This window comes from Trachypithecus francoisi, unplaced genomic scaffold, assembly GCF_009764315.1.
Source record: "Trachypithecus francoisi isolate TF-2019V2 unplaced genomic scaffold, Tfra_2.0 Lachesis_group4, whole genome shotgun sequence".
Classification (NCBI taxonomy): Eukaryota; Metazoa; Chordata; class Mammalia; order Primates; family Cercopithecidae; genus Trachypithecus; species Trachypithecus francoisi.
In genome coordinates, this window is record NW_022681469.1 from 71463463 (window position 1) to 71535551 (window position 72089).

The 72089-nt window shown below is 39.6% G+C and overlaps 1 protein-coding gene and 1 long non-coding RNA gene across 2 annotated transcripts; both read left to right on the plus strand.

Moving 5' to 3' along the window:
- The first annotated feature begins 26393 nt into the window (after positions 1-26393).
- On the plus strand, positions 26394-30847 carry FZD1 (frizzled class receptor 1). The gene has a single exon (XM_033192977.1). It carries the CDS (start codon positions 27010-27012, stop codon positions 28957-28959), a length of 1950 nt encoding a protein of 649 aa, XP_033048868.1. The 5' UTR covers positions 26394-27009; the 3' UTR covers positions 28960-30847.
- Positions 30848-51698: 20851 nt separating this feature from the next.
- LOC117072636 lies at positions 51699-56832 on the plus strand. Its single transcript, XR_004432889.1, has 3 exons — positions 51699-51742; positions 54277-54334; positions 56586-56832. It is a non-coding gene; the product is annotated as an uncharacterized LOC117072636 (long non-coding RNA).
- Positions 56833-72089: the final 15257 nt, after the last annotated feature.

Consider the following 72089-nt stretch of genomic DNA (forward strand, 5'->3'; position numbering starts at 1 on the left):
GATGAAACGCACTTGAGCCCAAATTGTTTCAGAACAAAGTAGGAATATGCCAGACATACAACCTGATATTTCTCGGACATTTTTTTTTCTTCTTATGACAAAGCCCAAGGGGGTAAGCTCTGTGAAAGGAGAGTTTATTTTCTAAATCGTTTTTTGTTTGTTTGTTTTTTGAGATGGCGTTTCGCTCTGTCGCCCAGGCTGGAGTGCGGTGGCGTGATCTCGGCTCACTGCAAGCTCCGCCTCCCGGGTTCATGCCAATCTCCTGCCTCAGCCTCCCGAGTAGCTGTGACTACAGGCGCCCGCCACCTTGCCTGCCTAATTTTTTGTATTTTTAGTAGAGAAGGGATTTCACCGTATTAGCCAGGATGGTCTCCATCTTCTGACCTCGTGATCCATCCACCTTGGCCTCCCAAAGTGCTGGGATTACAGGCGTGAGCCACCACGCCCGGCTATTTTCTAAATTCTTTAAACACAAAGCTTTTCCATGTTATCGGGCAAGATATTTTTTCCAGACAAACATAACAATCACATCTTACATCTATGTTTACATCTATACATTTATATCTATATATATGTTCCATATATGTGTATATATATTATGTGTATCTATATGTATACTTTTATTTTATCTATTACTCCATAAAATCTTAGACTTAATTTTTTTTTTTTTTTTGAGACAGAGTCTCGCTCTGTCACCCAGGCTGGAGTGCAGTGGCACCATCTCGGCTCACTGCAAGCTCCACCTCCTGGGTTCAAGCAATTCTCCTGCCTCAGCCTCCTGAGTAGCTGGTACTACAGGTACCTGCCACCACGCCCAAGTAATTTTTGTGTTTTTAGTAGAGATTGGGTTTTGTCATGTTATCCAGGCTGATCTCAAACTCCAGACCTCAGGTAATCCGCCTGCCTCAGACTCCCAAAGTGCTGGGATTAGAGGCGCGAGCCACCATTTCCGGCCTATACTTTAATTTTTAATTACTTTCAGAGTTTGCACAGAATTAGCTGTGAAATTCAGTGGTTTTTTTTTAATTTTTTTTTTTGTTTTTTGGTTTTTGGGTTTTGGGTTTTTTTTGAGAGGGAGTCTCGCTCTCTTGCCCAGACTGGGGTGCAGTGGAGCAGTCTTGGCTCACTGCAAGCTCCGCCTCACTGCAAGCTCCGCCTCACTGCAAGCTCTGCCTCACTGCAAGCTCCGCCTCACTGCAAGCTCCGCCTCCTGGGTTCACGCCATTCTCCTGCCTCCACCTCTGGAGTAGCTGGGACTGGAGGCCCCCCCGCCACCACGTCCGAAATTCAGTTTTATAAAGGTGGGACCATTTCCTCGCAAATTCTCAAAATGTATCCTGAGACCTTGCTGTTGTGGGAAGAAACGCTTGTGTATTTTCTGCAGTTGCCACCTCCTGAAACACTGTGTGTACGGTGTGTGTATGTGTGTGTGCTACGCTGCAATAGAGAGCGCTGTTATTTGGATCTCACTGTGAGTAACTGTGTGTTTGGTATTAGGAAAATGGAAGATGCTGCTGTGGTGGCCCCTCCTAGATCCCATTTACTGAGCTAGTGACTCTGCTGCAGCTGCTTTGGGTGTTGGCTCCTGAAGGCCCACAAATGCCTCTACTTCTGAGGAAATTGCCCTGGGCTAATAGGGGAGCCACCTCACCCAGGAAGTTAGTGGGAGAAGGCCACAGCCAGTGACTGGTGGATAAGGGCATAGAAGACCAGCACCGTGGCCTCAAGAGGAAGCAATTCTGTGGTATGGTCAATGTTTCAGAGCCCTCCCCCATGATCCAAGCCAAGAATGGAATTTCCATGAGACCACGTCCTTCCCCTTCCCTCTCTGGCTTCACGCTCTCTCCTTGCCAGGATTTTCCTCTGGAGCACTTTCTCAATAAATCACACACACCCAATCCCTGTCTCAGGCTCTGCTCCAAGCAACTTCTTTCAGTTTTGGATATCCAATATCCTAATCAGTAAAACACGGATAATAATTTTTGCTTAGTCTATTTTTCAAAGTTTTGGTACAATTGGCAAATAATGTGCAAGAATTTTGTTAAAACCAAAGGTGTAAAAATATTTCATAGGCAACATGATAAATATTATTTATGTTAATATTTAGCTTCAATGAAAATATAGCTGAGTTCCCCCAGCTTGGGTTTTCACACTTTAGGTTAATGTCCACTGTGCTCATTTTATTCCCCAGGAACAGCTGATTCGTAAGCGTTGCTGCCCTGTCTGCTTTACTTTCTGCACCTAGGCTCTGCAGGGTGCGTGAGTGAAGGAGACGTGAGTCCAGTGAAGGGCCATGTCAGACTAGAGAGCACATAGCTCCAGCCAAAGGCTAAATAAACAGGAACCCAGACCTGGTCTTGCCTGATATTTAGAGGGTTTTAAGTGAAGCTAGGCACTAGCTTTTTAAACAAAATCTCCAGATTCTTGAATATTAACTTTTTTTTGAGAACTCCACCCAGGTTGGAGTTCAGTGGCACAGTCATAGCTCACTACAGCCTCAAACTCCTGAGTTCAATCGATCCTCCCACCTCAGCCTCCTGAGTAGGTAGAACTACAGCTGTGTGGAACCACACCCAGCTTATTTTTATTTATTTTATCTTTTTGTGGAGACAGGGTCTTGCTATGTTGCCCAGCCTGTCTTAAACTCCTGGGTTCAAGCAATCCTCCTGGCCTGGCCTCATAAAGTGCTGGGATCACAGGCATGAGCCACTGTGCCTAGCTTCTAACAATAGATTTTTAAACAATTTTAACACCCTACTCTTCAAGCAACACGTGACTGGAGGCCTAACTGAGCTAGCAGTGTGTTACTTCTGTCTGGATTTTGGCCCTGGAAAGAACAGATCAGATGATCCCCACTGAGGCCTCAATATTCAGCACAACACTCAGCAGAAGGCAGATGAAAGACTCTGGATAAACAGGACCACCATTAGAAATGTGGGTTTCCAAGGAGTTAAATAAAGGACTGCTGGTTTCAGTAAATAGCTCTCTACTTTGTAAAAATCACTTAGCATATGATTCTTTTCCCTAAACAGTATTACAACATATGCAGATTTTTATTCAGTTGCCAGCTTGCTATTGCGCAACTTTTCAAGGACACTGAGTCTGTTTCCTCGTGTATTAAACGGAAACAATTATGTCTGACCTGAAAATAAGTGAAAGCATGTAAAAGTGCTTTACAAACAGTGGTGATCAATCCAGATGGAAGAAATCATTGTTCTCTAAATTCTGCCCTGGGAGCTAAATCCCATACTCAGAAATTTTAAAACAAGGAACGGAGGCTTTCATCTTTCTTCTAACATGGTGTTTCCTTAACTTTAGTTGAGATTTTTTGCTTTAAAAACAGCATTATTTTCTATTACTATTAATTACTTTTTCTTTAAGTCAAATACGTTCTTTTCCTCACTATCAACCATCTTTTTCAACTACCAATTTTGTCTTTTGTTGTTTCTGTTTTTTTGTTTGTTTGTTTGTTTGTTTGAGGCAGAGTCTTACTTGCCCGGGCTAGAGTGCAGTGGTGCAATCTCGGCTCACTGCAACCTCTGCTTCCTGGGTTCAAGCAATCCTGCCTCAGTCACCCACCCAAGTAGCTGGGATTACAGGTGGGTGCCACCATTTCCGGCTAATTTTTAAATTTTTAGTAGAGACAGGATTTCATCATGTTGGCCAGGCTGGTCTCAAACTCCTGACCTCAGGTGATACTAACACTTTTTTTTGAGGTCTCCTCAGCCTCCCAAAGTGCTGGGATTACAGGTGTGAGCCACTGCACCCAGCCTCAACTACGAATTTTTTTTTTTGTCTTTAGTGGAGACAGAGCCTTGCTCTGTTGCCCAGGCTGGAGCGCAGTGGCACGATTTCAGCTCACTGCAACCCGCCTCCCAGGTTCAAGCGATTGTCCTGCCTCAGCCTCCCAAGTAGCTGGGATTAAGGCATGCGCCATGACACCCAGCTATTTTTTTGTATTTTTAGTAGAGATGGGGTTTCACCATGTTGGCCAGGCTGGTCTTAAACTCTAGATCTCAGGTGTTCTGCCTGCCTTGGCCTACCAAAGTGCTGGGATTACAGGCGTGCGTCACTGCTCCTGGCCCTCAACTATCAATTTTATCTTTGTCCTAAGCAATAATATCCATAAATCCACAGATTTCATGTCCTATATTTAACTTTTATACACCTAACACACACACACACACTTATATATACACACATATATATGTGTATATGTGTGTAAATACATACATATATGTGTATATATGGATGTCTGTGTGTGTATAGAATACGCATCTATGTGCCGCCTAAAATCACCTTGCTTATCACCAATTTTTTGATTCTCCCCTTTTGGTATATTCTGCCCCACTAGAAACTATAGTAAAACTTCATAGAAAAATTTTCTGCCTCTCTCAGTTTATTAATTTACTTATTGAACATTTGTCAGCTACTGTCTATCCCATGTAAACCTAGAACAGGCAGGACAGAATTAATGTCATTGAGTTCTCCAACATTTTAAACTCCTCTAAAGAGCTTTGAAAGTCAATGTCACTAATGAACTTCAAGTAGGAAACGCTCCAAATCTTCCTGCTCCAGATTCCTATGGTCTTGGTAATGCTAGTGAGTCACAAAGGGTAAGCCTTGGAGAGCTATATTTGCAAAGTGCCTAAGATCTCTCAGACTCTACCCTAGGGGACTCTAGGTAGTGTCACAAGTGAGTTTTATCACAGCAGAGTCTGGTAGCGCCTTCTCAACTGCTTTTATGCAGGAAACTGTCTGCCAGTATGCTCCTGACTATCCAAGCCCCACAACATTGCGATTTCTAAGATTGGCTTTAGTCATTTTATAAGATAATGACATTCAAACCAGTCTCCAGTAGGATATGAGACAATGTTAATAATTACAATCTGCATTTAGGTGGCGCCTCTCCTGGCAAGCACTAGAGTTTTAAAAACGTTATCTCATTTTCATCTTCATGACACCCTTGTGAAGCAAGCTTTTTTATTGCATTTCTACAGAGAGAGCAGCTGAGGCGTGAAGAGGCTAAATGGATTACCTAATCTGAAATCAGAGATCTTAAACCTGGTTTGTTGTTGTCTAAAGGAAGTATTTGTAATGTGTTTGTGTGGGGGTTTAATGCTAAATGCTTAAAATGTCTCTGAAAATACTTACATTTAGGTCTGTAAACTCATAGACTCTTTAAATCTTGTATTCAGTGTGGCATCAATGGCATGCACCTTCTCTAATTAGCAAACGAACATTGAGATTTAATTCCAGAGGCTGACATACTATATACCATCTGACAGGTAACATAATATATCTTAATGTAGCACTTGCATGCACCAGGCACTGTTCAAAGTGCTCTCTAAATATTAACATATTTAATCCTCATAATGACTCTACGAAGGAGGTGCCATTATACTACTCATTGACAGGTAAGGAAAATTAAGCACAGAGAAGTTAGTAACTTGCCTAAAATCCAACAGCTGGCAAGTGGCAGAGTGGGGATTTGAATCCACACAGTCTGATTCTTTTGATGAGAGCATTCTGCAGTCATTAGGCTTATAATAGTTATTTGTTGCAAATGTTCTGTTTCTCATTTACTCAAGCCAAAGTTTTTTTTCTTTTTCCTATGTCAGTGGTTAGCTTCCTAACCCTATTTCAGGTGGAATCCTCCTATATAGGCCAATGATCCTGCCCCCTCTGATTGTATTTATAATCTAGGTGATGGCTAGCTGATATTCTAGCAGAGTGAGTGGAAAAGGTGTCGGAAAAGGGCATCAGAGGCTCAGCGACTCAACCCATCTCATTCAGAGTCAACAAGGCACCTCTCAAAAGTATAGAAGAACAGAAATCCTTTCTTCGTTTGTGCTTTGGAAAAAGAAAAAGAGTAAAATTCTCCCACCAATTTGCTCCAGAATTGGGATGAGTTGTTATAGTAAGCAAAGAGGTTTTTCACAAGTGATGTATGCAATAGACATTATGTTTGCTTTCAAAGTGCTATACACATTTATTATCTCATTTGATCCTTACACAACACCCCAGTGAAGTAATCAGGGAAGCTATTTTTATAATAGCCATTTTACAGATGAGAAAACTGAGGCTTGGCGTCACTGAATAAACTTGTCCAAAGTCACCCAGCTAATGAGCTGCGGGAGCAGAGTATGGCCAGTGTCACATGTATTAATAAGCTCTGTAAATTATCTCACCTCATATTAAGCTTAATAGTTTCTGGTGATATCACTGCTAAAATCAGACATTTAAACAAATAAGTCAGAGTGATTCGTCCTCAGGGTTGCAGACATTCAGGACACTTGAGAACATTTAATGATTTCCAGCTTCAGCTCCCTTACTCGGTGAGAGAACATAAAACAGATTTTTCAGGGTCATGGAAAGGAGAAGGGTTTCCAGATGGCCACTTCTACCAAACCTGGGACGTGTACTTGCTTGTTTGCCCAGACACTGCCCACTGCCTGAATGAAGGGGAGCTCTAGTCCTGAGAAAAGCCATCTCCCTTATTCCAGAAATGTGTCCCTCCTCCATTTCAGACACTGTACTGAAGAATTCATTCCACTAAAGAAGGAATGAAAAGACAATTTGCTGGGATGAGTAATGTAGTGAGGAGGTCAAATCTGCTTTTACTTTCTCTATTACATGTTTTCTATAGAAAATTTGTTTTTCTCTCCCAGTCACTGGAACAATTGCAGTGAATTACTTTTTGTGATTTAAAATATTTTGATACTTAGTCTGCCTATTTTTACACATGTGATTCAATATTTCACTAATGGGTAATGGGTCAGTATTCCAAGCACTGACTTCGCCCTTCCTCTGCATAAGATCTTTACCTCCAGTTGACAGGGACTCAGTTGTCTGATGTGCATCTGTTTGGTTTTTCCTCCCTGCTTCCTCAGAATCTCCTGGATTGTCTGCCCCAGACCCTCTTTCATAGGAGAGGTGGCCTCCTCCCTTCTCCTCAGCATTCTCTCTGTTGTCTAGAATTTCTCATTTGGTGATTTACCCACTCGTGCTTTTATTACTTTGGTGTCTGATAGACTGTTTCCTATCAAGTATCCTGTAAAACCACTGACCAATTTCATTTATAAATTAAAATGCAGGCCGGGTGTGGTGGCTCACACCTGTAATCCCAGCACTCTGGGAGGCCAAAGTGGGAGGATCACTTAAGGCCAGGAGTTCGAGACCAGCAGCATGGTGAAACTCCGTCTCTACAAAAAATACAAAAATTAGCCAGGCATGGTGGCACATGCCTGTAGTCCCAGACACTTGGGAGACTGAGGCACGAGAATCACTTGAACGCAGAAGGCGAGACTGTGGTGAGCTGAGATCACACCATTGCACTCCAGCCTGGGTGACAGAGCGAGACTCTGTCTCAATAGATAGATAGATAGATAGATAGATAGATAGATAGATAGATGATAGATAGATAGATAGATACTAAATAAAAATTTGAGCAACGAGGAACCAGAAAAATATCAAGATTAATATACCATGACCAAGTATACGAGGATTACTCTAAGAATGTAAGTATACTCCGACATCAGGAAACCTATTAATGTAACTCACCATATTCATGGATTGAAGGAAACAAAACTCATATGACTATTCCATAGATGTTGAAATTTGAAAAAATGTAATATCCTTTCTTGATAACAGCTCTCAAAGATTGGAATAGATGGACACTGTTTCTTTAAAATGATAAAATAAATGTCTTATCGCAAATGTCAGCTTTATTTTTTTTCTCAGGTTTATTCTTAATGGGAAAACAGTAGAAGTGCTCTCATTCGAGGAAGAATAGGACAGTTGGCCAGGTGCAGTGGCTCATGCCTGTAATCTAATTCCAACACTCTGGGAGACCATGGCAGGAGGACGGCTTGAGCCCAGGAGTTCCAGACCAGCCTGGGCAACATGGCGAGGCCCCACACCTACCAAAAAAAAAAAATAATAATAACCAAAAATGGTAGAACATGCCTGTAGTCCCAGCTACTCAAGAGGCTGAGGTGGGAGAACTGCTTGAGCCTGGGAGGTCAGGCTGCAGTGAGCCCTGATAGTTCCACTGCATTCCAGCCTGAGTGACAGCGCAAGACCCCGTCTCAAAAAAAAAAAAAAGAAAGAAAAGAATAGGACAATTCCAGTATTATTTAATATTATTCTGAAAGTACAAGCCACTATAATTAGACAAGAGAAAGAAATAAAATACAAAACTGCAAAGGAAAAGAAGTAAAATTATAATTATTGGAAAATCTTAGCTAATCAACCATAGAACATAACAAACAGTAGAAGAATTTGATCTAGATGTGTTATTCAATGTGTAGAGATATGGACATTCTCACCTTTTGCTGGTAAGAGCATAATTTGATACCACTTACATGGAGGTTAATTTGATATCACCTATCAAATGTAAAATGTACATACCTTTTGGCTTAACAATTTCATTTCTAGGAATATTTGCATGTACATGCACATATGCGAAATGATATAGTTACAAGGATATTTATTGCAGCTTTATTTTTAATAAATGATCAGAAGCAAATGCCAATGAATAGGAGACTGGTTAAATTATATTATATCATGTAGTAGAATATATATAGTCATTATAAAAGAGGGGGCTTTCAGGGTGTTGAGTATTGGTGTTAACTGTTTCCACAATACATTGGTAAATGATGAGAGGGAGGTATAAAACCACATGTAAAGTAACTTTCCATCTGGATGTAAAAAGAAAGGAATGAAAAAAAGACAATACATATGTTTGTGCTTATAAGTTTGTTCTTATACCTAAGAAACTACCAAAAGTGGTTGCATCTGGGAGTGAAGCTGGGTGACTGAAAAGTAAGAAAGATTAATTATTTTGCTATTGATTTTTGGTATAAATTGTTAATAAAACAGTTTTTTAAGTATTAGTAAAATAAAAAATACTAAGAACCAAAATAAACAAGTAAGCAAAAGACCAAGAAATCCACTTTCTCCTAAAGAAATGGAAAAGAAATCCACATGGAACCAACTTCAGTATCTATTGCTGTATAACCAACCATACCAAAACTGAATAGCTTAAAACAACAGAAATTTATTATGTCTTACAACTCTGTGAGTTGACTTGGCTCAGCCGGGCAGTTCTGCTCCACAGGGTGTAGCTGAGATCACTCAGGAACTGCACTCAGTGGGGAGCTTGGCTGGCGCTGGTGCTCACAAGATGGTGCCTCAACCTCCAGAACCTTTCCATGCCTTCTCATGGTTCAGTAGTCTACTGGAGCTGCTTGACAGCATGGCAGCTGGCAGAGCACAAACATGGCAGCTGCCTGACGTTTGAAGTCGTAGGCCTGGAGCCAGCACGGTATCACTCTTTCCTCATTCTACTAGTACTCAAAGACCAACCCAGATACAACGGGTGGGGAAATAAACCCCGTATCTTGTTGAGAGGAATGGCAAGGAATTTGCAGCCATCTTCAATCCACCACAGACCTCCACATTTGCTCAGCTCAAATCACTACAAGTTATCACAATATTATTTGGAATTATTTCATGAAGTTAATAAATCTGGGTCAAAATCTCATCTTATGCAGCTTTTAATAGTTAACTGTTTCTCCAAAAGAACAAAACAGCTCAATTTCTGGCCTTAGGTTAATAGAAAAATACTTTATAGAATTTTAAAATTCAAGACCTGCTTTAAAAACTATTTAAAATTCAGTTAGAATTTATATAGGTCTGTTTTATAGATACAAAGATCAGGTGGCATATCTATGAAATCTAGAGAAAGTGGGTGAAGTGAATTTTAATCAACTTTTTTTTTTTTTTCAAAAAGAAAAGCCAACATGTTTCTGCAAAAAAAGATGAGTATTTCTGGAAGGCGAAAACAACCATTAATCAGAGGTGTCAACTAGCATTATTACTAACACTAGAGAAGAGCCTGCTCTGGATGCCCCACCCAGAAACTCCTTGCTGGCCACCAGGAGTCCCACTGACTTCCCAAGAAAGCTGATAAAAAGGATGTAGGGCTTGAGATAAGTCCTCCAATCCACCAGAGTGAAAATGCCCTGTTGGCTGTAATTCAGCCTTCTCACTAGTCCTCAAATATGTCTTGTATTTTCTTGCCTCTGTTTTTGCAGATACCATTTCTATATATCATTATGTCCCACTCTCTCCTTCCCATGATTTTTTCATTTTGACTTAGCTAACTCCTTCATCCTTCAGGTGATGGGATTATATTTCTCAACCACAGTGAAACTTTCTTTGATCCCATTCCCTTCCCAAAATTAAGTCAGATGCTCTTGGGACAATTCCTACCTCTGTTGTACAGATAATTTTACAGAAACTGCCTGATATCTTTTCTGGGGCCTTCACCTGTTGCCCAGGGGTGGCCTTCAACAACTATGTCTGTCCTCTAACACCAACATCCCTAGCTCAGTCCAGTTAGTCCAAAGGCAGACACTAAAAGCAGGGTGAGCCAATGACATTCCCTTTTTAACTGATATAATTACAGTTGTTGATAGCTAAATCACACTAATGAAACATAATGGAAGGAAGATTCATAAACTGTTGCCAAACAGGTAGAGCTAATTTGGTTCCTGCCCTTGTTTATCTCTTCCTTGGATCCTGTTAGACTTCTCCATGTCTCTCCCATGGATTCATTTCTTTCATGAAGTTATCCAGAGTTGTCTATAACTCCCGACCAAAAGACTTAATACAATTTATACCAACTGGCATGAACTCACATATGCATGCATGATTGAATGAATGGTTTAAGCATTTGCTCTGTGTCCTTTCTTGGAGCTAGAATGAAAATTCTGTGAGGACAGGGAAGGTGTCTGCCTCATTTGGTGTTGCATCTTGAGTACCAAGCAGAGTGCCTGGCACACGGTCAGCACTTAACAAATATTTGTTGAATGAATGAATCAATGGAAATAAAAGACTGATGCAACTCTTTGGGAAGTGCCTGGGAAAGAATGACTTCACTTTGGCTGGATGGGAGGTTTAAGGGACCATCGTGGATTTGGAGTTCATATTGGTGAGAAATGCTTTGAATTGAAACCTTTGATTGAATTGCTCGGGTAGTCTCTTAGCTCAACTTTTGGAAAATATCCTATATTATTTTGTGGGAGAAGGAGTAAAGTACAAAGACCTTGTCTACATTTGAATGCCAAGACTGGCTGAAGGAGCTTTCTCACCATGGACAGGAAAATCTCTCAAAATTGAGTCCGGGCAGGAGGGGAAGATGCTCTGGGAAGCACAGGACACTGCAGGACTGTGTGGCCCATTATAGACCCATTTCTGAGAGGGCAACTGTGCAGCAGGAACAACCCTGATGTAGCCTCTGGTCGTTGCTGTGTAAGGACAGAGCAGCCATGACAGCCATTTTCAGCTGGGAGAGCTCCTAGTGGGTGGATGGGAGTGAGGGGATAGGGGAAATCCCATTTCCTGTCTTCACCAGTCCCCACGTATGAGGCAAACTGGAAACAGGGCTGGCAGAGATAACATTTCAGTATCCAAATTGATTCTAAAGTCACAGAGCTCCGGGGTGGGCCCCTCCTCTCCAAGCCGTTAACACTTCATGGCTGGCATCCCAAGGGTTACACTCTCAGCTGCATGCTGAGGTATTTTAGTAAAAAGCAGGGCTCCTGCAGGACACAGGTTTTTAATTCATCAGAGAAGTGAGTCTCTTTGTAATTTTATATTTTTTGTAGCACATGAGCCCACCAGATAACTTGGTCTGATGTGTGAAATTTGACTTCAGGAAATGAGAACTTTGTCTTTTTTATGTTTTAGCTATCTACTTTCTAATTGTCCTGAAAGGTGAAACAACTTTACATTAGAATATGTCTTGATAAGAGCCAAATTGTGGATGAAAAATCATTTCTAAACTATGGAATGATATCCAACTAAGAGTCAAGGACAGGCTAGGGCAGGCACAGTGGCTCACACCTATAATCCCAGCACTTTGGGAGGCTGAGACAGGATGATCTCTTTGGGCCAGGATTTCAAGACCAGCCTGGGCAACATAGCAAGATCCTGTCTTTACAAAATTTTATAAAAATTAGCCAAATGTTTGTGTGTGCTTATAGTCCTAGCTACTCTCTGGCCAAAGCCAGAGGATTGCTTGAGCCCAGCAGTTGGAGGCTGCAGTGGGCTATGATCACACCACTGCACTCCAGGCTGGGTGACAGAACGAGACCATGAGACCCTGTCTCTCTTAAAGAAAAAAAAAAAAAAAAAGAGCCAAGGATGAATGTCTGATTTCCCAACAGTCACGATCCAGTAACTCTCAGGCCTAGTGACTCACCTCATTCTTCGTGGGGAGGGCTCCCGCTCTGCCAGTTCAAGCTTGCCCAATCCTGTCAGGAAAATACTCTGCCAATATATAGGTGTCTATGCAGAGATGAGACATTTTTGTCAATTGCCATGGGTTCAAGACCACCAAGTCAATTTTAGTAACGATTTTATTCAAAATATGTCTTAATATTTGGTGAGTGCCTATAGCTTTAAAATGTTTGTTTAATAGTTCTTAAAAGGCCTTACTCTAGTTAGCTGAAGGGGAATTCTATAGGCCAGTGGCTAAGCTCCTACATGCTGTAGTCAGACAGCCTTGGTTCAAATCTCCATTCTCATGTTCATTAGGATGTGACCAGTTCCTTAACCTCTGTACACCTCATTTTCCTCTTCAGTGAGATGGAGATAATAATAGGACATCCCTCATAAAACTGATTAACAAGCACATAGTAGGTGTTTAATAAATGTTATTACTCCAGCTATCTTTAACTTTGATAATAGAAAATTATTGCATAAACTCAGCTTTCTTTGTGCGGCAGTTTTAAAAGCTGCTACAAATTCTCTGACACTGTTCCCCTTGAGGCAGTGCCTGTGCCCTCCACTCGCATCTGGTCAGGATTGTGACTGCTTTGATCATTAGAATCTATTGGAAGTGGCACTACGTAATGTCCAAGGATCAGTCATAAAAGAACACACAGCTTGTGCCTTGTTTGTTGAAACACCGAGCCACTAGGAAAAGAGCCCTCAACTACCCTAAGGCTTCCACGCTGGAGAGGCCACTAGTAAGCACTCTGGCTTACAGTCCCATCAGAGTCCAGCCATCCGGAAGTGGATCTTCCAGCCCCAGCTATTTCAGCCCTCAACTGCTCTAGTTACCCCCACTCCCCATCAGCTGTCGGAGTCCTCCCAGCTGAGTTCTCAGACTGTGGAGTACAGACAAGTCATTCCCACTGACTCTGGACACATACCTGGCCCCATGAATCATAAGCATAATAGAATGGTTATAATTTTATGCTACTAAATTTGGGTTGGTTTGATGCACAACAATAGGAATATGGAACATTTCAGAAATAATGGATATAGTGGTAAGAATGGGATAAAAGGGAAAATTTAACCATATCAAAATCACCAGATCCAATCTTGATCTATGTGCACATTTTTCAAACACATATATAGTGTCTAATCATTGCAAAGTTCACTTTCGAAGCTAAAAGTTCCATGTTAATCTGCAGGACCTGCAGCAAACAGAATGCCATATGATCTCCACAGTCTGAAAAGGCCTAAGGGAAAGCACACTGGCCCATGTAGACAGAGATTCCCCTTGCTTCTGTTCTTGAGAGAACCGAGAAATGAAAGCTGAAAATAAAAGCCCTTGGTTTAAATGGATCCCAATTGCATTTCATCCTATCAGATCAATAATGCAGAGATTCCTAAAATCAATGTGCTGGGGCAGTTTTAACAAATGTACTTGCCTGTTCATTAATATTCTGACTTTTAAATATAAACACACATACCTCTTTGTTGTGATCAGAATTACAGTATATTAAAGACAGCAAGATAAACACTACCCATTAGGTTATCAGTTTCATTTCATAAATGAGGAAACTGAGGTTCAGCAGAGCAAGAAAAACGTGCCATGATAAAAGACACAACGATGCCTTTTACCCAGCACCAAAGAATACGCCAATATTCAGGCCTTTCTTTGGATGCAGAAATAAATGTGAAAATGCTGAGTACATCCCCTAAAGTTCTACCCCTGATTCAACTCAAATCACAGGAAAGCTACATATTGAATTTATGGTTTTACCTCCCTACATAAACACCTTCCCTGATCTAAGAAGGATTCACCATGCAACCTAGTTTTTGTCATGGTTAGGTGTAAGAAATGGCCTTCTGTCATTGCCTGTATGGGGTTTGATGTCTTTCACACTAAAAGATCCAAATGGCTGTCTTAGAGATAGGTCCATAGAAGAATTTTGTATTTCCTAATGACCTTGATTTAATTAGATTACAGAACTTCTGGAAGGGATCTTGTTTCCCTTGGCACGTGGCTGTGTTCATACATGTGGTAACCGCATGTGAATCCTCTTTCATCCATTGACAGGCTGTGTGAGCAAGTCACCTTCCTAAGACTCCATTTCTGTATCGTGAATGAGGGTGACTATCCTGCAACCTGCACCAGAGTTGTGAAGATTAAATCAGGTACTATGATATGATGGCAACTTCCACACAGGAAATTTTCTTATTTTTTAAAACAGCATAAGGATCTTTTCAGCTAGATTTCTAATAAAGTACAAACAGCTGAGTGCTTTTTTTTATCCTGGCCAAAAAATTATTGTCATATCTGAAGCAGAAATACCTGGGTACATGTCCCATTTGTTCTTTTTTGAGGCAGGGTCTCGCTTTGTCACCCAGGCTGGAGTGCAGTGGTGTAATCACAGCTCACTGTAGCCTCAAACTTTTGAGTTCAAGCAAAGCTCCAGCCTCAACCTACCAAGCATCTGGAACTATAGGCATGTGCCACCACATCCAACTAATTTTTAATTTCTTTTTGTAGAGACAGGATCTATGTTGCCCAGGCTAGTCTTGAACTCCTGACTTGAGGTGATTCTCCCATCTTGCCCTCCCGAAGTGCTGGGATACAGGAATGAATAATAGCACCCAGCTCATTTGTTCGTAATCATAATTCCAAAGATTTTTATTATTATTATTACACTTTAAGGTCTGGGATTCACGTGCAGAACGTGCAGGTTTGTTACATAAATATACATGTGCCATGGTGGTTTGCTGCACCCATCAACCTGTCATCTACATTAGGTATTTCTCCTAATGCTATCCCTCCTAGCCTAATGCTAGGCCCCCACCCCCTGACAGGTGCTGGTGTGTGATGTTCCCCTCCCTGTGTCCATGTGTTCTCATTGTTCAACTCCCACTTATGAGTGAGAACATGCGGTGTTTGGTTTTCTGTTCCTGTGTTAGGTCGCTGAGAATGATGGTTACCAGCTTCATTCATGACCCTGCAAAGGACATTGAACTCATCCTTTTTTATGGCTGCATAGTATTCCGTGGTGAATATGTACCACAATTTCTTTATCCAGTCTATCATTGATGGGCATGTGGGTTGGTTCCAAGTCTTTGCTATTGTAACAGTGCTGCAATAAACATACATGTGCATGTGTCTTTATAACAGAATTATTTATAATTCTTTGGGTATGTACCCAGTAATGGGATTGCTGGGTCAAATGGTATTTCTGGTTCTAGATCTCTGAGGAATTGCCACACTGTCTTCCACAATGGTTGAACTAATTTACCCTCCTACCAACAGTGTAAAAGCGTTCCTATTTCTCCACATCCTCTCCAGCATCTGTTGCTTCCTGACATTTTAATGATCACCATTCCAACTGGTGTGAGATGGCATCACATTGTGGTTTTGATTTGCATTTCTCTAATGTCCAGTGATGATGAGCTTTTTTTTCATATGTTTGTTGGCCGCATAAATGTCTTCTTTTGAGAAGTGTCTGTTCATATCCTTCATCCAATTTTTGGTGGTGGTGTTTGCTTTTCTCTTGTAAATTTGTTTAAGTTCTTTGTAGATTCTGGATATGCCCTTTGTCAGATGGAATAGATTGCAAAAATTTTCTCCCGTTCCATAGATTTCCTGTTCATTCTGATGATAGTTTCTTTTGCTGTGCAGAAACTCTTTAGTTTAATTAGATCCCATTTGTCAATTTTGGCTTTTGTTGCCGTCGATTCTGGTGTTTTAGTCATGAAGTTTTCGCCCATGTGTATGTCCTGAATGTTATTGCCTAGATTTTCTTCTAGGGTTTTTATAGTTTTAACTATTTAATCCATCTTGAGTTAATTTTTGTAAAAGGTGTAAGGAAGGGGTCCAGATTCAGTTTTCTGAATATGGCTAGCTAGTTTTCCCAACACCATTTACTAAATAGAGAATCCTTTCCCCATTGCCTCTTTTTGTCAGGTTTGTCAAAGATCAGATGGTTGTAGACATGTGGCATTATTTCTGAGGTCACTGTTCTGTTCCATTGGTATATATATCTATTTTGGAACCAGTGCCAAGCTGTTTGGTTACTGTAGCCTTGTCAGTGTAGTTTGAAGTCAGATAGCATGATGTATCCACCTTTGTTCTTTTTGCTTAGGATTGTCTTGGCTATACAGGCTCTGTTTTGGCTCTATATGAAATTTAAAGTAGTTTTTTCTAATTTTGTGAAGAAAGTCAGTGGTAGCTTAATGGAGATAGCACTGAATCTATAAATTACCTTGGGCACTTTGGCCATTTTCATGATATTGATTCTTCTATCCATGAGCATAGAATGTTTTTCCATTTGTTTGTGTCCTCTCTTATTTCCTTGAGCAGTGGTTGTAGTTCTCCTTGAAGAGGTCCTTCACATCCCTTGTAAGTTGTATTCCTAGGTATTTTATTCTCTTTGTAGCAATTATGAATGGGAGTTCACTCATGATTTGGCTCTGTGTTTGTCTATTATTGGTGTACAGGAATGTTTGTGATTTTTGCACATTGATTTTGTATCTTGAGACTTTGCTGAAGTTGCTTATTAGCTTAAGGAGATTTTGGGCTGAGACGATGGGGTTTTCTAAATATACAATCATGTTATTTGCAAACAGAGACCATTTGACTTCCTCTCTTGCTATTTGAATACTCTTTATTTTTTTCTCTTGCCTGATTGCCCTGGCCAGAACTTCCAATACTATGTTGAATAGGAGTGGTGAGAGAGGGCATCCTTGTCTTGTGCTGGTTTTCAAAGGGAATGCTTCCAGCATTTGCCCATTCAGTATGCTATTGACTGTGGGTTTGTCATAAATAGCTCTTATTATTTTGAGATATGTTCTATCGATACCTGGTTTATTGAGGTTTTCAGCATGAAGGGGTGTTGAATTCAACAAAGGCCTCTTTTGCATCTAATGAGATAATCATGCAGTTTTTGTCATTGGTTCTGTTTGCGTGATGGACTATGTTTATTGATTTGCGTTTGTTGAACCAGCTTTGCATCCCAGGGATGAAGCCAACTTGATCATGGTGGGTAACCTTTTTGATGTGCTGCTGGGTTCACTTTGCCAATATTTTATTGAGAATTTTCGCATTGATATTTATCAGGCATATTGGCCTGAAATTTTTTTTGTGTGTGTGTGTCTCTGCCAGGTTTTGGTATCAGGATGATGCTGGCCTCATAAAATGAGTTAGGGAGGATTCTCTCTTTTTCTATTGTTTGGAATAGTTTCAGAAGGACTGGTACCAGCTCCTCTTTGTACCTCTGGTAGAATTCAGCTATGAATCTGTTTGGTCCTGGGTTTCTTCTTTTTGGTTGGTAGGCTATTAATTACTGCCTCAATTTCAAAACTTCTTACTGGCCTATTCAGGGATTCAACTACTTCCTGGTTTAGTCTTGGGAGGGTGTATGTGTCCAGGAATTTATCCATTTCTTTTAGATTTTCTAGATTTTTTGTGTAGAGGTGTTTATAGTATTCTCTAATGGTAGTTTGTATTTCTCTGGGGTCAATGGTGGTATCTCCTTTAACAGTTTTTATTGTGTCTATTTGATTCTTTCTTTCTTCTTTACTAGTCTGGCTAGTGGTCTATGTATTTTGTTAATCTTTTCAAAAAACCAGCTCCTGGATTCATTGAGTTTTTGAAGGGTTTTCCGTGTCTCTATCTCTTTCGGCACTGCTCTGATTTTAGTTATTTCTTGTCTTCTGCTATCTTTTGAATTTGTTTGCTCTTGCTTCTCTAGTTCTTTTAATTGTGATGGTAGGGTGTCAATTTTAGATCTTTCCTGCTTTCTCCTGTGGGCAGTTAGTGCTATAAATTTCCTTCTAAACACTGTTTTAGCTCTGTCCCAGAGATTCTGGTACATTGTATCTTTGTTCTCATTGTTTTCAAAGAACTTATTTATTTCTGCCTTAATTTTGTTATTTACCCATAGTCATTTAGGAGCAGGTTGTTTAGTTTTTATGTAGTTGTGTGGTTTTGAGTGAATTTCTTCGTCCTGAGTTCTAATTTGATTGTGGTCTGAGAGATTGTTTGTTATGATTTCCATTATTTTGCATTTGCTAAGGAGTGTGTTACTTCCAGTTATGTGGTCAATTTTAGAATAAGTGTGATGTGGTGCTGAGAAGAATGTATATTCTGTTGATTTAGGGTGGAAAGTTCTGTAAATGTCTATTAGGTCCACTTAGTCCAGAGCTGAGTTCATGTCCGAATATCCTTGCTAATTTTCTGTCTCATTAATCTAATATTGACAGTGGGGTGTTAAAGTCTCCCACTATTATTGTCTGGGAGTCTAAGTCTCTTTGTAGGTCTCTAAGAATTTTCTTTATGAATCTCAATGCTCTGGTATTGGGTACATATATATTTAGGATAGTTAGCACTTCTTGTTGCATTGATCCCTTTACCATTATGTAATGCTCTTCTTTGTCTTTTTTGATCTTTGTTGGTTTAAAGTCTGTGTTATCAGAGACTAGGATTGCAACCCCTTCTACTTTTTTGCTTTCCATTTGCTTTGTAAATATTCTTCCATTTCCTTTATTTTGAGCCTATATGTGTCTTTGCTTGTGAGATGGCTCTCCTGAAAACAGCACACTCATGGGTCTTGACTCTATCCAATTTGCCAGTCTGTGTCTTTTAATTGGAGCATTTAGCCCATTTACATTTAAGCTTAATATTGTTATGTGTGAATTTGATCCTGTCATTATGTTAGCTGGTTATTTGGCCCATTAGTTGACACAGTTTCTTCATAATGTTGATGGTCTTTACAATTTGGTATGTTTTTACAGTGGCTGGTACTGGTTGTTCCTGTCCATGTTTAATGCTTCCTTCAGGAGCTCTTGTAAGGCAGGCCTGTTGTGAAAAAGTCTCTCAGCATTTGCTGAGAGCATATGTCTGTAAATAATTTTATTTCTCCTTCACTTATGAAGCTTAGTTTGGCTGGATATGACATTCTGGGTTGAAAGCTTTCTGCTGAGAGATCCGCTGTTAGTCTGATGGGCTTCCCTTTGTGGGTAACCCGACCTTTCTCTCTGGCTGCCCTTAACATTTTTTCCTTCATTTCAACCTTGGCGAATCTGATGATTATGTGTCTTGGGGTTGCTCTTTTTGAGGAATATCTTTGTGGTGTTCTCTCTATTTCCTGAATTTGAATGTTAGCCTGCCTTGCTAGGTTGGTGAAGTCCTTCTGGATTATATCTTGAAGAGTGTTTTCCAACTTGGTTCCATTCTCCCTATCACTTTCAGGTACACCAGTCAGACGTAGATTTGGTCTTTGCACATAGTTCTATATTTCTTGGAGGCTTTGTCCATTTCTCTTCACTCTTTTTCGTCTAATCTTGTCTTCTAACTTTATTTCATTGAGTTGATCTTCAGTCTCTGTTATCCTTTCTTCTTCTTGATCAGTTCAGCTATTGATACTTGTGTATGCTTCACGAAGTTCTTGTGCTGTGTTTTTCAGCTCCATCATGTCATTTATGTTCTTCTCTGAACTGATTATTCTAGTTAGCAATTCATGTAACCTTTTTTCAAGGTTCTTAGCTTCCTTGCATTGGGTTAGAACATGCTCCTTTAGCTCGGAGGAGTTTGTTGGGCTCCACCAAGTTCGAACTTCCAGGCAGCTTTGTTTACACTGTGAGGGAAAAACTGCTACTCAAGCCTCAGTAATGGCTGACACCCCTCCCCCCGCCAAGCTCGAGCATCCCAGATCAACTTCAGACTGCTGTGCTCGCAGTGAGAATTTCAAGCTAGTGGATCTTAGCTTGCTGGGCTCCATGGGGGTGAAATCCACTGAGCTAGACTATTTGGCTTCCTGGCTTCAGCCCCCTTTCCAGGGGAGTGAATGGTTCTGTCTTGCTGGCATTCCAGGTGCCACTGGGGTGTGAAAAAAAAAAAAAAACCTCTAGCAGCTAGCTCAGTGTCTCAGTGTCTGCTCAAACAGCCACCCAGTTTTGTGCTTGAATCCCAGGCCCCTGGTGGAGTAGGCACACAAGGGAATCTCCTGGTGTGTGGGTTCTGAAGATTGTAGGAAAAGCACAGTGTCTGGGCCAGAATGCATGGTTCCTCGTGGCGCAGTCCTTCACAGCTTCCCTTGGCTAGGGGAGGGAGTTCCCTAACCCCTTGTGCTTCCCGGGTGAGGCAATGCCCCACCCTGCTTCAGCTCGCCCTCTGTGGTCTGCACCCCCGTCTAACCAGTCCCAAAGAGATGAGCCAAGTACCTCAGCTGGAAATGCAGAAATCACCCACCTTCTGCGTTGATCTCACTGGGAGCTGCAGAGCAGAGCTGTTCCTATTTGGTCATCTTGCCAGCCCCCCACCCTAAAGATGTTATTCTAAGAAATATTTGCACCCAAACTTTAGAAACATTAAATTGACTTCCCTGTCAATTTATGCGGCCAGGAGATTTCAGGTTAAAGCAAGAAACAAAAAAGAAGAAAACAATTTGATCAGACTATAATTTTAACAGATGCATAACATTATTTCCCCCATACACAAATCATCTAGAAGGGAGAATAGAAATGTTCACTTACAGACGCACAAGTTTTACTTATTCTCCTAAAATTCATTTCTGCATCAAAATGATTGCAAACTCAGCACCCCACATCTTAGCCAATCAGAGAGGCCTCTTTAAGCAGATGAGGCATAAGGTTTTAATTTACAAGGAATCATCTATATTTCTTTCCCAGGGACTCGAAGAAGGACTACATTCTAAATCTAATACAAATGCCTGCATGTTTTGCAAAAGTTTTCCCAGATAGTATACACCATTTACAATTGCACAATGACATGACAACAGAACTAATTAAAGCAGAGTCATGAAATACTCTTTATATGCACTTTTTTTGTGAAACTGATGTTTAAGTAATGTATTTAGCAAAATTTCCTATTATAGTTTAATCTTTTAATTACAAGAAAATTTGGGTTATTAATTATCCTTTTTAAAAAATAAAAAATGTGTTTTGTGAGATTTGTGTACAAGTAATCCATGATTCATATTTAGAACTACTGAGCCACCCCTTTATATTAAATCTTTAAGTCTTGCCATGTTTAAAATGTAAATTATAACAAATTATGGCTGACTCTCAAATAATAAGTTAGTTCAGGATCTTAATATCAATCAGCTGTAAGTACCCTATAAGATAAAAGTCAAGGTGATCACACTGAAAATCTCTTTTGATAAGTGGTTTTAGGGAAATATATATATATGAATCTACAAATTGAGCTTCTGTATGTGAATGAATTCAAGAACTATTTTACCAATGTCGAGAGCAGATTTGTATGAGAAAGAAAGAAAAAACAAAGAAAGAAAAGACATTCATTTTTAGAATTGTTGCAGAAGAATACAGATGTTATGGAAGATAAGAAATAGCTTATGTAGTAATTTCTGGGTTGGAAATTCAAGAAGAAATGAAATAGAGAACTACACTGAAAGCTTTAGTAGAGTTAGTTATACTTAATGTGTCTCTAAAAAGACGACATAATAGACTCCTAGGTGGTGCCACCCAGAAAGAAGGGAATAGTATGGTCTGAGTTTTCTCTATTACCATCAGCTCCTTAACCAATCAACTTCCCTTCACTAGGAATTCAAGAAGAGTCAGGAACTCAAAGCATAGCAGGCCAAGTTCTTACTTTCTACACCTGACATTCAAAAGTAATACAGGGGTGAGAGTCCAACCTTATAAAATAAAAATTCAAAATATATTAGGTCTAATTCAGCATTTTTCAAGTTGAATCTCACAGAGCATTAATGCCAAGCAAAACATTGATGCAGTATAATATATATGTGTGTCTATGTATGTGTATGTATATACATGTGTGTATTCCAAGTGTGTATTTGTATATGTATATTCCAAATGTGGAAATACTAAATAAGACAAAAGTTTAAAAGGGTTCTTCAGCTCAGCACTTCTCAGAGATTATATTAGGCTAATGTGAATCTCCAATAAGGACACAGAGTATGGCCTTTTTTCCAAACTTATTTGAACAAATTTATCTCACAGAACACCTTTGGAGAGGGTGGTCTAACACATCAGTGAATCCCAGCATTTAAGCCCCTAGCATATATATCCTGGTATAGAAAACTATGTTAAATACTGAGCAATCATCTGATGTGCTCCCAGAAACCACATTTTCTTCTGTGATTTTTTCACTGGACACAATCACATAGTGTTACTAACTGGAAGTCCATGGACCTTGGTCAGACACAAGCCCCATTCTGGCACTTACTGGCTATGGGATCTTGCACAAATTACTTAAGTGCTTTGAGCCTTCGATCCTTCATCTATTAAAAGGAGATAGATAACATAGGGAGGCTGAGTGGGAGGACAGCTTGAGCCCAGGAGTTTGAGACCAGCCTGGGCAACACAGCAAGACCCTGTCTCAACAAAAATTTAAAAAATTAGATGGGCATGATGGTGCATACCTGTAGTCCCAACTAGGAGTGAAGTTAAGTGGGAGGATTGCTCAAGCCCAGGAGTTTGAGGCTGCAGCGAACTATGATCCTATGATCATGCCAGCTTGGGAGACAGAATGGGACCCTGCCTCAAAAAAAAAAGAAAAAGGCTAAAAAAAAAAGGGATAAGATAATTAGCACCTTCCTCAAAGTTTAAGCAACACAAAGTATGGAAACGTGCAAAATAACACCAAGTATACACAGTAGGTTTTCAAAAATATAGTCTTAACCTATGTTAATCTCTATTCTTCAACAAAGACAATTCAAGTCTGCCACCCACAAGCCAGCAAAAAAGCAACTCACCTAAAAGCTTAAGATCCTTCAGGTTGCACATGGAGCATTCACCTAACTGCCTGTGTGTCTGTGTACAGTCAACTATATGTAATTGGAACTGGATCTCTATCCCTGATAATTATCCACATTCAACCTGACATAAGCAGTCTGGAGAAACTTCAGAAGATTTGGGAAAGGCCTGATAAAACAAGATCTTTGATATAAGAAAAGTTGACTGAGTCTGATGCTTGACAAAGCAGTATCAAGGAGGAATTGGGTTGTTTATAGTTTTGACCTAACTGAAATATTTTTATTACCAAGTTCATAATAGTTCATACTTAGTAATTTTTATCTGTGGATCTCAAATTTTCCCACATCTTGAGAAAATAGTACATTTTATACTCTGTTAAAATACACTGCTCATATTTCTCTTCAAATATTTTGTTACCCATTGCCTTCATGACCTCCTCCAAAAGACCTCCTTTCATGACTCTGGTTATTACTGACTAAAACTCTGAATTGTTTCTGATTTTAGTACCTTCTTCTGTATTACATAGTTTTGATAAATTAAATATTTTATTTGTATAATAAATGAAAATGAAGTTTGTTGGTTTTTTTAAACTTTGGAAGACAACACTCAGAAAATGATTTTTAAAAAATTTTATAAGGTTTTTTATTTACACATTCTATTGAGGGAGAACTTCCACAGAAAACTAACTTTTAAAAAAAGATAAAAAGAACTAGAGCTACTTAAAAGAACATAGAAGGATTAAAATAAGCTTCTAATGATATTCAAGCCAAATAGGGCCATTTAACTTGAGGCACATCCCTTAATATTTCTGGGTCCAATATTCTTAATTGTAGATTGCAGAAAATTAACTCATTTCTAGATGACATCTTTGGTTGCTTCCAGTTTCATAATCTGGTAAGAATGACATTTTCTCTCTCTCTCTCTCTCTCTCTTTTTATTATTATACTTTAAGTTCTAGGGTACATCTCTCTCTCTCTTTTTAACTCTGGCTGTACTTCTGAGCCTCTTCGTAGTAAACTTCACTGTCAGGTGGAATATAAAACAAGTTCAAGAATTTCAGTAGAACAACTTTTGAAGCAAGACAGTGTCTTCTACTCTGAGAAATGGAACTGAGTGCTCTGCCATATTCTCTGTGCCCTAACCCCTTAGGGGAGAAGGAGAAGGATTTGGAGTGATGGTAGGGATGGATGCTTAACACATATGACGCTTCTTGGTAATTAACACATCAGAATAAATTCACTTTTCACTCAGCCTAGTCAGCTTGAATGACGTGAGAGAATAGAACACAAGACAGGTTAAGTCTTTCCAAGACAGGAGTGATAGGAGAGAGATGGCTTGATAAAGTTCCTAAACACAGGATACCATCAGCAGAGGAATGAGCATCAGAGTGGAAAGGCTAGAGAAAAAGTGTCTCTGGGAGCCTGGGGACCAGGATGCTAGAGTGTAAAATGAACACTTACTGAACGGTTCAAAGGACCTCAGAGAGCTGTGCTTCCCAACCTCCTTTTCAATATCAAAATGTGTCATAAATTACAGTCAACACACATACACATGCTCACATAATTATGCATTTAGCACCTGTTGCTTTAAAAAAATGCTAGCAATCAGAAATACGTTAAAGCAAATATGCATTTTATGAATGTACTGCTTATATAAACATTTGAAAAACAGTAACATGTATCTGAGACAAATAGATGTCATTTTGCTTTAGCAGGTAAAGATGTGTAGACACCAACATGCTGGGTAGTGAAATTATCAGACTTGTTAGTATGTAGTACAAGTAACACCCATCTAACTAGTAACCCTTATGTGTAGATGAATGTTAAAGCTTCCTAATGACAACCTGCCTCAAGAGCCCTCTTTCAGCCACCCTGAAATCATTCCCTGCTTATGTGGGGAAACTGATCTTCCATTAGTTTTCTATTTTCTGTATAATTTGGCCCAAACGTTTTAGTCTGGACTAAAACCTTTCCTCCTGTCTCCCCTCAAAGTGCCTCAGCTACACTCATCTCTCTGGCCGCTTTCGGCAATTCAAGTGAATTTGAGATTTAATCTTTTGCACCTTGCACCTACCTCTCCGTCAGAACCACATTTCATCTGAGCTGGTTGCTTTCCTTGTGCCCTTTTGGCTTTGGGATGGACACTGTGACAAGTGATTTGCATTTCTGTGCCCCATTATATTACGCTCTCCTCTAGGGCTGGCACAGGTCTCCTTCATTTTATACTCTACGACTTAAGAGTGCTTATAGCACAATGGGTGGTTGGTATCTATTAAACAAATGAATGTGTAAATGAATGATAGTAATTGGCGAAAAGTACGCTGAGATAAGAGTCTGATCACAGGCAAAAAAAAAAGGAAGAATTAATAGTCCAATGGCACTTTTCTGATAAAACTGAATCACATAGTCAAACCACCATTTAAAATAATCTTACAAGGAAAACAACATTAATGTGCGTCTGCTGAGACGGATTATGTTGTTTTGGAATTAGGAAGAGAATGTACAGTTCGCTGTTTGCTTTCTAGACTGTTTGTTTTGTTTGTTAAACTGGCGTCTCCAGCTCTGTAGCCCAGCCTGTGGAACCTAAATGGCCCAGGTCCCAGGAGTTCCCATCAGAGCCGTGGGCGTCCCCAGGGTTTAGAAAGGCTCCCCAAGGGCCTAGGCTGCCGGCGAGTGCAGCTCCCGCCGGCGCCACCTCTGCGGTCTGGAGCGGCGAGGACGATCCCAGAGAGGCGCCCCCACCGCCTCGGTCGTCGGGTTCTTAAGTTTTCCTCTCCAAAAATTTAATGGATAGTTTTCTTTTGCTTCTGTTTCTGACTTGATTAAAGAGGCGGAAAAAAGGGAGTTTGACTACAAGAATGATATTAGCAGAAGGCGCATCTGGCTTTACTTTCCAAATTCCATCAAAGTTTGTGTTTTGTTTCATTTGACAGCAATCCCGTGAACGTCTCCTCTGGGGAAATGGCGCGACCAAAGCCCGCCAAGCCCAGTCAGAGAACTAGAGGATTTATTAATGTAATATTTTAAACAACACCTCGACAGATACAAACTCAAAGGAAACCGTGCGCTCCTTAACTCAAAGGCATCTGTTCTGGAAGCAGCACCCGGTTTGCTGTTGGTAATCAGCGTTAAGAGCAGGATTTTTAAACATGATAATGGATACAAGAAAAGAAAAGCTAAGTCCCGCGGTCCTCTGACTCCTATTCATTATCTCCAGTAGCATATGGGACCATTCTCCTACTTGTCCTCGCCCTTTTCTTCTGAAAAAGCAAAAGCAACCAAGCCTGTCCCGCTTCATAGCAATCCTACTCTTTGTGCCTGAGTAGTGCCACCACCACTTCCTCCTCCTCCCGCCTCCTCCTACCCCGCCCGCCAGCCGCTGGCTTTCGCTCAGGCGAGGAGGCGGCCGGTTCCCTTTGCGCCGGGAAGCCGGAGCCGCGATTGGGCGACGGTCCCTGAGCCTCCAGTTCTGCGTCGGTTTCAAGGCTCCTCCCTCCTGGTGAAAGACAGACTGCGGGGCGCCTGGAAACCGGTCCGAGGGCGCGCGAGGGAGAGGAGAGGGAGCGAGTTGAGGGATTGACACAAATGGTCAGGCGGCGGCGGCGGAGAAGGAGGCGGAGGCGCAGGGGGGAGCCGAGCCCGCTGGGCTGCGGAGAGTTGCGCTCTCTACGGGGCCGCAGCCACTAGCGCGGCGCCGCCAGCCGGGAGCCAGCGAGCCGAGGGCCAGGAAGGCGGGACACGACCCCAGCGCACCCGAGCCACCCGGGTTCTCCCCGCCGCCCGCGCTTCATGAATCGCAAGTTTCCGCGGCGGCGGCGGCTGCGGTACGCAGAGCAGGAGCCGGGGGAGCGGGCTGGACGCGGCTTGGGCTCGACGGAGGGCACCGGCGCAGAGGTCTCCCTAGCCGCAGGGGGTGCCGCCGCCGGCCGTGCCCCTTCCAGCCCCAGCGGAGCGGCGCCAAGAGAGGAGCCGAGAAAGTATGGCTGAGGAGGAGGTGCCTAAGAAGTCCCGGGCCGCCGGCGGCGGCGTGAGCTGGGAACTTTGTGCCGGAGCGCTCTCGGCCCGGCTGGCGGAGGAGGGGAGCGGGGACGCCAGTGGCCGCCGCCGCCCCCCGGTTGACCCCCGGCGGTTGGCGCGCCAGCTGCTGCTGCTGATTTGGCTGCTGGAGGCTCCGCTGCTGCTGGGGGTCCGGGCGCAGGCGGTGGGCCAGGGGCCAGGCCAGGGGCCCGGGCCGGGGCAGCAGCCCCCGCCGCCGCCGCCGCCTCAGCAGCAACAGAGTGGGCAGCAGTACAACAGTGAGCGGGGCATCTCCATCCCGGACCACGGCTATTGCCAGCCCATCTCCATCCCGCTGTGCACGGACATCGCGTACAACCAGACCATCATGCCCAACCTGCTGGGCCACACGAACCAGGAGGACGCGGGCCTCGAGGTGCACCAGTTCTACCCGCTAGTGAAAGTGCAGTGTTCCGCTGAGCTCAAGTTCTTCCTGTGCTCCATGTACGCGCCCGTGTGCACCGTGCTAGAGCAAGCGCTGCCGCCCTGCCGCTCCCTGTGCGAGCGCGCACGCCAGGGCTGCGAGGCGCTCATGAACAAGTTCGGCTTCCAGTGGCCAGACACGCTCAAGTGCGAGAAGTTCCCGGTGCACGGCGCCGGCGAGCTGTGCGTGGGCCAGAACACGTCCGACAAGGGCACCCCGACGCCCTCGCTGCTTCCAGAGTTTTGGACAAGCAACCCTCAGCACGGCGGCGGAGGGCACCGTGGAGGCTTCCCGGGGGGCGCCAGCGCGTCGGAGCGAGGCAAGTTCTCCTGCCCGCGCGCCCTCAAGGTGCCCTCCTACCTCAACTACCACTTCCTGGGGGAGAAGGACTGCGGCGCACCCTGTGAGCCGACCAAGGTGTACGGGCTCATGTACTTCGGACCCGAGGAGCTGCGCTTCTCGCGCACCTGGATTGGCATCTGGTCAGTGCTGTGCTGCGCCTCCACGCTCTTCACTGTGCTTACATACCTGGTGGACATGCGGCGCTTCAGCTACCCGGAGCGGCCCATCATCTTCTTGTCCGGCTGTTACACGGCCGTGGCCGTGGCCTACATCGCCGGCTTCCTCCTGGAGGACCGAGTGGTGTGTAACGACAAGTTCACCGAGGACGGGGCACGTACTGTGGCGCAGGGCACCAAGAAGGAGGGCTGCACCATCCTCTTCATGATGCTGTACTTCTTCAGCATGGCCAGCTCCATCTGGTGGGTGATCCTGTCGCTCACCTGGTTCCTGGCGGCGGGCATGAAGTGGGGCCACGAGGCCATCGAAGCCAACTCACAATATTTTCACCTGGCCGCCTGGGCTGTGCCGGCAATCAAAACCATCACCATCCTGGCGCTGGGCCAGGTGGACGGCGATGTGCTGAGCGGAGTGTGCTTCGTAGGGCTCAACAACGTGGACGCGCTGCGTGGCTTCGTGCTGGCACCCCTCTTCGTGTACCTGTTTATCGGCACGTCCTTTCTGCTGGCCGGCTTTGTGTCGCTCTTCCGCATTCGCACCATCATGAAGCACGATGGCACCAAGACCGAGAAGCTGGAGAAGCTCATGGTGCGCATTGGCGTCTTCAGCGTGCTGTACACTGTGCCAGCCACCATCGTCATCGCCTGCTACTTCTACGAGCAGGCCTTCCGGGACCAGTGGGAACGCAGCTGGGTGGCCCAGAGCTGCAAGAGCTACGCTATCCCCTGCCCTCACCTCCAGGCGGGCGGAGGCGCCCCGCCGCACCCGCCCATGAGCCCGGACTTCACGGTCTTCATGATCAAGTACCTTATGACGCTGATCGTGGGCATCACGTCGGGCTTCTGGATCTGGTCCGGCAAGACCCTCAACTCCTGGAGGAAGTTCTATACGAGGCTCACCAACAGCAAACAAGGGGAGACTACCGTCTGAGACCCGGGGCTCAGCCCATGCCCAGGCCTCGGCCGGGGCGCAGCCATCGCCCAAAGCCAGCCCCGTGGAGTTCGTGCCAATCCTGACATCTCGAGGCTTCCTCACTAGGTAACTCTCTTTCGCAGGCTCCTTTGAAGAACTCAGCTCCTGCAAAAGCTTCCGTCCCTGAGGCAAAAGGACACGAGGGCCCGACTACCAGAGGGAGGATGGACAGACCTCTTGCCCTCACACTCTGGTACCAGGACTGTTCGCTTTTATGATTGTAAATAGCCTGTGTAAGATTTTTGTAAGTATATTTGTATTTAAATGACGACCGATCACGCGTTTTTCTTTTTCAAAAGTTTTTAATTAGGGCGGTTTAACCATGTGAGGCTTTTCCTTCTTGCCCTTTTCGGAGTATTGCAAAGGAGCTAAGACTGGAGAGCAACAGCCCAGCGCTCCTGGTCGTCCTCGTGAGCCTCTCCCTGACGCTAGTGCTCGGGCCGGCTGGGCGCCAGCTCCGGGGCGAGTTCAGCACTGCTGGGTGCGACTAGGGCTGCGCTGCCAGGGTCAATTCCCGCCTCCTCCTTCTGCCCCCTCCCCCTCCTTCCGACCCCTTCATCCCTTTCCTGGCTTGAGGTAGGGGTCTTATGGTACAGAACTCCACAAAGCTTTCGAATCTGGAGGTGGGCCCCCGTACATTCCAATTCCTCCCTTAGTCAGCGGTGGATTGCGAAGGCCCATCGTTTCGATTTCCTGAAGCTGGATTTTTAACTGTCCAGAACTTTCCCCCAACTTCATGGGAGCCCACGAGTGTGGGCATTGGCAGTCTCAGCCTCCCTCCACGGTCACCTTCAACGCCCAGACACGCCCTTCTCCCACCTTAGTTGGTTACAGGGTGAGTGAGAGAACCAATGCCAAACTTTCTGAAGTCTAATTTTTGAGGGGTGAGCTCATTTCATTCTCTAGTGTCTAAAACCTGGTATGGGTTTGGCCAGCGTCATGGAAAGATGTGGTTACTGAGATTTGGGAAGAAGCATGAAGCTTTGTGTGGGTTGGAAGAGACTGGAGATATGGGTTATAAAATGTTAATTCTAATTGCATACGGATGCCTGGCAACCTGCCTTTAGGAATGAGACAGGCTGCCCTTAGATTTTACCGGTCTGTAAAATGGAAATGTTGAGATCACCTGGAAAGCTTTGTTAAGGAGTTGATCTTTGCTTTCCTTAACAAGACAGTAAAATGTAAACAGAAATTGAAAACTTGAAGGATATTTCAGTGTAATGGACTTCCTCAAATTGAAGTGCTATTTTCTTATTTTTAATGAAATAACTAGACATATATCAGAAACATTAAAATGTAAAAGTTGAACACTTTCAACATTTTATTACGATTATTATTCAGCAACACATTCTGAGGGAGGAACAATCCACACCACCAATAATAACCTGGTAAGATTTCAGGAGCTAAAGAAGGTAGAATAATTGATGGGGAGATAGGGCCTGAAGGAAACAAGATATGGGCATGCATGCTAAAGGGAAAATGTGTGCAGGTCTACTGCATTAAATCCTGTGTGCTTCTCTTTTGGATTTACAGAAATGTGTCAAATGTAAATCTTACAAAGCCATTTTAAAATACTCACTTTAGTTCTCTGTGAAGAAGAGGAGAAAAGCAATCCTCCTGATTATATTGTTTTAAATTTTAAGAATTTATCTAAATGCCGGTACTTAGGACCCAAATTTATCTATGTCTGTCATATGCTAAAATGATATTGGTCTTTGAATTTGGTATACATTTATTCTGTTCACTATCACAAAATCATCTATATTTATAGAGGAATAGAAGTTTATATATATAAAATATCGTATTTTTAATTTCGCAAATAAAAAATTCAAAGTTTTGTACAAAATTATATGGTTTTTGTGCCTGAAAATAATAGAGCTTGAGCTGTCTGAACTATTTTACATTTTATAGTGTCTCATAGCCAATCCCACAGTGTAAAAATTCAGGAATTCAATGAAAAAAGTCTACCCTTAAGCCCTCAGATCAGTCTTTCCAAAGAATTACTCTGTTTGCATTGTTGTGATTGACATTTGTGAAGTCCCAAGAAAAGACCTGTTTTCATGACAGTAGAAAATAGAAGTTTGCAAATTATTTCTTTACTCAAAGAGGATTAAAAGAGAACTCTAATTTTAATATTAAAGCTTTCTTTTCTTTCAGAAGATAAATTTACATGACTTTTTATATTATGGAGGCTTATTTTAAAATCATCACCTTTCTCATATTTTTTAGAGGTATTGTCTTATCTCTTCCATAATCTTGGATATTGCAAAACCATAAATAGGCAATCAATAAATGGTTAACTGGCTATGTGTTCATAAACATTTTAAACAGCAGTTGGGTTTGTAAGGCTGTTTTGTTGTTTGCTTCTGAAGACCCCTTTTTTCAATTGTTCAAGGAACCTTCTCCAGATAAATTATCTAGTTGGTCTACTCCCTTAGTCAGAATTTATGCATGGGTGTATATATGTGTATATACAGATAAGAATACACATAATATATATGCATTAATTTTTATAAATTTTTATTAATTTTTATAAAATAGAGATGTAAAGTTTACTTAAATTTCATAATATGGAAATATGGTTATGAGAAATGGAAAATGCTAGATGGAAAACCTCAAATACCTTTACAGGTTAAAAAAACCTTTACTAAATTTTCCCATGAAAACATTTTGTGATAAAATGACAAGGAACTAAAATGAAGATCATTGATACAATAGAGTTACTTTCCATGTTATAATGCAATTGTCTCATAAGTCATTATTCATTTTAAGGAAAATGAAAAAAATTAAATCTTACTAAAAATGTAGCATTTTATTTTACATAGCAAGATATAATTTTGTATTCCCTTTTTCTTTGTTACATTAACATAATATAGTAGACAGAAGGTTTTATTGTATAGACACACACACACACACACAAAATAGTATTCTTAGGCCAAATTCACACATATCTCCTCACCAAGTAGTTCAATTAGATAATTTCTGGAAAAACATGTTTTTGGCATTAATTGCTATCCAAAAATGTATTTTAAAGCAGTCTTATTGTAGGTGTCCTTAACATGATGTAACTATGAATTTGATGCAGAAAGGTTTTACATGCTGTGGTTATATAGCTTTAGAAGACATTTTTAAGTCACCACCAGCCTTTATTTTTAGAAAACCATTTATTTTAAATGATGTAGTATATAGAAAACCAGTGTATTCTTTTGTTTATTTTAATACTGGTGGCAAAATAGGACGTGTCTGGAAAACCATAAGGCTACTTGGGATACTATTCCATTAGCATGTTGTTTCCATGACAAACCCTATCAGATGGTTCGATTTGCCTATTTTTTTTTAAACCAGCTATAAATTGGGGTCAATTTCCCCCTCACAGTGTACTTAATTTAGCTTTTGGAGTAAATATATAAGTAGTATGAAAGACTTTTGAAGCTCTTTCTAAAAAGTAGTTTTTCACTTAAACTTTGTGGGGACAGAGTCATATTTTTAATTTCAGAGCCAGCCAGTGTCAAACATATGCAAAAGAGCCAGGCCAGATTTTTCAGCTTGTCCTATGGTAGTCACTTGTCAGCCTGAGTTTACTGGCCTGGTCCTTTTGTCTCCACTGTAAGTACTGAAGCCTTCTGATGTAGTTGTATCACTCTTAATGTCCAGCGTTTAACTAGGAAAGGAGACTACAATGAAGAGTTGGTGGCCAATTAAGAAAAATAATAGACTATATCATAAGTCATTTCAGGACTTGAGTGGAGGCAGATCACCTTCCCTGTTAGCATGTTTCAACCTTGGTATACATTTTTTTAAAGATGCGTATTTACTGTGTGTGCATTTGTGTTCAGTTTTAGCTACTCTTACTTTTATTGCTTTCTAATCCGTCTGTTGACTACTGGCCACAATTTATGTAATGCACATGCAATTAATTGAAACCAGTGTCATGGCATTGAATATCTCTGATACATTTCTTATTATAATAGTCTGTGTAACTGGGGTCTGAGAGATTAGAAGCAAAATGTAGTTGTACGTATGTCTAGAGGTGGACACTGGTGATATTATCATTTAATACTTTGCAGAATACACTAATGTCAAAGGCTTGCAGGATTAATGTATAGGAACCAAAATAAGACATGGAATATATATTAGAATTCTCTAGTTACATGACTAAAAAGGAATTGCAATACTATCTTAAATTGAAGGCTTTTATTTCAATGTCCTTACATTTGAAATGGGATCTTACAAGGGAAGTACCAAAAAAGTAAAGTTTATTTTGATGATTCCCAAGATATATATCTTTGTTTTGAATGTTGGCAGATGCCAGTAGCCCTTAAAATTTGAAAAATGGTACTTGAACGTCAATCATGTCTCAGAGTTCCCTTAAACTTTTTGGGCTTAAATATTTTTATTCACTTTGGTCATACCTTTGACGATGGATATGTTAAACTTTAACAAGTATAGTGACAAAACAGCTTGCTTAGAACCTTGAAGTTAAAACACAATTTCTAGAGTAATTTTTCTAACTTGTATCATGTTTTTTGGTGACAAATGTCTGTACTCCATTACAGAATCAAGTTGCTATTCAGTTTTAATACTTCCTTTGTGGATCTTTGTTTATAGGTTGGTTTGGGACCCTAATAACACATCAAACAAAAGGGTTTCTCAAAGAAAGTTTTCTAATGTAATACAATGTATAAGTTCAAATACAGTTTATAAGTACATGTACTTACACATGTACGCATTGAACATATAGTAAGTATTCTGTGGATCATTGTCAGTTTTATGAGTCAAGCAGATCCTTAAATTGCTTGAAAGAATAAGATACAATTTTGCAAAAGAGATTACTTTAAATAAATTATTTCATTGGTATTCTAAAGAGGTATATTTTTGAATGATAAAATTTAAGTAAGACTGCATTTTCTTGAGGTATCATTAATACACTAGTTGAATGGCATATTTGTATAATAATTCTGAAAGCAAAGTATTAAAATAGCACTGATTTGTACATCTTACGTACACATTTTTTTAAAAGATGAAATTGACTTACCTGAAAACAATAGTTTTGTTTTAAAATTTATATGTGTATTTTATAAAAAACAGCTCAATAAATTTCATTCATGGGATAGACTTTCAAAACATGTTCATAGCAATACAGTGATTAACATGAAAAGGAACCACTATTGCTGCTTTGATATAGTTCTCTGTGGCCTGGATTTTCTTTCTTTCCTTTTTAAAAATCAAGTATCCTCTAATTTGTGGATATCTCCATGTTTCAGATCTCAATACCTGTTTGAATTAAATTTGCAGGGGAATAACTGCAGGATCCCCCCATAGACAAAGTGTGGCCTTTATTTCCTTTCAAGTTGGCAGCATGTCCTTGCTTAAATGAAGCACTCTGAGACAGACTGTTCTCTTGCCCTTGGAAATGCTTGTCTTTACAATTGCAGTAGCAAATACCTGGAAGTCATACAGGCTAGTTAGATACATATTCTAAATGTCATGTGCTGCTTGATCATTATAAGGATTTTTTTTCTTAAAAAGTAGATTTGGGGACTATTCTTGACCTTATCTTTCCAACTCTTGGAAATATTTTAGAAAGTTAACTTCACCAAATATTCTGTCAAAAACTCTGGGCCCCTCAGATAGAATGACCGACTGTCCAGGTTTGCCCAGGGCTGGGAGATTTCTTGGCATGTGGGAATTTTAAGTAGTAAAACTGGGGAAGTCCTGGGCAAACTGGGATAATTTATTCCATGGATTAAATTGTACTCTCACAAAACAGAGTAAAAGCTTGCATGTTGGTCACTGGTCCAGCATTGAAAGTACTCCACGGTGGTCGTAGCCTTTTTATTTACCAGATTAAAAGTCAATGAACACAACCCTTTGTAACTGGTCTTTATAGTGAGTACCAATCAACAGAAGCTGAGTAGAACATGAAGATAAAATGGAACAAACTACCTTGATTATCTTGGGCATTCCACCTTTAGCCTTTGCCTCCCGAAGAAATGATACAGGCAGAGATACTAGCCACTGAACCCTGTTCATGAAATCAGGTTAAACAGGTGCTTTTAGAAAAGGCTCTCAAAAAGTATTCCCTTGGAATAAATAATCGTTTTGTAAAAAATTGATGTTAAAGTTTACCAGATTGTAAGGAACTATGAGGCTTCTGCACGCGCACGCGCGTGTGTGTGTATTTGTATAATAAAGCAGTACATTAGGATGAGATTATAAACTCAAGCAGAGATTTCCACAAATGGCTATACATCAACAGTTTATTTAATTATTACACTTTTTGTCAATGTAAGTCGGGTTAACACCCATATCTTTCCTCAAATTAAAAGTTGTATCTACAAAAAGGAAAAAGTAAGCTAAGTCTTAAAAATTATACTGTGATTATTGAAAATTGTAGAATACACAGTGTGGACCATGCAATCCTTCACAATGGATTTCACGATGAGTTTCCCTGGAAATGTGAATGTAGACCTTCACATTTCTATATGAAACTCCTCCATCAGAATTAGTCCACTTCTTTTTTGAGCTTAATGTCATCCTTCTTGTAAACGCACATGCAGTTTCACTGCCTTTATTGTTGAAACCACAATACTATTCTTGCTATCTCTTAGTTAAACTCAATGTAAATGAATTTAAAAAGACACATAGATAGGCCCCACCTCTAACACTGGGGATCACATTTCAACATGAGATTTGGGGGGACAATCACCCAAACTATATCAGGTGCTATGGGCATTTAATGCATAGAGGCCAAGGGTGCTGCTAAACATTCTAGAATGTGCAGGACAGCCCATGACAATGAATTATCTTATCCAAAGTGCCAAAGTTGAGAGGCCCTGCTTTGGAAGAGTGATTAAAATTGCAAATATACTTTTTAAAATAGTGGAATATATTGAATTTATAAAATACAATTGAGAAAAATATGAATTTACTGTGTATACTACATGGGCTTTATTTTTATCTTTATGTTTTGAGACAGGGTCTCTTTCTGACCCTCAGGCTGGAGTGCAGTGGTTCAATCACAACTCACTGCAACCTGCCTCCCAGGCTCAAGTGATCCTCCCACTTTAGCCTTCTAAGTAGCTGTGTCTACAAGCATGCGCCACCACACTCGGCTAGTTTTTTAAACTTTTTGTAGAAATGAGGTCTCACTGTATTGCCTAGGCTGGTCTTGAACTCATGGTCTCAAGTGATCCTCCTGCCTTGGCCTCATAATGCTGATATTATAGAATTGAGCCACCATGACTAGTGGGCTTTATATTTGACCTGCAAATTTTCTTTTAGATTGATGAATAGCCTGATAATATTGCATAGTATCTAAAGTCTTTTGGGCTGTTGTGACAAAATACTGTAGACTTGGCGGCTTAAACAACTGACGCTTAATTTTCACAGTCCTTGGAGATGGAGAGTTCCAAGATCAAGATGCCAACAGATTCAGTTCCTCATGAGGGCCTGCTTCCTGGCTTGCAGACAGCTGTCTTGTGGCTTTGTGTTCCCATGGCCTTTCCTCAGTGCATGCAGGTGGAGAGAGAACGAGACCATTGTCTTCCTTTCCTTATAAGAACACTAATCCCATCATGAGAGTCCCACCCTCATGATGTCATCTCAGCCTAATTACCTTCCAAAAGCTCCATCTCCAAGCACTATCATATTGAGGGTTAGGGCTTTAACATGCATTTGGGGGGACATAAATATTCAACTCATAGCAGGCAATGAAATAAAACTTTTATTATTCAAATCTAGACAGGGACATACAGTATCATAATTTCAGTGGAAAAAATCTGTAAATAACATTAAGCAAGTTTAATTTTTTAAAAAATCTCTGAAAGGCATTTATTAATATTATACTGTTATACTTCATATTCCACACTTCCGTTTTCTTTTACACATTTCCTGCATCATCACAGGTGTTGTGGTATGAGAAAAAACTCTGGCCTAGGAGACAAAAAACCTGGGTTCTAGTCTTGATTTATTTGCTTAAGGGACCTTGAGTGAGTCTGACCCACAGGACCTAATGAATCTAATAGAGACAATAATGAAGTAATAGATAAAAAAGCCCCATTGTAAATGGTGAAGCTCTGTAAAAATGTGAGAATTATCATTCACGTTAAGCTAATTAAGGAGGAAGTTGAGGGTCTGAAGGCTTCTGCTCGGCATTGACTGCCTCCCCTTTAGAAAACCATGTTCTGGTCACTGAAGAGCCCCAGAATGACTGGAGGCCTTTCTGTTGTCTTCCTAGTCACCTCTTCTCTGATTTCATCACCACACTTGGGTTCTCCTGTGTACACCTAGGATATTTTCTGTTTAAATTTTTTCCAGACCTGGTAAATTTCATATGAATTAGTCTGCAGTACAGCTGCTATGACATTTGAGAGGGGCTAAGTCCTAGTTAGGAGAAAGAAGGCCCTCTTCTGAAAGGGCTGGAATGGAGCAAGAATTGTTATAGGAGTGTTCTGAGGTCAGAGGAGAACGGAGCTTAAGAGTATGTTCCAGGGCCAAATGTGACAAATTCACAGACGGACCTTCTGGATTGAGAGTCCTTACAGAGTGGGACAGTGCCCAGGAGCTGTGTTGCTTCATTTGTTCATTGACGAGTTGGGGCAGATGTGAGCGTCTTGCCGGGAGAAGGGAGGCTCATGTCCTACAGGTAAACAAGTTGGGGTCATTTTGCATTGGAAGGGAGAAAAAGGGAAGGGATATAATGAAAACCAAAATCAACTACTCTTTCCTGGGGCTAGCCCAGGTAGGAGTGAGTAGAGGAACTGAATGAAAACATCTCTCAAATAGAGACATAACCCTGGATTTTAAATATGACCTTTCCTCCTCCTCCTCTAAAAAGGAAATAAATTTCAAGATAATAGAGAATTTGACAGAGAAGTCAAATGTCATCTTGGAAAGAATCTTGGACTTGCAAGAACTGGCTTGAATCCCAACCAGCTCTTAGCCCCAAAGCCATTTACCTAAAATAGTAATAATAATCATTTTTCACTAATTCACATCTGTTGGGGGAATCAAAGAAATGAAGTATATAATGATATTTTTAGCACTAGAGTCAGCTACACATCTTAGTATTTATATGCACACCCTGCATATTTCTTTTCTCTCTTCTTCTTCTACCTATTCTTCTCCCCTCTTCCTCCTTTCTGTCTCTTCTTTCCTGCACCTCCCTCTTTCCTCACTTCTCCTGCTTCTAGCACTCACCCTTACTGCTGATGGAAATTGAAAAGGCATCAAGCAAACTAATGCCATATTTTTCCTGCGTCTCTTTTCAGGCTAAGCACGTTCTACAAGACTTATTTACACAAAAGATTAAGATAATGGGCAACGTTAAGGTTAAATGACACAAATGTACTTTATTAATCAATTGGTGATGTTGCTCTTAAAGTATAAGTGCATTTCTATGCATTAATGTGTGCTTTGGGATATGCTATAGTCACGCTCTACATCGTGATGTTTCAGTCAACGACAGACCACGTATATGATGGTGGGCCCATGAGATTTTAATACAGTATTTTTGCTGTTCCTTTTCTACTTTAAGATATACAAATACTTACCATTGTGTTATGGTATTCAGTACAGTACAGTAACATGCTGTACAGGCTTGTAGCCTAGGAGCAATAGGCTAGACCATATAGCCTCGGCATGTAGGAGGGCTATGCCATCTAGGTTGAAGTAAGTACACTCGATGGTGTTCTCACTATTGAGTTGAAATTGCTAATGATGCATGTCACAGCACATATGTTGAAACTGCTAATGATGCATTTCACAGCACATATCCCCATCATTAAGTGATGCATGACTGTATAGTAGTTCCCTCCTTATCTGTGGTTTTGCTTTCTGAGGTTTCAGTTACCCAAAGTCAACCACAGTCTTAAAATAGGTAAGTACTATACAATACACTAAGATATTTTGTGAGAGAGAGATCACATTCATATAACTTGATAGTATATTGTCATAATTGTTTTATTTTATTATTAGTCATTGTTGAGCTCTTTGTGTGCCTAATTTATAAATTAAACTTTATCATAGATACATATAGAAAAGAACATAATATATACGGAGTTCAGTACTATACCATTTCAAGTATTCACTGGGAGCCTTGGAATGTATCCCCCATGGATAAAGGGGAACTACTAATTAAATTTCAATTTAATTTCTTTACAGCCCCTAACAAATTGACCTAATTGGTAGGTTTTATACTTGGGTAACATGGAAACAGCTCTTTGAGGCCACTCTAAATCATGACCAGGAAGAGATTCATAATTTCCCTTTAGAAATATACACCTCTGCTGGATTGATAACAAATTGAACAATTATAAGAATCCTTTGTTTGCCCTTGTTGACTATATTGCCAAAGGGAACTTACTTCACAGCAATTATGAAAATGTTCCTTTGATACAACTGATATGGACTGAACATATTTTGATGCATGAAGTTGAGCAGGATTGAGGGTTTATGTCAAGGAGATTGATTAGTATTTGTATTATTTCCTCATATAAGAGTAGCTAGCCATTTTGGTGCCTTGATCACCTCTGTGATCTAGTATATTAGTTTTCAATTGCTGCTGCAACAAATTACTAAAAACTTGAAAAATACAAATTTATCATCTTACAGTTCTGTAGGTGAGAAGCCTGGCACCTGTCTCATTGGGCTAGAATCAAGGTGTTGCATTGTTATGTTTCTCTCTAGGGTCTCTAAGGGAGAATCTATTCCATACTTTTTCCAGCTTTATTTCCTCTATTCTGGAGGCTTATTCCATAGCTCATGGCACACTTTTCCTATCTTCAAAGCCAGCACCATTGGGTCGAGTTCTTTCTGTCTGATTCTCTCCATTTGGAAATAGTTGCCTGCTTTTAAGAACTCATGATTAGATCAATAGAGGATAATTCCCCATCTCAAGGTTCCTAGCCTTAATGACATCTGCAAAGTACCTCTTGCCATGTAAGATAACGTATGCACAGGTTCCAAGGATGAGGGCATACACATTGCTGGGGCCATTATTCTACCTGCCACATCTATGTTTAGCTGTTGCAGCTAGATGATTTTTCTTTTAGAAGTATTCCTTCCACATTCTCATTATTTACAGTTTCTTTTCTTTAAAGTGGATTCCTCAATTTCTTCAGTTCCCTATTTCATTCTCTCGAAGTGTGTTTCTGTCAGTAGTCAATTCCCCATTGATTTCCCCTCTCCTTTTACCCCATTTTCTGTTAAGAGGTCTTCAGATCAGTCCTCATGCTCTAACTCTACCTGATTTCTTTGTATTTCAGATGTCATCTTTCTTCCTCGTCTTTGCATGTATTCTCTGGCTTGCTACCCGTTTTGTTACTCTATATGTCTTTTCAATACACATTTGTCTAGATTCATATTTTGTGTCTGTCCCAGAAATAGATCAGAAAAAGATGGAAATAGACTAATGTCAACCCTTTTCTCCCAAGTGAACACATATAACCCCACTGTTTTTTTTTTTTTTTTCTTAAACTACAGATGATATAATTGTACGGCTTTCATCAGAAACACTTCTGTCAAGTGATTACATTTTTGCTCTTTAGTGAGGGGCTGAATGGGAGCGAGAGTCGATATAGTTCATCTCGTCTCCGATTAATCTAGTATGTATCTCTAGCTGTGATTATAGATTTTAATTATTTATGAAGTTACCATCATATTTATAGAGACAATCTTTTTCTCATGATCTTTAATTTAAACATTTTGTCAAAAAAGAAAAGAAATCTCGATTGCCTGGGTTGTATTTTATACAAATTCAGATAATGAATACACCTGCCCTAGTTTAAAATGTTATGTTGACATTTTTGGAGAAGAAATTTTCCTAGCTTTACAAATGCATCCTTAAAAATGTTCTCTAAAATGTAATTTTTAATCCATACTAAAAACCAACTGGAAGATTTTTTCTTCTATCTATACTGTTATGAATAGAAGTGAATATTTCCTCCACATATAAAAATCTATATTTATATATATATAAATCTATCTGAAAATATATGCCTTTTAAAGCAATTATTTAAGAAGAAGACTCCAAATGTTCATAGTTCTCCCCAAATATACATTATTTTTAAGAATGTGAATTTGGAGAAATTATATAGAAATATATCAAAATTTCTATAAATAAATAGTAAGTTAGCATATGCAGTTATCTTCTAATACCACCATCCTTTATATTCTTCTAAAATTTTATATCATTCATCATCTTTATAGCTTTTTTTCCCAAGGAGAGATAATTCAGGAATAGACCAGAGGTGACTTGAATGTACTAATGGCTCTATAAATAAAGAACATGTATTTTAATAATATACAGCTTCATTAGAGACAAACTGAATTAATGTAGGAATTGTAGGGTGTGTTTGAAGACCTCAGATAAGACTGGTTATGATGGGGATCCTTATTCAATGCTAACTAAAATAAAATCAGATGATCGTCAAAATATACAGTATTTATCAGAGGTGACAATGGGTTCTAGGAATTCTTAAAATTGAATGTGCATAAGAATCACTCAGAGAGCATGTTAACAATGAGGATTTCTGGCCTCATTTTCAGAGGTGCTGATTTTGTTGGCCAGGGAAAAGGTTCAGGAACCTCCATTCCGGTGGTTCTGATGCTGGATGTTCTTGAGTTCTCTTTGAAATGCTGGATTAAAACACAACTTCAAGATAAAGCCCTAGTGATTCATCTTACCTGCAGACTCCCTCATATAAACACGTTGTGGAACTTCACCAGTGAAGTGAAGCTGTGAGAACCAGCTTTACAGAACCCTCAGTAGGGAACAGACCTGTTCTGTCCACATGGTCTTTGTCCCTAAAGGGCTAAATCAGGAACAGTCAAGTGGCCAAGGCCACCGAGTGGTTTACTCAGGTCTAAAATTCTTTTAAAAGTATTAGTTTTTTTTTTTTTTTTTTTTTAAAGGGGGGAAATTGAATTCCACAACTAGAGATTAACTTAGTATCCCTTTAGTAAGAAGACTTTCAGAGTAGGATCAGTTAACTGACCACTAAACAGTGAAGGAGAAGGATACAGATTCTCTCTTGTTTAGACAGGGCTTCTGACAACAGCCACAGAGAGGGAGATAGTGCACCAGGTGGCAGCTTGATGGGCAGGCAGAGGAGGGACTTAAAAGGCTCCTGGTATTACCCAGGGTGGGCCTCTTTGCTTTCAGTGGGGCTGCCATTTGCAGAAGAAGCTGTGCATGGAGTCTTCTCAGGCAGCTCAGCTTCCCAACCTTTCTGAGTATTTTGTTTGTTTAGGTTTTTAATACATCTGACTTCTTAAAAGGCCCTTCCTTCTCAGGGAATTCACTAATCAAGGTATTATTCTGTTTATTTCCATAAACAAATCCTTATGAAAGAACAATTCATTCATTAACCAAGAAATGTGATCATTTCCACTGTTGTACCGGAGAGCTTCAAAGCACCATTGTTGTTCACATCAATTAATCCAGGTAACTGGAAAATGTGAGTAAGACAGGACTAAAATATATCCCAACTGATTTTACAAGATTAAAAAAAAATCTAAGATATCTAAACTCATGTTGTCGTAAGCATGTTAAGAATGTAAAGAATGTTAATTCTTCACAGGAAAGAATCACAGCACAGAGGAAAAGACTGCCAAATCTTTTTAGAATAAAATAATTTTATTCTAGAACTTACTGTAGCTTGGAAAGTTTCAAGCAGCCCCTTCCTTTGTACTGTGTAATAACTGGAAAGATATACCTCCTCCAGGTATGTAGGATGCCAGGTTAGAGTCTAGTTAGGGACTCTAGCTAGGGAGTATGGAAAACAATTTTTGATTTTTTTAAATTAAAATGTTTATGTGAATAAACATTTTGCATAGTATTCATATAAATATTTTAATAATGTGTAAATTAGTCTATGAAAGATGATGTTGAATTTCAAAGATAAATATTTATTTGATGTAATTAATTACTTGTACATAGTCTTAATACTTAATTCAGAGGGCAGTTCATGACTAATAAAAAAAGAGTTGGCTATTAGATGGTCATTTAGAAGCAATTCCTTCCAAATAGCAAATTATGCCAATTTCAAGGCTAAGGCACATGCATTTTTAAATGAGATTTTTAAAGAAAGTTAAAACAGCACTTGAATTAAGTAGAGGTGGTTGAAGTGATAATGAAGTAAAACCTTTTCCAAGAAATAAAATTGACCCATCCCCCACGCATTCCACCTACCCCAACTAATTTTAATAAATATATTTTTTACTGAGATACAATTCATATACCATAAAATTTTAAAATAAGATTTAGTAGTTTTCAGTATCCCAAAAAGTTGTACAATACTCACAACTACCTAACTCCAGAATATTTTATCACACTAAAAAGAAACCCTGACCCATTAGGATGCACTCCTTATTTCTCCCTCCCCCAGCCTCTGGCAACTACTGATCTAGTTTTTGTCAGTGTGGATGCAACTATTCTGGACATATCACATAAAGAGAGTCATACATGTGGTTTTTGTGCCTGACTTCTTTCACTTATCAGAATGTTTTCCAGACTTACACAGGTTTTAGCATGTGTCAGTACTTCATTCCTTGTTATGGCTAAATAATACTCCATTGTATAAATACAGCACGTTGCTTACCTACTTATTCCTACTTATTCATTAATAGATACTTGGGTTGTTGCCATTTTGAGCTATTATTAATAGTGCTGCCACAAACATTGTGTACAAGTTTTTGTGTGAATATATTATTTTAATTCTCTTGCATATACACTTAGGAGTGGTACTGGGTCATATGGTAAATTTGTGTTTACTTTTTGAGGAACTGCTAAACTGTTTTAACAAAGTGGCTTCAATTATTATGTATTCCCATCAACAATGTGTGAGGGTTCCAATTTCTCCACATCCTTGTCAACGCTTGTTATTGTCTGTCTTTTTGATTATAGCTGTTTTAACAAGCATGAAATGGTATCTCACCGTGGTTTTGCTTTGCAGTTTGCTTCTTGTCAATATTCTGAAATTGATTCCATGGTAGAAAAGGAGACCATCCTGGCTAACACGGTGAAACCCCGTCTCTACTAAAAAATACAAAAAACTAGCCGGGAGAGGTGGCAGGCGCCTGTAGTCCCAGCTACTCGGGAGGCTGAGGCAGGAGAATGGCGTAAACCTGGGAGGCGGAGCTTGCAGTGAGCTGAGATCCGGCCACTACACTCCAGCCTGGGCGACAGAGCGAGACTCCGCCTCAAAAAAAAAAAAAAAGAAAAAGAAAAGGAGGGAAGTTCATGTTGGTTTTTGTACCTCTGAATAAACTGAAAAAGGGATGATTCTAGAATTAGACTCATCACTTACCTATATATTTATATACCACTCCACTAAAAAAGCATTCATATGGTTCATCATAATACATAGCATAACATAAATGTAAAAATATATTAGAGTATTAGCTGAGTAGAAAATATAGATAAGATAACTTGTAATATGCAATGGACATATTATAAGGTTTTGTATACTAGCCAGAGGTGGGCTAAAATGTTGTCTCTGAACTTCCTAGGAGCCAAAGTGAAATGATAAATTGAAAATTCCATAGTGCTCCTAAGATTAAAAACAAGTTAGAATCCATTGCTGACTATTGTGGTGTCATTATCTATTCTCTGCGTGATCCCACCAATATCAAGGGGATCCTGGATCTTGACACATTCCTTTCCATTGCTGACTATTCTGGTTGATAGAAGGGATAAAATCAGCCTGTCACATTCATCTATTAGTACCATGTCTGCTTCTTGGAACCTTTCTCAACAGATATGTTCCCCTACTTTCTATCAGCAGCAGTGCAGTTATTTGAAGGTGTAAAGCACCTGTGAAACCTTGACTGTTCCTTCTCCAAGCTGAACACTCACTCTTCATATGAGAAGCATGGAATGGCTCCCCATTTTCTAAAGATTTAGATCCAAACTTGCTGGCCCCTGTTGGGTTCTTTAGCCCCGTTCCCCTCAGCCCCTGATGAAATCCAGGCACACTGGACTCACTGTTCGTTTTACCTGGCAGATCCTTGTCTCCTCCATTCCCTGTTCCCTTACCACTGAGGAAATTTGAACACCACGCTTCAAGGGCCAAATTCAGATGTTATCTTTTCCTGGTAGGTTCTTAATACCCCCAGGCAGAATTAATTTTCTTTTCTCTGTGTTCCCATAGCACTTTTAAAGCAGCAATTGTATGAATACATCACAGTGATTTGTTCATGTGTCCATCTTCCCCAGTACACCGTGATCAATTTCACAGGAGGAAACTGTCTTTTTTATATCCTCAGTGCCCAGCACAAAGCAAATATTCAACAAAGGGTAGTTGCATCAAATTGACTTAATAAATCATTGCTGACTTCTCACTCTCCTGTAAACACGTGGGTTTGTCACTGTCTCTCTTTAAAAGTGACCCCCAGAAGAAAAAAATCGTCTTTCAGATGTTAGCCAATCAATGTGCTAAACACCCATCTGCTCTGGAAATTATATATTTCTATTAATGTCATCTCAGGCTGCATGGGTTTTGTTCATAGACATATTCATTATAGCATCCCAGAAAACTTTACTGAATATTATGATATTTTCCCCCCTGGGCAAACCACGAACAGACCAGATTTTCCTTTGCTTCTACTTTCTCATCTAAATTTAAGTCCTTATATGTATCCTTGATACATTTAATATTGTTTCACACTGAAAAAGGTAACTTCATCCTTTTGAACCAAAACAGCACATTTCAGTTTTAATTCCATCATCTGTTATATCCACTCTGTCTTCCAGTTTGATGTCACCTGTGTATGGAAAGATAATGTGAATATGTGCATTTGCCTTCTTAATGTAATTGTTGTGTTTAGTAAACAAAGAAAAAATATCCAGTACCTCTATTTATTGGAAAATTTTTGTTGTACTTCTAGAATCCAAGATTCTAAAATATCATATTCGTCCGCCTGACCACCATCAAACCTTCCAAAGATGCATGGAGATATTCTTTAGACAGCTTTGGGGAAAACATGTCATCATTAAATATATGTATCTCCGTCTGACCCCTATAGAGCCTCTTATGTGCCCCTGCTATGCACTCATGTAGCATCCTGTACCTTCATTATCATAAAACTTGTCACAGTTTATGTAACAGCTTATATAATTGTCTCTCCTCCTTTCTAGTCTACTAATCTCTGTTTTACTCAATATCCCAAAAGCTTAGTACATTGCCTGGTTAAAATTTTATTTGAGTCAAATCTACTTTAGATCAATAATGTAATATGTATAAATACTATACTATTTTGTGTGATTCAACACTGAATCGGTAAGTAAAAAAGAGGGTTCCTAATATTTCAAAGTAGCCAGAGACATTATTTTAGGGACAGCTGAGGCAGTCAGCAGATTAAATTATCTATCTGATAATACCGTTTCAAGTTTACTATAAACTAATTGCCTTAGTGCACTTTGTGTTGCTATAACAGAATACCTGAGGCTGATTAATTCATAAAGAAAAGGAGTTCATTTAGTTCACAGTCTGCAGCCTCAGAAGTTCAGGAAGCGTGGCACCTGCATCTGCTCAGCTTCTGGTGAGGGCTTTTCATGCTGTAGGACAACATGGCAGAAAGTTAAAGAGGAAATTGACACATACAAAGAGGCAAAACCTTAGGGGCATCCTGACTTTATAACAACCCACTTTCTCAGGAAGTAATCTATTCCTGTGAGAAGTAATTCAGTCTCAAAAAAAGTGAGAACTCACCCCAAGAACAGCACCAAGCCATTCATGAGGGATCTGCCCCCATGACCCAAACCCCTCCCATCAGCCCCACCTCCTGACATCACTACACTGGACACCAAATTTCAACATGAGTTTTGGTGGGAACCAACCACATCCAAACCATAGCACTAATCAAATAATGACTTACATTTGGCAAAGTTTAAAATCTCCCAAAATATAGACTGTAATACTTTATCAATAAACAGTATTAATTTAATCATTCCAAGGTTTATTAGTATTTGTTGCCCTGAAACTTCTATAGAACTCTAGGCTGCAATGCTGAATCAACTGGGGGATATTAGGCACTATTCAAGAGGTTTCATCCCTGAAGCACTGAAAAGATCTTTTTAGAAGCCACTTACACCATGAAGAAGGTCCCACAGCAGGAAGTCTAAGGAGAGTGTTATGGTGAGATTTCAGTATAATTTGGTTTTTAAAAATTCCACTCTGCAATACATCCCCATGATATAAATATTCCTAATTAGCACAGAATTTCAGTTCCTTCATACAAAATGCTGCAGTGCAATTTAGGGCTGCTTAAAATTATCTTAACTTGTCCCATTTGGCAAACTAAGCCAGGGTCTTAGGAAATGTGGAGCTGTAGTATGCAGGAATGTGGGCAGCTTTAAGAGCTCCCTCTTTCCAGATCTGAGAGAGTCTTTTTTTTTGACCTTACACTGAATTATTATGTTTGAATGTATCATCAGGATGCAACGGTCAGCTACTGGCTAAATGGCAAGAGAAACTTCTGAGACACCAAGACAGAAAAATATAAGCAGTGAAAATTATCAAAACTAAAGGTTTTTCTGATATGGTTTGCTGTTTAATGTACATTCACTTAAGCAGCTCCGATGAAAAGTAGGTTTTCTGTTAGCAAATGCTGAAGAGACAAAAATGCCATTCCTGTCTGCTTTCTTTCCTGTTGGTTAGCTATTGGATGCCATGAAAAACAAAATGTCTCTATTTCCTGAGCCCACCCAATATTTTAAATATCTTGACATCTACATTTATGTTTTGTCAAAAAGGTAATAATATGAAGGATTTATTATAAGTCCTGAGCTTTCTTCTTTGAATCATAGCAGCAATTATTAAGGATTCACATGCACATGGCATTGAGTCTGTGCTATGACATAGTCTTGTTCACCAGAAATTGGCAGTTGAAAAGTGACACCATTAGGCAAGAAAGATTTTTCCTCCTTCTCCCACCACCATAAAAAATAAAGTACAAGAAGTAAGAAAATGAACAAACATTACACTAATAAAACACCACAGAGACTGGAATACTGTGAAGAAAATGTGGAAGAGGGAGGGGAAAAGATAAAGAGGAAGGGGACCGTTAATAGAAATAGATTTTTTAAATGATTGCATGTGGCAAATGAGATCACACTATGAGTCAAACATGCCTTTGTATCTAGAACACTGCCAGAATTCTCTTTTAATGAGGACCAAGGCATCTCCTGGGGGAATAACTTACCTTAGGCCAGAGTCAAATCCCTCCAGCTTGGTGGAAGATCAGTGCTCGACTTTCAGGATTGGGATGTACACTAATAGTACCCGTGGATCTACCCGTAAAGCCAGCTAAGAAGGCAGCCGCAGAATGAACACTAAAAGGGCTGTTTTCATAAAAATCTGTAAGAGATTTTCCTTTTTTCCTTTACTTTTTATTTTAATGAAAATCTTGGGCATGCTGTGCCACTACATTGACAAAGTGCACCATGAAAAGTGCCCTACTTCATTGGAGAATTCATTATGACTTTGTGGAGCAGAAAGAGTTGGTTCATTGGCAGCAATTTGAGTGGATTTGGTTCGCTGGAGCTATCATGTTAGTGCATCATCAGTGCAGGTGGGGCTGACTGACTTTGACAGTAAAAGGAGGTGGCCCAGTGCCAACAGGGGCAGCAGAGGGGCTACAGGAGTGCCTTCATAGATGCCGCACAGGTGCTGCACACTGTCAAAGTAAATCTCAGGGAAGGGAAGATGGGGCGTCAAACAATAATTGTGAAGATTATGCTCTTGAGCACATGTGTAACACCTTTCAGAGCTCCTGAATTTAGTAGGCAAGGGTGAATTTTGAAAATAGACTGAAAGAGTTAACCATAGTTAAATCTGGGGTGTAGCTTATGAATAGCGTAACATGTAATTTATTGTACAAACAGAGATGCCTTTGAAAATGAAGGGTTTGCTACTAATAATTACACCAAGACAACATATATAAACTATGACTGCCCTGGACAAACTGGAATGCATTGTCACAATATAAGGGACTGTCACCTTCGATTGTTAGTTTTGCCATGCTTGCAGTTTTATTCTAACCATGTACCGTCTTAAAATCAGAAAAATATAAGATATTGTAATTTACAGGAAGAAATAAGAATCGAGTATGAGGGCAAAGATAGCAGCATAAGGTTAGGGTGACATTGTTAGGGTGACCCTAGTCCTCCACCATCAGCCCCCTCCTGACCCCACATCACAGTTTAGAAAATTACATCTGCAAATTATTCAACATCCGCTGGCGACCCCAGAGCAGCCTACCTTCCTTAGCAAGGCCATGCTGTCCCAGCAGTTCTGATGTGCCCTCACTTTAGTTATTTGATTTTCTGCTTTTTCTCTCTGAGATAGTAGCCTTCCAAGGTTCAAAGGGACGTCTGAATGTTAAAGGCCTGGAGGTAAAGTTTACAAAGACAGTGCTTCCTCATCACAGCTGGCCACATCAGTTCTGTCAAAATGCTAATGGTAGGATGTTTCTTTATAAGTAGAGTACCCATGAGATCAAGATCTTAATTTACTTTGTTCCTAATTCACAAAGGGAAGTTGCTTTCTTTTTTAAAACCAAGTTGAGGTTCTGTCTTTAGTAACTTCTTACACGTAGCTGAAAATTTCCATCGCAAAGTGTACTTGTTTTGTTTTAAGCTCTTTCCAAGTGACTTTATAACGTTTTTAACGTTTCGGCATCAGCACTCTTCCTCTGTCCACAGAGCTGGTAAAGACAGAATTATGAACTCTTCTGGCATTGTCCCAGACCACTTTTTGGAGTCTTTATGAGAGAAGAAGTTTGGCAACTCAGCTCCCAGTGCCCACAGGGGTGCAAATGAAGCTGGAGCTGAAGCCGTCTATGAGAGCAGATGGGCTGCCAGTCCAATGACTATAACTCTCATAGCTCCACACAAGTCGAGAAGCAGCTTTTCAGCTGTGACAGGCAAGGCCCAGCAGGGGAAGTAGCTGACTGTCTGGTCTGATTTAAGATCACTGCCAAAAAATTTTCTTCATTAACCTTCACAGTTATCTAAGCTTTATGAAGGCAGGGGTTTTTGTGTTTTGCTTATAGGAGTATGCTCAGGGCCTAGAACAGTGCCTGGGTTATAGTAGGAGCTCAAAAATATTTGTTGAGTAAAAGAATATTTCTTCATCTTCAAAATGTCAAGATGGGATATTAATAATACCTGTATCCAGAATTGATATTCAGCTGATTTCCATTCTGATATACCATTTCAGTGTCACAGGATTGTTGTGATGACTGCATGAATTAAAACATGGAAAGCACTTACAATAAAACCTGACACATATCAAGTGGTTAATAAATGTCAGCTGCCATCAATTTCAAGGCACAGAGGTTGACACCCTGGAAGTTTGGGGAACAATGTAGGATTCCAGCAGGGGGCACTCCTGAGTTCAAGAAGCAATAACTGGTTCCTGCTGAGTCCTACTTGACTATGGGGAAGGACAGTTGCCGATGATGCTGTAGTCCTTGCTTCATGGGCCCAGGCTTACACCTGGCCAGAGGTCATACATTAACCTGCCGTCAATAAATGACATTTATGCCATCTGCACATGGATACTGTTCTCTTAGTGAGGAGATGGCAAAGTTCTGAAAGAATGGATCACAGGGCAGATAAGTTTTGATTATCAGAGCATGGGACAGTGCCCAAGAAGTGATAGCCCAATCCTGCCAGGGTGGGGTGCTTTGGAGGAGAGCGGCTGGGTGGCTAAGAGTGAGTGGAGTGGGGAGCAGGGTGTAAGCAGAATAGGTAGGGGGGCCCTGCCACTAAAATATCTGTTGTGTACCCGGGAATAAAATGTGTTAGAATGATGAGAAGCTCGACAGTATTCTCAGAAGCCTGTTCAACTTAATTGCCCTGTTCCTTTTCCTAAGTAGAAACTTGATCAATTTAGGATACAGTATGTGGTACTCTTTGGTTAGGTTTACATGTACGTAAGAATCAGGTCAATTGTAGAAGGTTAAACTGGATTGGAATGTATAGTATTTGTGCATTTGGTAACAATAATTCTTATACTTCCCATTTGTATAATGCATGATATATATTATATACAGATAATAATCTATATTATATACAGATTATATTATATATAGGTTTCTATATATCATCTACTTTGTTACTATATATAATCTATATACATCACATATAAAATCAATTTTGTTACAATAACTCTGTGAGGTTTATAGGGCCATGTAGTATTAACTCTATTTAACATGTGAAGAAAATAAGGCACAAAGAATAAAGAGGCAAGGATAGTGGTAGAAGCCCCTGGGGATGGGAAATGGCATTTTTGTTAGTGTTCTACTAATTGTCAGAGCAGGGTTTTCTGACTTCAGATTCAAAAAAGATTTTTCTTTTCAACCATACTTGGCTACCCCTCACCCACAGATTAATTGAAAAAGCTTCTGGGCTCCACCAGTTTGCTCCCTATTAAATATACTAATTGAAGAGTGAACTAATTCTATCTCTAAACCAGTCATTCTAGAGGATATACAAGATGACCCACTGAAGTGTTGGAAGAAAATGCTAGGACTTACTTTATATTTTTTGGATGTGTTAAAATGAACATAATTCATTACTGCAGTATACCTTAATACATATATATGCACATATAGCAATACATATGTAGAATTTATAAGTAAGTGTATTTACAAATATTGAGATGCATACTTTTTTTTTTTTTGGCACAGAGCTGCAGTTTCGAGAAAGACTGGCAACCATTGTTCTAAACTGGTAACTACTCTACCTAAAATGTCTGCATTGTTTTTAACTAAGCACACTTCTCCTTTTGTTTTACCTTATGTTTAGTGCAACAGAGTGTGGCAATGGTCTGCTGCACCCAGAATAACAGAAGCTTTGAGTGAGAAAGGCCTGGAGGGATCAATTCGCCTAACCCCTTCATTTGACAGGGGAAGAAACTGAGGCTTACAGGGGTTAAGGGATTTGCCCAAGCTGACAAGTTAAGGTTGAGCTCAACAATATGGGAAATGGATGGAAAATCCAGTTAATGCTTAGCTAGCCATGGTAATGTGTCATGGAGTTGGCTTGCAGAAATTAAATCCGTTAATAATCCCCAAACCTTATTTTAGCCAGAACTTTTAAATGCCTCATCTATCAACCCTTTTTAAAAAGATGATAATGTAATGGTTTTGTTTCTCTGGGCACCCATGAATACTGCATTAAGCAAAAATGTCACACATATAGTGTGCACTGGGTATCTGGTTATAAATACAAATGTGGAGACTACTTATAGCTATATAATTATACACACACACACACACACACACACACCCCAATTAGAAAAAACAATTGCGTTGAAACAAATATACTACCCATCCTGGCATTGTAAAGAATGGAACAAAATTATAATGTTCTCCAATAGGCAAAGTATTACTCACTCAAAATCCACTGAATCGTGAAATACTACCAGTTTTCTTCTAAAGGGAATTTCATCTCAGAATTTAAGACCAGACTAATGCTGCACTATTTATCACATGCTAAATTCTAGTAAGTATTTGATTCTATTTCTGCACTCGCCGTTCTCTTCCATTAATTGAGTCGTGTACTTACTTACCAGTGCCTAGGGGTTTTATTCACTGAAATATTATGGCCAATAAGATTAGTATCCCTTCATCACTCTTAAATCTTATAAAATTTAAACCCCACCACTAGGAAAAATCATTTTGCCTATTCAAAAGCAAAAGAAAACAAAAATGACCAAAAACTACCATCACGAACAAAAAGCATACTGGAGTTATAGGGAAACTCATGAAATTTATAGATTGATTTAGGGAGAATTGATTTTTTAATATTGAGTCAGTTTTTCTCTCAAATAGGATATTTAAATCTTTTAAAATTAGTATATACTTTCCATTTACTCAATTATTTATGTTTCCTTGGCAAATGAAATTTTTGCCTCAGCCTCCTGAGTAGCTGGGACTACAAGTGCGTACCACCACGCCCGGCTAATTTTTTGTGTGTTTTTAGTAGAGATGGGGTTTCACTGTGTTAGCCAGGATGATCTCGATCTCCTGACCTCTTGATCTGCCTGCCTCGACCTCCCAAAGTGCTGCAATTACAGGCATGAGCCACTGCACTGGTCCGAAAGCTGTTGACATTTTTTACAAATCATTCAATCTGTCAATTTATTGAATCTTTCTATTGTTTATAACTAGTTTTTAGTTGATTCTCTTGGGGCTTCCACAGGTACACCCATCTCACTTGTGAATAATGACTATTTTGCCTCTTCCTTTCCAATTTTTATGCTTTTTACTTTGTTCTCTTATGTCCCTGCATTAACTGCTACTAGAGCAATTATTTAATCACTTCAATTATTGATGATGTAGAACTTTTTCCATTCTAATAATGTTGCAGTAAACATTTATTTGCACAGAAATGTTCACTGAAACATTATATGAGAATGGAAAAAAAGAAGTTTGGTCAGTTTGTTTAGATAGATTTCTACAAGTGTAATTTGTTGGGTCGGAAAGAATAATTTAAAAAAGCTTTTAGGACCGGGCGTGGTGGCTCACGCCTGTAATCCCAGCACTCTGGGAGGCCGAGGTGGGTGGATCACCTGAGGTCAGGAGTTCAAGACCAGCCTGGCTAATATGGAGAAACCCTGTCTCTACTAAAAATACAAAAAGTAGCCAGATGCGGTGGCACGTGCCCGTAGTCCCAGCTACTAGGGAGGCTGACGAAGCAGAATCACTTGAATCTGGGAGGCAGAGGTTGCAGTGAGCTGAGATTGTGCCACTGCAGCCCAGCCTGGGCAGCAGAGTGAGACTGTGTCTCAAAAATAAAATGATAAAATAAATAAAGCTTTTAGAACATGTTATATTACTTTTTCATAAGGTTCTCCTGGTGACCATCATCACCTTACTTCCACTATCCACAATCTGAAGGTTCCCAGCACAGTTGCCCTCTTTCTTCTCCTTCATCCAGGCACTTTCTCTTTGCTGTCTACTAAGGGAGGGATTCCCAAGCCCTGAGCCACAGACCAGTAATGGTCCGTGGCCTGTTAGGAACCAGGCTGGACAGCAGGAGGTGAACAGTGGGCAAGCAAGCAAAGTTTCATCTGTATTTACAGCTGCTCCCCGTTGCTCACATTACCACCTGAGCTCCACCTCCTGTGAGATCAGTGGTGGCATTAGATTCTCAGAGAAGCGTGAACCATATTTGAACTGCACCTGTGAGGGATCTAGGTTGCATGCTCCTTAGGAGAATCTAATGCCTGATGATCTGTCACTGTCTCCCATCACTCCCAGGTGGGACCATCTAGTTGCTGGAAAACAAGTTCGGGGCTCCCACTGAGTCTACATTATGGTAAGTTGTATATTTCATTATGTGTTACGATATAATAATAATATAAATAAAGTGCACAATAAATATAATGCACTTGAATCATCCCGAAACCATCCTCCCTACCCCCAATCTGTGGAAAAATTATCTTCCATGAAACCAGTCCCTGTTGCCAAAAAGGAGATATACCTGGGAGATATATACGAGGGAGATACCTGGAAATTCCAAATAAAGCCTCCCTAAATCAAACCAAAATCAAATACAGAAACAAACATCCTTCTCAAGTAACACAATAATCAATTTGGAGGTGAAATTCAATGATTTGGACAGTATTTGCTGTTGGCTCACTCTACTTGTGAATCATCCCAGGCTCCCTTTTGCCCTCATTCTTCACATTGTAAAAGCTACTAAGTCCAGTAGATTATACCACCTTAACTTCTCTCCTACTCTTCCTGTAGTTTCTATCCCCACTGTCACTGCCCTGGTTCAGGAACTCATCCTCTCACACCTAGACCACTATAATATAAACTGATTTGATCACTTCTGCTCAATCCTTTCTTTACTTCTATTCAGGACACTTTAATGGCAGGAAAACTTAGGATGACCACCTTCTATCCATCTAGCTTATTTTTCTCTCCCCACTTACCTACTACCCTCTAGCCTTACCCCACTATTTGCAGTTCCCTGATAACTTGCAATTTCAAAGTCTCTGTGCTTTCAAGTGTGCCATCCAGCTGCAGGAATCTCCTCCTTAGCACCCCAAACCTCCAACAAAATTCTTTTCTACCCTATAAGAGCCAATTCAAGGGCCACCTCCCTGGTGAAACATTTCCCACTCCACCCTTCAACCCCACTCCAAACCTATCATCGGAGGGCTACCCACTGATAGAGTATGATGATATTTCTTGAGGATGTTTTTGCGCCCAGTTGCCAGGGCTCTTACATAAGTGGAACAAAGATTGATGAAAATTGGCAGGGACTGGCTCTTCCTTTTTGGTGAATTGTATTTGTTTAACATGACTTTGGGGTTATTCCATACATATCTATTTCCAACATCAGTATAAACACAGAATTGGCATTGCAGAAGGGGCCTCTAACAAGAGCTGGGGGAGGGATGCTTAAAAGGTAAGAGTTGACTCTGCTGTCTCCCAGCTCTCACATGCCTCAGGGCACTTGCCTTGCTGACTGTTAATGATCACCTTACGCCCTGAAGCACTATGTCGAGAGACCCCCAGTGATTGTTGCAACTTCAGACAAAGCCTCTGGTCCATGTTCCCCCCACCTCCTCTTTTTTTTTTGGTGGGAGAGAGATTCAGAATTTTCGTATGCTAGTTTGATAGAAGGTAAAAGACACCTGGAAAAGAGAGGGTAGTCAGCATATCATCTAATCCAGTGCTTTGCTTCCAGGGAGACCCAAGGAACTAACCAGTACCTCCTGTTTCTAAAGGTCTATGGGAATAAAAACTCTTTGTTCATCCAAGCCAGCACTTTTCAGCCCTCATCGGCAAGGAGTTCCTAGGTCTCACTTCCTATCCCTACATGGTGCTCACCTCCTCATCTCCTCTGTCTCTGTTTCCTATGAACAAGAAGAACAGCTGGTCAGTTGCCTCTAGGGTGACTGGTTTAATATTGCTGGTTTGCTGGGAGTGATAGTGAGCAAGAGTTTTCCCTGAGTAAAGCATGTTGAATGCTAACTAATACCAGAAGAGCCTCCCTCTGATTCATGTTCTGCAAAAGTGGGTGAGGTAAGGGGAGTGGAGAGAGTCTTGAATGTAAATGCAGCACACCCAGTTCCTTGAGGAAATGGGAGGAGTGTTTCCATCACACACCTGGGCAATGAATTTTGCTTCCTACAGCACAGCTGCCCTCTGCGAACCATTCCAAATCAAACCAATTTATTCCAAATTCCACTGCAAGTATCTGTTAATATCTAGTGAGATGTTCAAAGTAAGTTAACCATCTACTAGTTATGGGGGTGCTCTTTTTTTTAATTCATCAAGAAACACAGACAAAACTGCTAACATATGTTTCTGTTGCTAGACCTTAGTCTTATCACAGTTTGAAACTGTAGGAAATCAATTACGTGCTTTGAATTACTCCTCTTCTTGGCACAAAAGCATTTCTTCATTCTTTCGGGGTAGTGAACACTTTGCAACATCTACCACTAACAGCCTGTTAGGATTCTCTGCTAAATTAATGTAGTACAAATAAACCAAACAGAAGGCTGGTGGAATGCTAAACATCTCCTCTTTCCTCTGTTGTGGCCTCCTTGCAGCTTGGGACCATTCTGCCTTGCTGCTGCAACATCTGGACAGCATTCGAGGTTGTTTCTCAAGGACACAAGCGTGCACCTCCGGTGAATTTCAACTTTCAACATCTCTCTGGCTCTAATCTATATTTAATGTTTCATGACTGGTAGTCAAAGAAGCTTCAGCTAAATATCAGGTTGGAATGAAAATGATCCTTGGGAGAACATTTGCTTCCAGCGTGCGCCAGCAAAGTGTCTGTGACAGAGGCTTTCCCCAGAGATTTGTTGCCCATTCTCTTGCAGTAATAATAATTACGCCTTATGATTGCTATGCCCACATAATCAAAGATCGCTTCATCAAATGTGATCCCCAGGGGAAGCTGCCTCTACTCCTAACCGGATGTCAGTCACAGAGAGCAGCACCCTTAGGGATCCCCAATCTTTTGCTTGCCCTTTTCAGTACTGTGTTGTTAGCAATGCGTTTCTTCATATTCTTCTCAATGCAAATGATGTGTAAATCATGCCCTCCAGAAGGCACATGTGGTGAGGGGGAGAGGTTGGGGAGGGAGGTGGGGGCTGGTGTATTCTTCTCCTCCAACCCCCTCCTCAACCTACTACAGGGATTTCTCACATGGAGCATAATTACATCTGTGCCATATGGGCTCATTTATATTCTATTACAGGTTAAGCTAATACGACTCAGAAATATGCTAAAAATACCTCAAAGTATTCTAGAGCTGTCAAAACACTTGTCATTTCTTGCTCACCCGTTTGAGTGCTGGTGTTTTTATTTTTGTTGGGAGATTTGAAGAGCTAAGAAAACATGCTGGTGTGCTGATGTCCAGTCTATAAATACAGTTTAATTTCCTGTACTATTATAATCCTTGGGTTTGCAGGAAAAAAAAAATCTTTCTTTATAATCCTGGAATGGCCCCAAGACATGGGCACTGAAGCCCCTATACTTGTAGATTTTAATTTCCCAAGAGGTAGAAAATACAGATTTCAGATGTGCGGTTTTGTCAGCTTTAGAATATTTCTTGTCTTTGTTTGATGTAATTATTCATTGTGATAGAGAAACACCTGCAGCGGGCTGACATACCATAGAAACGTGCTGCTTGAGTTACTTATGAGAGTTTGTTTGGATGTCAGACAAATCTTGTCAAGATTTTACATGTGGCATGATAATGAGAAGTACAATCTGTAATGAGTAATAAGTTTGACAATGATTTACAAGGGCATGTTGGGTTATTTTTATGCAGTGGTTAAAGTCCATCAGCATACTAATTTCTACCATCAGTTTGGAAAATTGGTAGGTCATGCTTGTGTAGGCTCTTAACCTAATGGCCTGTTTATGTAATTAATTTTTTCATTATTATTACCTTAACGTACTATGGAATTTTAAAAATTAGTCTTGGGAACAGAATAGCAAGGACAGATATTTAACTTTCCCATGCTTGACAAGCAACATTTCCAAGGTTTATAAGGTGCTAATCACATCAGCCATCAGTGAAACACACCATTTAACTGAAAACTAAACTCACACAAAGCCATACTTTTCTTATTTGCTAATAACTGTTCTATGCGATCTGGTTGATAGAGTGGTTAAGACTACCTGGGCTCCAATCTCAATTCTGCCGCTTGCTAGCTTATTATCTCGGCAAATGCCATAATTTTTCTAGTGCTCAGTTCCGCCAACTGTAAAATGAGTCTCATAACCATAGCTATCCCCAAGGGATTGTGGAAAGTATAGAGCAAGATAATATAGTAAATTAGAAGGCACAATGTCTAGCACTTAGTAATCACTTCGTAAGCATTAGTTATCATCACTGGTATTGATTTTGGTTTTAACATAAACAGCTTTTTATATAATTATATGACTCTTTTAATTAAAAAATACATTTTACCAAAATCATGTTAGTTGCACAAACTTCCATTTATGTTAGATTGTGCAGGCCAGAGGTTCTTGACATTTTTGAATCACATAACCAAGTTCTTACTTCATTTAGAATTAGTAGGTATTTCATGACTGGCTTAGGAAGAAATGGAAAAATTCAGTGTTAATGTACCAAAGACAAGTTTTTCTATTTAAAGTATTATTTTGAAATATTTGTACCTTAGGCTTATTCAGAACACAATGTATTTGAACTCCTGCAATTGAAATGTTACATTTAAATAAGAAGGAATTCTAGTTTATAGTGAGCAAATGATTGAGCCAGTAACTTTAGCCAAGTTTTGAAAATTTGTTTCTATAAATCCTTAGTAAAGAATGATTTGAATACTGTGAAGGTAGATGTGTGTGTAACACTCTACTGTAGATACATGTACACACGATAATCTAATTTTGAAGTCTTCATTTAAGTGTTTCTATTCAGCTTCACGACCTTGGGGAGAGTCATGTGCCTTCCTAGTTACAAAATTGGTCTCTAGATCAGGGGTCCCCAAACCCCAGAGCCACACAACAGGAGGGGAGTGGGGGTGAGGAGCCAGTGAGAGAAGTTTCATCTGTTTTTACAGCCACTCCCCATTGCTCACATTACTGTTTGAGCTCCACCTCTTATCAGGTCAGCAGTGGCATTAGATTAGATTCTCATGGGAGTGTGAATCCTGTTGTAAATTGTGCATATGAGGGATCTAGGTTGCATGCCCCTTGTGAGAATCTAATACCTGATGATCTGTCACTGTCTCCCATCACTCCTATCTGGAGTTGCAGGAAAACAAGCTCTAGTTGCAGGAAAACAACTTCAGGGTTCCCACTAATTCTACATTACAGAGAGTTGTATAATTATTTCATTATATATTACAATGTAATAATAGTAGGCATAAAGTGCACAATAAATGGAATGTGCTTGAATCATCCCAAAACCATCTTCCCACTCCACCCCCGCCACCCCTCCCCTGCTCTCCAGTCTGTGGAAAAATTGTTTTCCATGAAACCAGCCCCCAGTGCCAAAAATGTTGAGGACCACTGCTCTAGATGACCTCTCAGGCCTTCCCCTCATCTTCAGGCTAGTTACATTACCATAAAAGTGGAATAAAGTTCCTTATTATAAGAAGGGCTATAAGTTGCCTAGTCACTGCAAACTTTATATGTTTGAATTGAAGGTCTAATGTAAATCTGATGTAAATATAGGAGTCTTCTTTTTCACTCATCTTGGCGTTGTGGTTAGGGATGGGGCGACGGCAAAGTGAGATACAGGCAGCTTTTTACAAATGAGCATCCCCACCCCGTGTTCTGGCCAGGCTGTAGGCAGTAGGTTTTCAGACGAGGGTGAAAGTATTTGAAGTCAGTAGCCAGGGAAGTAGCAATGTGATTTCAGACTCTCATGACTTAAGAAATTTCATGTTTAAAAGTGATATTTTTTCAGCTTTTAAGACAATGATTTTTTTTCCTCTCAAAATTACTCCAGACTTTTCTGCAGAGATTAGACACATGAACTTTCAATGGTTAAAGTTCAACCACATTTTTTTTTCAGTTTTCTCGTGTCAATTGTATTGTAAATTGGTTTAAATTAAAAATAAAAAAGTTTCCAAAATGATAAATGGGATTTTTCCTCAGACCGAGTCAGCATGAGATTAATGCTTTCACAATTTTGTACAATTTCAAATCAAATATCATATGATTCAATCCTAAATCTTTTCTTATATTATCTTCCCTATCTCTTTATTGTCAACATGAGACTACAGAGGGTGTTAGAGATAAGGACAGGCAGAAATCTACTTGACTGAGAGTCAAGATGGGAGTCTTTTTCTCTGTGGAGTTTCTCTTAATAGGTCAGGGATAAAAACCGTTAGGAAAAGCTGACAGTAAAAGTGAAACATAAGACGACCACTAGGTTCACAAACACAAACATGTATTTTGTTCTTGGAGTGGAGAGAAGGGTGCGTGTGTGTACTTTTACTTTGAACCAGACTTAATTACACATTTAAAATTAACTGACATTCTCTTTAAATATGCTTACTTCGGTGTACCTTACCAAAGCACAAAGATCCCACGGTTGAAGCCTATTCGCTCAGCTTATCCCTGAATGGGAGAAGCATCTACTAAAGCAATCTGAGTTATAACCCTTCTAGTTTTCTATGCCGGATTTGGATGTTTAAGCTTTAGAAACATAGCTGCTATTTTCCCGTATTTTCTGTAAAGGATATGTGTCCTCTCTAGAAAGAAAGCTTACTTCAAATTTGAACATCTCCATTTGGAGAACTTTTGGACAGAAACACAACTTTCTAGAGTTTCAATTGACTGAAAAGAAAACTGTTATATGGAAAAAACACCGTCTGAAGATGAAAGAAAATTCATAATTTGGCCATAAAACTCTGTCACATCTCACATTACCTAAGTAAACTAACACACAGAAGACAGTGGGAAATCTGGGAGCTGTGACTAAATTATTTATTTTTTTAAATGGTCTTACAAAATTTAATGCACCAGAGATAATATGTTTACTCTCTTTTGTTGTTTTTTTGTTAATGATTTTTCCCTATTTTTTGTAGGAAACTTAGAAAATAATAAAGATACATAGAAAACAATAAATTTCACCCAGAGATAAACACCACTGACATTTTATTTCCTCAAGTCTTTTCTCTATGCATAAAGATATATTTAAGAAAAGGGAATTGTACTACATATAAAATTAAATATCTTGGATTCCCTACTCCCTTGGCATTTTAAAATCATTTCTTCATGTCTTTAAATATTTTTTCCAAAATTCTATTTTTAATGACTGTATAATATTTCATTGTACAGTTGTACCACAACTTTGTTTTCCTTAATTTACCTTTTGGGGTTTTAACTTCTTAGTGATCTCAATATGCGTGAATCATCTTTCTAGTGTCTTGTGATCTCGGATCCCTGACCTCTTTTTCCCTCATTGTGTGTCATCCCATCTGCAGTCTCCACTTCCATGGGCAGGCCTTGCTAGACCATGCTATTTCATTCTCTCAGTGTCATGTATTACACACTGACCAACATTACCTAATTTTCCAGATCACCCCCTCTCATACTCTGACCCAACTGCGACCTCCAATTCTTCTACCACCCTTTCATTATCCATCGCCACTTCATGTCCTCGCTCCTCTCCATACCCAGCTGAATTCCATCCTCAATAATCACTCTCAATTGCACACACCTTCAAGGAAAAAAATTTCCTTGCTGCTTTTCTACTTTTTTTTATGCTTGTTTGACAAAACCACAATGCTTTTTGAATTAAACTCTCTGCATTCTCTGTATCTGCACCTGAGTAACTTACTGGAGCTGGAGAAGAAAAGAACCCAACCATGCTAATTGATTTCCCTTTAAATTCATAAGCACAAACTCAAGTGAACCCTTCCTGATCCCATTAATCACCCTACACCTCTTTAGTCCATTTGTTCCCCCATTCACTGACTATTTGATACCCTCTCTTTTCTCCTCAAATCTCTGACATTTCCTTCTCCCATCTATATCGTCTTAGCTGATGATATTGCATTCTACTTCACTGTGAAAACTGAAGCAATTAGAAGAGAACTTCCCCTGACCCTTACAATCACATGTCCACACTCATTCCATCTGCCCCTCGTCTGCTACATTCCCACCTGCTATCATAGATAAGGTCTCCATTCTACTAACTAAAGCCTGTCCCTCCAGCCATGACTAATTCCCATCAGGGACACTGCCTTAGCAATTATCTTTTCTGACTCCTATATTTTCAAAATGTTTCTTCTCTACTGGATCATTCCCACTAGCTTACAGACATGCTGTTATTCTCCCATCTTTCCCTACAGGCTATCACTCCATTTCTTTGGATTGCTTACCTCAAAACTTGTTGAGAGGGATGTCTCTAGTTGCCATTTCTGATTCCTCTTCTTTTACTATCTTCTGAATCCTCCCCAGTCAGGCTTCTGCTTCACTCAACTCCTTCACTGAAACTGCTCTTGTCAAGATCACTAGTGACTTCCATGTTGCTTACTGCAGTGGCCAATTCTCACTTCTCATTTTACTTGACCCTTCTTCATTTGGCTCTGGGACAACACACTGTCTTGAATTTCCTCCTGTCTTCCTAGCTGCTTCTTCTTCATCTCATTTGCTGACTTCTCCTTTACTTCCTGCCCTCTGAATGTTGATCTCCAGTGCTCAGTTCTTGGTTCACTTTTCTTCTCTATCTCTACTTCCTTTTTTGGTGATTTTATCTAATCTCATGGCTTTAAATACCACTTAAATGCCTAAGACTCCTAAATTTACCTCTTCATCCCACACCTCTATCCTGACTCCAGGCTCACATATAGTTATCTACTAACATCTTCATTTGGTTGTCTCAATTGAATATGTCAAAAACAGAACTCCCAATATGGCCCCCTCACTTGTACTTCTGGAGGCCACTCCCATCTCAATTGATGGAAACACCATCTTCCCAGGGCTCAGGTCACAACCTTGAGATCATTCTTGACTCATTTTTCTCATGCCCCATATCCAATTCATCAGAAAATCTCTTGCTCCACCTTCATCCTACATCCACAACACGACTATTTCTCAGTGCTGCCTCTGCTGCTGCCTTGGTGTACACCACCATCATCAGCTTCCTAACCTTTCTGTTTCTATCTTTGTTCTACCCACCATCTAGTCTCAGCACAGAAGTCAGAGTGACCCTTTTAAACCTAAATATGGACCCAGTGGGGTGGCTTGCACCTGTAATGTCAACACTCTCGGAGGCTGAGGCAGGAGGATTGCTTGAAGCCAGGAGTTTGAGCTCTGCCTGGGTAATATAGGGAGACCCTGCCTCTACAAAAAATTTTAAAAATTATCCAGACATGGTATTGTACACCTGTAGTCCCAGCAACTTAGGTGGCTGAGGTAGGAGGATCACTTGTGCCCAGGAATTCTAGACTGTAGTGAGCTAGAATTATACCACTACACTCCAGCCTGGGCAACAGAGTGAGACCCTGTCTCAAACAAACAAACAAACAAAAAACCAAAAATACCCTACTTCTCTGCTCAGAATTTTGTAATGGCTCCCAGTTTACTCAAAGTAAAAGCCAAAGTCCTTACAATGGTCTACTAGGCCCTAAGTGTTCTGATCTCCATTGCCTGTCTGATCTTTTCTCTCTTTGCCCAATTTGCCCTGCTCTAGCCACATTGGCCTCCTTGTTGCTCCTCAAACATGTCAGACAAATTCCCCTCTCAGGGCCTTTGCATTGGCTGTTACTTTAGCCTGAAAAGCTCTTCAGTCTTTATGCTAATACCACCTTCTCAATAAGCCTGTTCTGCCTCTCTATGCTATATTGTGCCCCAATACCTCCTGCTGTCCTATTACCGTACCTTCCCTCTTCTTTTCCTCCACATGTTATATGGAAACCCTTCTTGTATTGTATAGGAAGCTTCTAACAAGCTACATAATTTATTCATTTATTATGCTTGTGTCTATTATCAGCATTCCTATCTCAAACTTAATCATTCACAGTGTCAGGGTCTTCATTTTTTTGTTCACTGAGATGTTCTAACTGCTGAGAACAATGTCTGACACGTAGTAAGTATTCAATAAATATTTGTTCAAAAACCTTCAGTAAATAATAAGCCTATTTTTATAGAAAAGGCAAACATTTAAAGACATGGTAACCTTCTTACTTCAGTCTATATTTGTTTTGAAAAACCTGCCTTCTGAAGTGAAATATAATTCCTAACTTTGGTTTGAATCACCTCACATGAAGCTTCATGTTTCTATTCTTTAGAGAAAATAACTTTTAAAAATGTTTTGAGGATGAATAAAATGAGATAGAATAACCAAGCACACCAAATAGTTAAGTGAAAATTTAGGACAACCACCTGGATATTTCAGCTACAAGAATTCCAGTGGTGAACTCCTGTTGAGCAGTGGAATATATAACTCCCAGCAAAAATACTTTAATTTGTGGATTGGAGGATAAAGAGTGGTGAGTTGGAATGGGTATGTGGGGGTGTGGGGGGTGTGGGGGGAGTGGGGATTAGGAGTGAAAAGAAAATGGAAAGTAAAATGGTAGGAAGATGGCTATGCTAAAAAAGACATCAAATACCTAACTGTCATAAATGGCCATGCCTACATGTTACAGGTTGGAAATGCCTACGTTTTTTGAACAGAGAAATTGCGGTACACATTTACTGTACAGCATAGAAAGGATGACATTTATCTTTTCCTTGGGTCTGAAATATATTTCTATCACTTGGCTGGTTTGTTTTTAACTCACACTGAAAACCAAACTGTAAGAAGTTTGCTTAAACTTCTCCCCCATCCCATGTTATAGAGCCTTAGCTCATGCTATTACTCCAAATACACTAATCCATTGGGAAAATCAGGGTGATTTTAAAGAGGTCATTTTCAAGTATGAAAGCATTTGAATCCAGTCAGGAAGACAGGAGGGGCAACAACTAAACAAATACCTGCATTATTCAAGGAGCACTCAGAAACAGGGCTCGACCTGCCTGGGAGAGGATTTTGCTAAGGAAAGCCTGTTCTCACAGAAGACGGAAGCAAAACGGCCTCATAGGAAATCAGTCATGTGTGTGTACACTGTCTGCAGCCATTTTCAGTACTTTCTCCTGATCAGTTTTAATCAGAGTTTCCTATTTGTGTGTTTTCCCAGTTTACTTCTAGTGTTGAGAAAAATTATTATTTAATGGCCAGGATAGGGTAGGATGGGGCAGGAGTAGGGGATGGGGGAACTCTCACAGAGTAATCACTCTCTTTCCTTAATATTGCCATGTTTTACTTATTTGGGAGAAATAAAAAGAAAGTAAAAGAAGTCATTACAAGACCCCAACAAGGGTATTCAAGTCTCAGAAGGGCAGCAGGTAGCCAGGGGGCAGAGTGCTGGTTTCTCAGGAGAACAGAGAAAACTGGCCAGTAGCAGAAGAGAGACAGGAATGCTAGGATGGGTGGATGTTGGAGACGCTGAAATTTACAACAGAATAGTGATACAATGCTTTATTGAGAAGGGAACACTTGAGTCAAGACCTAAAGAGAGTGGGGCCATAAGTGATAGGTAGCAAAGACCCTGGAATGGGGACTTACATGGTGGGTTTGAATAATTTCAGGGATGCTATGTGACTGGAGTTGAGTGACCCTGCTTTATTTCTCCCTGTAACATTCAGCACCGTCTGATGTGTGATATATTTTCTTATTCATTTGTTGTTTGTCTATATCCCCAGCACTTAGACTGGTGTCTAGCACATAGTAGCTGCTGTAATGGGTGCAGTGCTTTGCAACCAAGATTCTCCTTCAAAATGAAGACTCCTGTGAGTGCTGCCAAAAGACAGTTCTCACCTATCAGCCCTCACTGGAGATTGCCTATGGCCAAAATTACACAAGACCTGATCAAGCAAAGGTATTATGAAGACTGACTGAGCAGAGATATAAAAGTCTGGACGCCATGCCACAACTTGGGACAACTCTGAAGGGCCACAAATTCCAAAACTTCCCATGGAGTTGCCTGGACCCTTTATTGAGACCACATCAGAGCTCAACTTTTCCCTTTGCCCAATTTTGCTTCCTTTCACTCCTTTTCACAGGTATTGATTTCAAGAGCCCTCCCTATTTAATGTGCTCTGTTTCATAGCCTGCCGCCAAGAGAACCCTCACATCTCTTCTTTTTCTGGTCCACTGAGAATAACTGCAAACCCCAAATCCTTCCCTCAGTTTCAAACACATTTCAATCAATATCTTTATGGGGTCGGAGAGGTTGAATTATTGTATGTGACTCTATCATTTCTTATGTCTACATTCTTTGCCTTGTAGTTTTGCATTTTCTGCTACTAAAGATGGAATGTCCTTCCCAGCCTCTTAACTTTGGGCTGGACCATGTGTTCTGCTTGGCTAATAGAATGTTAGCAGATGTTATGCAAAAAGCAGTTTGAAAAGTGCTCGTGTGGTTGGGCTTGTCGTTTGGTGTGCCTTTGCCATCACCGTGAGAAGAATGTGCCCTGAATAGCTCAATGGGACCAAAAAGGATGAAAGACATGTGGGGAAGACCCAGACCTGCAGACCTGCAATGTGAAGCGAGACCTGTCCAGCTGACTCAAACATCTGGAGAAATAAAATATTTTTTTCAGTCACTGAATTTTGAAATTGTTTTTAATACACCATTGTGGCAAAGGCTAATTGCTGCAAGATGTAATTCTTACCACAGTAAAGCCAAATGTTTACATCGTTATGCAAAGTAGTTTAACTACTTGTCCCAATTGTCTCCATTCCAGAGTAGCACTTTAGCTTTAACTTTGCATAATGAAAATGCAGGAAATGCATGTTAGAATTCTTTCTCATAATAAAAAGAGAAGTCGTCCTATAAAGGTGAATTTTTCCTCTATCTATGGAGATAGAAAACCTGTAACTACTTTTAAAGGGCAACTTTCTCATTTCTGAAAAAATATATGAAAGCCTAGCTGTGCATTGTGCTTCAGATGAAAATCCAGATTTACCAAAAAGACAAATTAGTGAGTGATTGGTTTTCTTTCTGATCTTTCTGATGCAGTATTTCTCCTTAAATATGCCCTTAATTTATAAAAAATTTTTTGGAATAATGATTCTCTTAGTATGTCTGTCTACTGCCATTGGATTCTATGTCCCCAAAGAAAGGCCAGGAACAGCATCTTGTTCATCTTATGTTTCCAGTAGCAATTCCAGGGCCTGGCTCATTGTAATTGGTCAACAGTTGCTTGTTGAGTTTCTTTGTAATTAAATGCAGATCCCATAGTAGTAGGAAAACAGTGAGGACTGGGATGACCTTAGAGGAGGTTCAGAGAATAAGTGGTGTTGGTAGTGACCCAGAAAGACTGGATAGAATTTGAGTTGACAGAGAAGAGAGGGAAAGTAATTCAAGTAGGGAGTAAAATGAGCAAAATGCAATGACTGGAAAGCACAAAGCTCATTTCAAACGTGATGTACTTTACAAATATTTTTACGTATACAGTCATCCCTCAGTATCCATGGAGGATTGGTTACAGGACCCCCTGTAGATACCCAAATCTGTGGATTCTCAATCCTCTGAAATAAAGTGGGTGGTATTTACATACAATCTATGCACATCCTCCTGCACACCTTTAATCATTTCTGTATTATGTATAATACCTAATACCTTGTAAATGCAATGTAAAGAGTTGTTATGCTGTATTTCTTAGAAATAAGGACAAGAAAAAATCTATACATATTCAAGTAAGACACAACCATTTATATTCCTCCTCAAGTATATTCAATCCATGTTCGATTGAATCCACAGATGCAGAACCCATGGGTAAGGAGGGCTGACTGTAATATCAAAGAAACGAATGTTGTGAAAAATGAAGATAATCTATGCTGAACCAACCAATACGAATAATGTTTTTCAAGACATTGATGAAAGTACAAGCACAATGGAGCTTTGGAAAAACAAAACATACAAACAAAAAAAGCCAAATATTTTATTTTCATTGGTATGTTGAAAACTGGTAAGCAGACATATTCCAACTCCAATTCCATTTCTACCTTAATCCCATTACTCCCAATTTCCCTAAACATTTATCTGAAATTTCCTTTGATCTGCATTGCATTCTGTATGCCATTATTCCCCATTTCTCAGACTTTTCTTGAAGCACATTTGAATCAAATGAGCTCAACATATTTCCATTTACCATTTGTCTTCAGGCCCTAATGCATTGATTTGCATGTAGCAACTACTCAAAATAGTTGCTGTTATTATTATTTTTATTTATAGTTGTATTATTAGCAATAGCTACATTAGTAATAGCTAATCAGATTGACTCATTATCTCAATTGCTCTGTAAAGTTGGTACCAAATTTAAGTGTACTTTTCAGTTGAGGAAGCTGAGGCTTAGAGAGTTTAAATGATTAAGAGATTAAGTACCAAGTCACACTAGTGGCAGCATCATAACTCAAGTTCAGATCTGCCTAACAACAATGCCAGGCTCTTTTTAACTAAACTGGCACACATGTTTGAAAATATATGCTGATAAAGGGGTGATTAAAAAATAAGAAATGGAAAGATCATATAGAAATGACTGTATTTCAGCCATACTTCCTATTCCAGTCCATGGTCAAATAAATCATTGCAATGCAAAGTGATATATTGCACATTATATAAATGTGTGTGTGTGAATGTGTATATAAAGGGTAATTTGCTTTCTCACTTCCTGATGATAGAATTTAAAGAATAATTGTTTCTGTGACACACAAACTGTGCACATTTTTTTTTCATTTTGCACACCCTGGAATGCTCATTTACCGCTCTTCAGCTTGGGAGTTTCAGTGTACTCACAGCCAGCAAGAGTGAGCTTACTACTGCTGCCTTAACGTCAGTGCTTAAACAATCTCATAAAAAATTGAAATTTCCACCTTTATTCAAGCTTGTCAGGAAATCTCCCCGTAGCTCTTTGTATCTGAAAATGCATTATAACTTGTTTAAAGCACCGTGGGAAAGAGTTTTACATTTTTTCAGTTGCACATAAAATCACCTTATGAGCTGCCAAATGAAACTGGTAAAACTTAGTGAATGGGGGTGCCTGCTTCAAAATTTCCTTTGTGACATGGAGCTGCCATATTCCTTGCTTGAAAAGCTAGCCTGGTTGTTTTACCTCTTCATTTAACTCCTACATAGAAGTTCTTCAAGACATGCTCATTAATTAAAGTGAGATATAACCACTGCTTACTAGTAGAACTGACACAATGAATATATCCCAAATATTGCTCTCACATGGGAAGGTTGAGAGTTTATAAGTAATGGTATTGGAGCAAAGTTTTTATACAGTATTAAAATTAACTTGGTATTAATCCAAACTAGAATGTTTTAAACTAAGATGTTAATTCTAATCTTCAGGGCAAAAACTAAGAAAATTTAACTCGAAAAAAATGATGTAAAATAAACAACAAGGGGATTAAAATGATACCCTAGAAAATATCTATTCAGCACAAGGAAAAGCATTAATTGAGGCATCAAGGAATAAAAAATACATGATATACAGAAAACAAATAAAATATGGCAGCTGTAAATCCTACTTTATCAGTAATAGTATTAAATATAAATGGATTAAACACTCCAATTAAAAGCCAGAGATTAGCAGGATAGATATTTAAAAACGATTCAACTACTTACTATCTACAAAAGACACACTTTATATTCAAGGATACAAAGAGGTTGAAATGAAAAGGATGGGGAAAATGTCATGCAAGCAATAACTAAAAGAGAGCTGGATTTGTCATACTAATATCAGAAAAAAATAGACTTTAAGCCAAAAATTGTTACTATAGATAGATCATTTGATAATGATAAAAGGATCAGTCTATCAAGAAGACAAAGAAATTATACACATATATGCACCTGACAATAGAACCCCAACATGTGAAACAAAAACTGACAGAATTAAAGAGAAAAATAGGCAGTTCAACAGTATTCAATATCCTATTTTCAGTAAAAGATAGAATAGGCAGAAGATAGACATGGAAAGAGAAAACTTGACCAATACTATAAGCCAACTAGACCTAACAGAAATTTGTTGAATAATCAACAGCAAAAAAATATACATTCTTCTCAAATTTACATGGAATTGTCTCCAGGACAGACAAATATGTTAGCCATAAAACAAGTCCTGAGACTTTTAAGAAGGCTGAAATCATGTAGAGCATAGTCTCTGACCACAAGGAAATTAAATTTAAAATAACAGAAAGAAATTTGGACATTCACAAACATGGGGAAATTTAAAAAAAACTACTAAATAACCAATGCATCAAACATTAAAGGAAGTTAGAAAGTCATTCTCAGCAAATTAACACAGGAACAGGAAACTAAACACCGCATGTTCTCACTCATAAGTGGGAGTTGAACAATGAGAACATGTGGACACAGGGAGGGAAACATCACATACCAGGGCCTGTCAGTGGGTGGAGGGCTAGCGGAGGGATAGCATTAGGAGAAATACCTAATGTAGGTGACGGGTTGATGGTTGCAGCAAACGACCATGGCACGTGTATACCTATGTAACAAACCTGCATGTTCTGCACATGTATCCCAGAACTTAAAGTACAACAACAACAACAACAAAAAAGAAGAAATTCAAAAAAAAGAAAGTACTTTGAGAAAATGCACATTTTATTAAAAAAAAAAAAAAAAACTATGGGATACAACGAAGTCACTACTTAAAAGAAAATGTATAGCCCTAAAACCTATGTTTAAAGAGAAAAAAGATCTCAAATCAATAACTTACCTTCCACCTTAAGAAACTAGAAAAAGAAGAGTAAACTAAATCCAAAACAAAAAGGAAGAATTCAAAATAGATAATCCTCCAAAGGTTAAGAAAATTAGTAATTTTTCTATAAACACAGTGAAAATTTTCATTTGAAAAGCTTATTGTAGTTTATAAGTTTGGAGACCAACTTGGATTTTATTTTATGATTAAAAAAGTAATACTAGTTCACTGTGTGAAGATGTGAAATTACCAAAAAGCATTTTAAATATCACAAGCTGGAGTTATCTATCATTAACATTTTGGTACATTCCCTTCCAATCTTTATTCTAGGTCCATGTACATAAAACCTATACCAAAGAACAGGAAATATATACATATTTCTATATATTTTGTCACTCAATATTTGATTATAAGTTTTCCTGTGTTATTAACATTTCTTTGAAATATTATCAATGACTGTATGATAATGCTGCCTGCAAATAAAGCTTAATTTATTGAACCATTTCCCTGTTTTTGGACATTTAGAGTGTTTCTGTGTTTTTTCTTAGAATAAAAGTTCTAGATGTGGGATTACTAGGTCAATGATTAAACTGCCTTAAAAAACTTTCTCTTGTTGTGATTTGCTTTTCAGAAAGGTTGTACCAATTTGCATTAACACCAGCAGTGTATTAGAATGCCTGTAGAGATCCCAATTGAGTCATACAATATGGCAAGTACTAATACATTGCAGAATCAAAAATTAAAATATTTTAATGTCAAGACCATTCCAGAAAATTTAGGATGTGATTTTAAAAATCAATAAAGAAATTACTGTTTTCCTTTTCATACATCACCAAAATATTACTAGAGTGAGTTTAAATTTTTTTGCTGCATCTACTCATAAAATCTGGAGTTGAAATCAAATTTAGAATCTCTGGGTCTAACTTCTCATTTTATAGACTATTTAAAGCCCAGAAGGATAAAGTGAGTAGCCCAAGTCACACAGCTGTGCCCATGACTTACAATCTGGTGCACTTTGTTTTTTAAACAACTTAATATTAAAAAATACAAGTAGCATGTGAATACACCTCTGTAAAAATTCAAATATTACAGATATATCAATATAAACATATACAGGTACCAATGATATATAATGTGTATAATACACAAAAAATATATAAATATATTTAATACACAGACATAATACATAATATGTAGAAAATGTTATATGTAATACATATTACATATAAATATAGAGATGACCTATTATATATTTATAATATACATAAAAATATAAAATGTATTATATATTAATAACTGTATTTATGTGTATATGTTCACACACACACACACACACATGTTCCCTCCATCCCTTA

Bases quoted from the DNA above. Each gene is read 5' to 3' on its own strand.
- FZD1 (XM_033192977.1), top strand. From the start codon at position 27,010: ATGGCTGAGGAGGAGGTGCCTAAGAAGTCCCGGGCCGCCGGCGGCGGC.